Source organism: Pleurodeles waltl, chromosome 1_1, assembly GCF_031143425.1.
Source record: "Pleurodeles waltl isolate 20211129_DDA chromosome 1_1, aPleWal1.hap1.20221129, whole genome shotgun sequence".
NCBI classification, from domain to species: domain Eukaryota; kingdom Metazoa; phylum Chordata; class Amphibia; order Caudata; family Salamandridae; genus Pleurodeles; species Pleurodeles waltl.
Window position 1 is genome coordinate 60,617,639 of NC_090436.1, and position 72,089 is coordinate 60,689,727.

General features: G+C 45.8%; 1 protein-coding gene across 1 annotated transcript; it reads right to left on the reverse strand.

The window, feature by feature from the left end:
- Positions 1-3,624: 3,624 nt before the first annotated feature.
- Positions 3,625-53,928, reverse strand: LOC138291311 (protein huluwa-like). The gene is made up of 3 exons (XM_069230314.1): positions 53,306-53,928; positions 18,329-18,530; positions 3,625-4,340 (listed from the first exon to the last, which is right to left on the reverse strand). The coding sequence occupies exons 1-3, from the start codon at positions 53,906-53,908 to the stop codon at positions 4,177-4,179; spliced, it is 969 nt and encodes a 322-aa protein (XP_069086415.1). The 5' UTR covers positions 53,909-53,928; the 3' UTR covers positions 3,625-4,176.
- Between the last annotated feature and the right edge of the window lie 18,161 nt (positions 53,929-72,089).

The window sequence follows — 72,089 nt, forward strand, 5'->3', positions numbered from 1 at the left end:
CACAGGTCTATCTACAATCTATGGGCCTCCACACGGGTCTATCCACAATAGATGGGCCTCCACACGGGTCTATCCACAATAGATGGGCCTCCACACGGGTCTATCCACAATAGATGGGCCTCCACACGGGTCTATCCACAACAGATGGGCCTCCACACGGTTCTATCCACAACAGATGGGCCTCCACACGGTTCTATCCACAACAGATGGGCCTCCACACGGTTCTATCCGCAACAGATGGGCCTCCACACGGTTCTATCCGCAAGAGATGGGCCTCCACACGGTTCTATCCGCAAGAGATGGGCCTCCACACGGTTCTATCCGCAAGAGATGGGCCTCCACACGGTTCTATCCGCAAGAGATGGGCCTCCACACGGTTCTATCCGCAAGAGATGGGCCTCCACACGGTTCTATCCGCAAGAGATGGGCCTCCACACGGTTCTATCCGCAAGAGATGGGCCTCCACACGGTTCTATCCGCAAGAGATGGGCCTCCACACGGTTCTATCCGCAAGAGATGGGCCTCCACACGGTTCTATCCGCAAGAGATGGGCCTCCACACGGTTCTATCCGCAAGAGATGGGCCTCCACACGGGTCTATCCGCAAGAGATGGGCCTCCACACGGGTCTATCCGCAATAGATGGGCCTCCACACGGGTCTATCCGCAATAGATGGGCCTCCACACGGGTCTATCCGCAATAGATGGGCCTCCACACGGGTCTATCCGCAATAGATGGGCCTCCACACGGGTCTATCCGCAATAGATGGGCCTCCACACGGGTCTATCCGCAATAGATGGGCCTCCACACGGGTCTATCCGCAATAGATGGGCCTCCACACGGGTCTATCCGCAATAGAGGGGCTCCACACGGGTCAATCCACAATAGGTGACCTTTGCAAGGGTCTATCCTCAATAGGTGGGCTTTGCAAGGTTCTATCTTCAATAGGTGGGCTTTGCAAGGGTCTATCCTCAATAGGTGGGCTTCGCAAGGGTCTATCCTCAATAGGTGGGCTCCACAAGGGTCTATCCTCAATAGGTGGGCTCCACAAGGGTCTATCCTCAATAGGTGGCCTCCACACGGGTCTATCCTCAATAGGTGGCCTCCACACGGGTCTATCCTCAATAGGTGGCCTCCACACGGGTCTATCCTCAATAGGTGGCCTCCACAAGGGTCTATCCTCAATAGATGGACTGTACACAGTGATGCTACTTCTTCACCGCTCATGGTTGATTCTATTCTTTGGTTGTGCTGACCCAGCAACAACACTTGAAGATCCTTTCCGGTTTCCCCTCTTCTGTACTGTTTTTCACCTCTGTGGACACCTTACCTTTTTTCCACATGTGGCATCCCTGCTCCCTAGACATCATTGGAGTTGCACACTTCTTCCCAGAACAGGCACAACCTCAGTCTTCAAACTATAGTTAGTCATGAAGATCATCGCTTACTCTGTCTTTTGGAATGATTTGCCAATGGTCTTCTCTGATCTGCATCACCCCATTGTTTCTTCAGCAGTGGAGGCCACCAAGAGTTTGTCCACCAATGTTGGCAACACCCAGACAGACAGATTTTAAATGGAATTTATTTACATATTCATTGATCATCCTTTAAAAAACATACTTAAATATATATGGGCAAATGGCTCTCCTCTTGTAAGAAATGCTTCGAAACTCCCATCAGTGTTCTGCATAATGTGGGTTCTAGTTTAAATCTGTGGCCCAGAATTAGCAGTAAATTCAACAAATCATTCAGGTTTTCAGAAGGCTCAGGGCTCCTTTGAAAACGTCCCTATGCACCCCCACGAAGAGACAGATGTGAGTGTTTTCACTACAGGAGCAGTAGAGTAGTTCCAATCCACAAACTCACAAACTAGTCCATGCAGATGATGGTGAGAAGGACTGGCTAGGTAACACTGGAGAAGCCAAAGATAAAGGAGTTCAGTTTCATAGGCTGGGTTTGAGCAGAAAAGAATAACAAACAGGTGTCACTGCAGTAAGGCCCAATTTATCAAGTCATTAACCCTTTTCAGGCACCAGCATTAAATGACAAGCCATGTTTCACAAACGCATCAACACTATGCACGGGGATTTATTTTTCTGTACAGCAGCCTTTCGAAATGCAGGGACACCGAATCCTTACTTCAACATCACACACCTTTTGCATTTTACATGCAAGTTTTATATTCTAGGTGAAGAAAGTTATATGGAGTGGAATCAAACTTTGCAGTGGAGCCTTATTAGAACATTATGGCCCACTGCCAAGTTGTTAAATGCCCCTTTCCCAAGTTATAGGCCTGAGCCACAGGCCTAGAACTAGAGCTATGTATTTTTGCATATGCAAAGCCTCATAAGATACTAGTCCAGGTTCCTTGAGTGAACTCTTGGAGAAAGGGTGAAGGCAACCCACTTACATACTTATGTCTCTTTAAGAGGTCAGGTTACGTTCTCACCATGGACTCCTTCCGGATAAGTTCAGTGGAGTTCTGTGGGACACAACATGTCTATTCAAGGATACGTTGGTATACCCATACTGCCTTTGGGCCAAAATCTACCACGTGTGGTCAGGATCTACCCTAATATGCACCAGCACTTTCCTTAATTTCATGATTGACCTAGGTCAAGCAATTCCATGGGTCGCCAATTCATATTCTAGTATGGTAGGGTTCCCAGTATCACCTACGTAGATCTGAAATAGCAAATGGGGTTTTTCAGGTGTCGTACTTATGGAATACAGAGAGCAATGGTGCATGAAGCAGAGGACCAGTCAAAGTGGTGACCTTGCTATCAAGCCTCCTTTCATTTTCCCCTTCCATCGTCTTGAGATGAAATTGGATAGACTGAGCTGAAAGAGACTGAGTGGCATGAATACCAAACACGCGGTGTCAGGGTGTGCTGAAGAAGTATTTGTGGAATGGAATACTGGCCCTCGCTGATGCCTTCAGAGAAGTATTGCTGGCAGAGAGATGCCTTTTAGAGTGTACTAGAAAGCTGCTTTTTAAGTTGGAACCTTATTTGGTTCAAGTAATTTCAAGTACAATGGCCCAAAACGGGATATTCTGAATCAAGCCGTTGTAGGGTTCACACAAGTAGGGGTAAATATTGTGAGTGATCGGACTGTCCTCCGAATGCCCCAGATATATTTTGTGTATTTTTATAGCGCACAATTCAGCCTAAAGGGTATCCTGGCACTGAACTGATACTAAGAAATAAAAACACAGTATCCCAAGCACAAAGACAATCATATACAGCTTTAATAAATATTTCTATAATAAAATAACATTAAAATCCTTCTTTTCCCCCCCGGAACCAGCCATTAACCCCCATTAAGCTGCTGAAAAATACATATTTCACATTTCTAGACAGGGACAGGACCTGCTAGTTATATTTAGTGCAAAATAAATATATAAATAAGTACATATTTAAACGAGACGTACATGGATACAGTGACTGCGTGTGGGTCAGAACAATTTGTACCATTTAAAGATGGCCCTTTTGAAACAGATTCTCCTTATTGTCCCAGTAACAGAAAATCAAACTTTTTTGGGACTAATATGTTCCCTTGAATGTGGGGTGTGAGTGAGGTGTAACTTTCTGAAATAATCTAAACCTGATGTGTGTATGTGATCAGACAAGCTGGGTTTGTGTGGGTGACTGTAAAATGTATTAAATTAACAAATGGAGGAAAAAATAAAATCAAGCGTCAAGTGAAGTGTTGGCATTGAGCAATAAATGAAGACATAAAATCAAGGGGCAAGTGCAGTGTTGGCATTAAACAGTAAATGGGAGAAATAAAATCAAGGGTCATGTGTAGTGCTGAAGGACTCAAAATAGGCTCTGTCAGGTGGCAACAGAGCCCAAGTGCTTGTCAGATGTTTCACAGAGTGAGTGGACATGTGTGTGAAAGTGCCTATCAAAACACATATAGCCATACATGATATAACATGTTAACAAGTACAAAAACAGTGATACTGGGTGCAGTTGCCTTCCTCCATCACCTTCAAACTATCTTAAAAACGGGACCAGTATTGACCCGAATAACCAGAAAGTGGATCTCACACAATGATAGAGGGTGATCCTGGAGGCGATTCCCTGAGGCTGCTGGGTGGGGTTCTCAGGGGGGGCAGACCCAGGACTGTCTGAGCAGTGGCGCTGGTAGCTAGGTCCAGTCTGAGGTTTCCTCATACCCAATACTGCTTACTACAGAGAATCGGGAACTGGTGTCGTTGCATGCGGCGTTGATTTCTTCGCTTGTAGCCCGGGTCATAGTAATCCCACTCCATACCCGACACCCAGGAGTAAGAGCAGCTCTCGCTGTCCGAAGACAGGATCCGCAGGGAAACACCTGCAACCCAAGACAGAACCATTACTGGACAAAGCAACATGAAGTAGTTCATTACTGACTGAGACTCAAGAGACAGGAAGTCCCAGGCCTAGTTTTGTAGTTCCTGAATTTGTAAGAACTGACACTGGGGCCCTTATCACAAACTGTGCACAAAATGCGGGTATTTAAGACAGCCAGAAATTACCATTTCCCTAGGGTGATGTATTGACCTAAAGTGATAGACACCTGCATTTCTGCGTTTTCATCTTGGAAACGAAGCAACACACGCAGAATCCGCACTGCACACATTAAATACTGAAGGTTATGCCTTTATTCCTGGCCTTTTCCAGGCTAGACAGGTTTCACCTCCTGGAATCTATCAGGGGAAGACTGCTAGGGTATGATAATGATCACACAACGCGTAATTCTGATCCCTCTGTAAGCTTCTGTCAGCACAGGGAATGGAGTTTAGCCATGAACATGTAACAGGGACCTATGTCCAATGGAATGTGCAGTGTTTGTCATGTTAATATGTTCAAATACTACTGGCATTCAGTAGAAGGGAGTGGAGCGACAACCTTCAAAAACAACCTTTGACCACAAAGGAGAAAAGTGTAGAACAAAGCAGGAGCTCCGTTGATTGCGTCAATTGTATCTGCATTGGCTGAGATGGTTAGTACCACTTTGTATCAGGGGTGCACAACATTCTCAGGTGGATATCCATTATAGTCCATCTAACTAAATATCCATCTACTTCCAAACTGTCTCATCCAAAAGAAATATCCAATCTTATGTTACTCTACAAGCACAAACTAGGATGTCCATTATCCCAGGATGGTGCTCAGAAAGAGGGCTGAATAACTATTAAACGCCAGACTTCCTTCAACCAGGGACCCAGGTATTTTCCTACATTTTTTACACATAGGCTGACAGGGATACCCAGTGGTTGCAACTTGCTAGACTCTAGCCGAACTGCCACTTTGTCATCCAGCCACTGAGCGAATTGTTCCAGCTGTGTATGCCAAGTTAATTCCTGGAACTGATACATGGGTCCAGAAAGCCAGGTATCCTTTTGGACTACCTACTAGTTGATCTTTTCTGAGGCTTCTGCCCTATTTAGCAACATAGGACCATATGACCTCTGGTCGGCATCGCTACCCCGCGCAGCTCCACCTGTTGCTACCCTTCGCCCTCCAAGCCTGCCTGGCTCGTTGTGTTTGAAGCCCTCCTCCACCCGCAGACTACTGCCTATGCCTCCCTCCCTCTCTCTCTCTCTCTTTGCTGCCTTTTGCCTGTGCCCTTTTCCTGCTCTTTTGCCTTTCTTTCTGTTTTTAACTCTGTTTTGCCTCTTTTGCCTTTTTTCTCCGTTCTCTGATCCTCACGCCTCCCCTGCCGCTGCTGACCCTGTGGCCCCACCCCCCTCCCAGCACCATGTTTCCTGCCCTCCTCTCTCCCAGCTGAGCAACCCCTCCCATATACCTTCCCTTTTTAATGGTGCTCACTGCACGGTGAAAGGAGCACTTTCACTGACCTCTGGTCAGCATTAGCATCGCTCCCCCGGCGCAGCTACACCTGTTGCAGCTGCTGCCCTTCACCCTCTCAGTCTGCCTGACGTGTTGTGTTTGAAGCACTCCTCCACCCTCAGGCTCCTGCCTATGCCTCATCCCTAGTGGTGGTCTTCTGTTTCTCTCTCTGCTGCTTTCTGTCTTTTTCTGCCTTTTTGCTCTTTTGCATTTCTTTCTGGTTTTAACTCAGTTTTGCCTCTTTTGCCTTTTTTCCTCCATTCTCCAATCCACGCACCTCCCCTGCCACTGTTGCCCCGCCCCGCTCCCAGCACCGTGTTTCCTGCCCTCCTCTCTCCCAGCTGAGTGACCCCTCTCATCTCCCTCCCCTTCATAATGGCAGTCGCTGTGTGGCTGTGCATCTGGTGCACCAAAGGCAAGCCTGTCAGCACGGCAAGACCCGAGCAACTGGTTAACCTCTCCCCACACTCAGCAGGACACACCCGCGACCCAGTCTTCTCCGTTGGAAACCACATCTCCTTCTCACACACCTCCAAACTCCACTGGACTGACCACCATTGCATGCACTTCTCCTTCACCAAGGTGGTCAAACAGCACCACGCCCACCGCCCCACGCAGGAACTGGACCGAGGTCACAAAGCCCAGCTCACCACTGCATTCTGCCGCTCCCCACCACCAGACACAGTGGACACCAATGCCTCAGCCCACAACCTCCACCAATGGATCACCGACTGCGCCAACACCCTAGGCCCCTCCCTCCCTTCTTAGCTGCATCACTCGGGGGTAGGTCTAGCGGCCTAGGTTCCGCTGTTATTTATATGGCGAGAACCCTGGACTGGCATCCCGTCTTGATGCATTAAGTGCGTATGCACATAGGACATGTACACTGCTAGAGCTATATGTGCGAGTGAGCCTAAACACCAAGGCCAGTGAGATCCATTATTGATCCACTTGGTCAAGCATAGCACAAGATATGTAGAAGTGTATTGCCTGCACTGCTGTGGCTGGAGGGAGAAGATCCAGACACTGAAGTGAGAAGCTGGGACACAGGGCCACCTTTAGAAATCCCATGAGCCACTTCCGTAGTAAGGTGCTGCATGTTAGTTGTTCCTGACTTTTGTAAAGCGCAACATCTAACCAAAGGTTTATTTATGCTATACTCACACATGCTAAAGATCAAAAGGAAATAGCCTTTTACAGGTTGAATAAAAAATGGGTTTAATGCTTTTCTAAAAAGGAAATGAGAGGGCTGGGTAAGAGGGGAAAATGGAAGTGTGTCCCACAGCTTAGCTGGTGCTATGGGAGCTATACAAAGCACTGTGTTCTGAGTTAAGATTTCTAGATTAGTGGTTAATCTTTTGACTTCTGGGGATCCCCACTGATACACTACTCTACACCAGGGACCCCAGCCTAAGCAATGTCTACGACACTGAACCTAAAAAAAAATACAAAGCACTACAGAAACAAGTATAGAGCAAACACATACACAAATTATGACTTATTTAATTTAATTTACCCAAAAAAAAATTCACATTTTAAAATTTTAAGGGGACGGTTGGAGCTTTTCAAAATGTGATTTTATTTCCAAAAGATGTAGTGATATGCAAGACTGCAGCATATCACTTTGTCTTTTTTGCCCTTAATGGATGCTCTTTTTTGTCCACGCATACTGTGATGCAGTTCACACCACCAATCGCCATATTAGATTCCCCCCCCTTCTTGCCTTTCTAATCCTCATTAGAGGGCATCCATCGGGCACTGTGGAATGAAGAGTTCTGCTAGGGGTGTAAGGAGAGAAGAGGTTGAGAAAAAGGGGGGCTGTTACGTAGAAGTGCCCTATGCACTATGCAGAGGGCTTTACATTGAATCCTGTAAGCAACTGGAAGCCAGTGAAGAGAGGCTAGAGCCTGCCCGGCTGAATTGTGTTCTGTGGATTTTGAGCAGAGCCTGGGCTGTGTAATTCTGCACCACTTGAAGTTTCCTAATTATGCCTTTTGGTGCTTCCAGGTAAAATGAGTTTCCGTAATCCAGGGGGGGGAGAGGATCAGAGCCTGGACCACAAGCCTTCTGTAGAGCAGGGGAAGTAGGTGCAGGATTTTATGCAGCATTCTGAGAATGCTGTAGCAGATGGCCGAGAGCTTTGATGTATGGGTTTCCATGGTCCATGAATTGTGCAGCCATACACCCAGACTTTTTAGAACCGTCTTGGGGGCAGGAGGCGTACCCAGATAAATCCGGCCAGCCTGACTCAGGCAGGGATTAATATTATTCCCTAGTGTTATGAGCTTGGTTTTGTCCCCATTTAACTTGAGGCAAGCTCTGTCCATTCAACTTGCTACCTTCTCCAAACAAGATCCCAAGGAGGGGGCTAGAGAATCTTTTCTATGAGTAACAGAGAAAACCAATTGGGTATCATCAGCATATGATACTATGAAGATCCCAAATGGCAATAAAATGTCTGCCAACGGACGCGTATATGGATTGAACAGCATGGGGGTCAACGACAAGCCCTGTGGGACTCCACACTTCAAAGAACAAATATCTGTGACACAAGGTCCATCGAAGACCTGGAAGGTCCTGTCCCTCAGAAAAGAACCGAGCCAATTCAAAGACTCTCCTGAGACTCCAGCACTATAAGATCTTTCGATAAGGATATCACGGTTAACAGTGTCAAAGGCCACGCTTTGATCAGAGTAAGCAAGTAGATTCACATTTCTTTTAACAACAGAACAGATGGGCTGCTGCACTAGTTTCAAACAATACATTCAATGTTTGAGGGGCTGCAAGTAAACATGATTTCCATTGATTCTTGATAACATGGAAGCACTGAAAAGGGACATTTGTAAATTATTGTCAATCCAGGGGAGAACCTTTCAGGTTGAAAAAGTAGGTTCTAGTAACATTTAACACGTGGGGTCAAAGTACCAAGACGCAATCAACATGTATCCAAAGGTTCCAAATGCTTCAATGTGGAGACCGAGAAGCACCCCATCTCAGAAGGCCACTCGACTGGTGATTTTAAACTTGTGATGTAAAAAGCAATTCTCTTTTACTGAGACTTCATTTTAGATGGTTTGTTGCCTTCCGCTACCTTGTTCCTGATAATGTGACAGATTGCTGAAGGTTATTATAGTACTTAGGGATGAATACTATCTTCGTACATAAAACTTTGTTCATTTGATGTAGAATGTGAGCCAAAAAGCAACTGAAATAGGATAGATCAGTGTTTCCCCAACCTGTGGTGCAGGGACCCCTGGGGGTCCGCAAAGCCTTCTCAGGGGGTCCCCGACTGCTTAGAAAATTAAAAAATATTAACAAATATTGACAAATTAGGTCCCCAGCTTCCAGTAATGACTCAGGCAGGGGTCCCCGGATTCCAATGATAATTCAGTGGGGGTCCCTGGGTTACATTAATGGTAAAGTGGGGGTCCACATAAATCAAAAGGTCGGGAACCCCTGGGATAGAACACGGATGTACAGCAGAAACAAGTATTGCTCGTTGAGGAGTAGATAGGAATGGAGACCACCTCACTTAGAATAGACAGAAATGTTTTTAGTCAGGTTAGAATTGCACTTTTAAACACCGATCTGGATGCCACCGCAATCTGGGCATATATGGCGGGAGAGAGATTGGGGGAAAACTGTTAAGATTGAAATCGTCTAGATTGTTTCTTGTTTCCCAATAAGGGATTAACGAGTGCTTTCTTCCACAGATGTGAAACTACTTCAGATTCAAGGGAGGAATTAAAGATAGACATAACCTCTTTGAGTAATAAAGAGATGGATACTGGCCATGCAAAGTCTACTGGGGTACTGGAGAAGGAGTGGGTGGGGGACAGGAGGCTACAGCTTACAACTTCAAGGTACATAGACTCACAGGAAAATTCTAAGAAGTTGTTCATGCATTTACTTGATGTCAAATCCAAATCATAGGAATACTGTGTAGAAATAACTGATTGGACTTCTTGTTTGATTTTATTTATTTTCTTGCAAAAGAATGTTGCTAAACTCACAGCTTTGGGCAGAAGATGCGATTTAGCTATAAGTATCCTTATGTTCCTGGTATTCCTTTACTACTTTCAAGAGTTCCTTTGTCATATTGTATGCAGCACAAATTCTATTAGAAAAATAGTTTTTCTTGGTTCACTTAATTTGGTCATAATATTGCTTTGAGTTTTCCCTTATTTTCTTTTTTAAATCTTTATCGTATGATCTAATTCATTAACATCCCAGTTGTCATGTCAAGTATATTAGCAGCCAAGTCTGAAGTAAACCAAGGGTTGATGGTAGGGGGGGAGGGACAGTTTCTGTTGTACAAGGTGAGAAAGTTTCAAGGTCAGGCCTGTCCTTTTGTCTACCCCCGATTACTGTTTCAGTTCCCCGGATGACGGCAAGGTGAAGAAACCCCCCACTTCACTGATCTCATGTTGTGGGTGCGAAAGGTTGGAAACGCTGCAGTGCTACCTGCAGTGAGAAGCATCACTCTACACAAAGGCTGTATCCTTAAAACAGCCTCTGGAGGATACTTGAAAGAAGAACCACCTCAAACTAGTTCTGAAGTTTGCAACAGTGCTTCCAATTCGTCTCTCTGGAAAATGTGTATAAAATGGGACCCAAACTAGCCCATTCTGTTCCAATTCAAAGTCATTCATGACGAGACAAGGGCGTACTCTGCAGAATGCTGGTAGGACTGCTGTGTGATCAAGGCTGGTGTCTGTCTGACAGACAGACTCCCATAGATGAAGGCACAACACCTGAAGTCTGCAGTTTCTGATGGGAGAACTGGGAATCTGTCTGCCTGTCTGCTGAGAGAGTTAAGGAGTGTGCCTGGCCATGCAGGAGGCAAGACTGTCCTGGGAAGTGGCTTTTTGGGCGGTGGTGGGCAACGGAAGACCCAGCATGTCCCCAGGGACTGTGGAACATCCACAGACAGTGGACTACCCAACAGACCCGCATTGCAGATGGTCTTCAAGATCTCACATGAGGAATTCCTGATGGGAACCTTTGCAAGGTGTTGTAAAGCCTTTGCATTCCCCAGGGCTCCAACCGCCATGATGAACATTTGGCTCGATCAGGGATGCAACTGCCTTTCACCCAGTTGAGGCTGCAGCTGTTCTGATCATCATTTTTCCTGACCCGGGGTGCAACTGCCTTTGACCTAGATGTGACTACCTCTGCAGTGTTCATCAGCTGGCCTGATCAGCGATACAACAGCCATTGGCTCGGTGAGCCTACTGTGATCCTCCCAGCTGCCTGTTTGGGTCTGCATCTACGAACAGTGGCCTGGGCAGGGCCCTCAGCCTCCCTGCTCTTCATGGACACTACCACGGCTGGGATGACACCTTCGCCACAGTATCATAGGACTGAGCCAGACAGGCGTGCAGACCAACATGGCCCACCCATCAACCTGGGATATCACCATTCACAGAGGTTCCTGCCCACAGGAATGCAGAGGGGCAACTAGAACTGCTCTATAGGGAGGAGGAACAGTCAATCACCTACCCGCTGGACCACAAGGGGGAAAAACTTAAGCACATTTTTCAAATGAGTGCACGTTTGACTGTGGGGAAATGAAGAACTGAATAGGAGTCATGCTTTTACCCGACTACTAAAAGGCTGGACTGAATAGATGCTAGCAAAAAGGATCAACAGGTGTAGTGCCACGAGGGAGGATCAAACCCAGGGACACAGCTTTGAATTATACATTGTATTGGGTAGTATTTACAGCAGTGTGATTAAAAGTACTTTCTTTTACATAAAAGTGAAGCACTTGGCTGGACACTGACGTTATTGTGTCTATTGGTTGACTGATGAGTGGTGATACCAGGCATCCCGCATTGCTTCCCTGAGAAGCTGTGACTGCTTCCCCTCACTACCCCAAGAGTCAAGTGTGGAAGGGGATGTTCTCCGTCCAGCTTGCAGAGCCTTAGTAGGACAGACCCCAGGATAAACCACTGCAACACCCATGGTTGGGTCCCAGAAGTCCCTGCCTATCCCGTGGCCACTCAAAAGAGTCCATATCCCTCAACTGGCAGCAAGGGTGAGCAATATGCAAGTGCCACTTTCACCTTTCTTGTGCAGAACAGTAAGTTGGGGTTGAACACAGCATTAACCCGAGCAGTACAATGGCAGACACAAGGTGGGCAAGAGTAGACTTTGACTCACTGCCGAAGATTAGTTAAGGGAGGTGAATTTGGAGTGAGGAAGGAGGACTCCCAGCACAAAAGATAGGGGATCCTGCTTATTTTTTGTTAAGGACCAGTTAGAGAAACCTTGTGGTAGAGAAGAAACTGTGATGCACACTGGGAGGAAACCACAGTAGAAACCAAGGGAGGGAGTGATGTAGTGTCAGACTCTCAGTCCCTTAGCACCAGTTTTTCCCCAGACACACCATAAATGTGTCTCCAAATTTGCTTTTCTGCAGTTCTGCAAATCATTCTCTCCACACCCCAATTTGACAGGTGCTACTGTCATCAACTCCTTAAGTTATTTCATGGGTGGATAGTGCCTAGTCGATACCCTAAACTAGCAGTTACCACTGTGGAAAGCTAATGCTGCAGAAGAGAACCCCAAGGAGCTTAAGAGGGAGAAGTTGAGATTAGCTCACTAGGAACAAGTGCAAAAGAGTGAGGATGGATATGAGGTATGGGACTGTGAAGAAAATAAAAGGTAATAAGAGGAGAGAGAAAGAAAAAGGAAAATGCAGGAAAAAAGAGAAAACAAGCGCATTGGAGAAAGCGTGAGGATAGCTTTAAAGAAGGGAAAGTTCAGGATGGCAGGCGAGACAGTTAAGTCTGGTAGAAACGATCCACCTCTAACTCTACAGGAGTATCTGCCAGGGTTCCAAAAGAGCTTATGCACATGTATGTGGGTGCCCAAGATATTTTGGAATGGTTGGAGAGTTTGGAGATCACTCGTAGAGTGGAGACGTTAGGAGGAACCTCAGGCACAAGCTGAGTGTACTACACTTATGGCATTTCTGAAGTAAGCCCAATAACAGGTCAGCAAAGGAGCAGTCAGAAGACATTATGTTTGGATGTACTGCTTCATAGCAAGCCTCTGAATCCTGAGCCTGGCGCTATCAAGAGGGTAGTGGTTCCCCTACTCCACAGGAACTTTGTGTTCTTGTTGTCACTGGCCCATTAAGTGCCCTTGGCAGGACACCTGGACAATCAGAGTAGGCTGGATTCTTTGTTCTACTGGCTAGGGATGTGTAGAGAAACAGAAGTTCTGTGGGATCTATCCATTTGCCAGAAGGTGGTAGTCAGAGCTAAGACCAAGGTACTGTTAGTGGCATCACCTGTGGTAGGCGATCCATTTGAGCAGGTGGGAATTGTGTTTGTTGGGCTGTTTGGGCCCCCCTCTCCCACCCCCAGCTGCATGCTAGAGCTATATCTTGGTTAGGGTGTACCATACCACATCCAGAGGCAGTACCTTTGCGGAGCACAATTGAGAAGATGGGGCCATATGTACGAACACATTTTCCCATAGACACAGAATGGGTAAAGCCCTTTGCTACATCTAGCCCAAGGTATCTAGGGCACTCTGAGATCTTTTCCAGGGTTGTATTTCCCAAGACAGTGATATTCAACAAACTTCATCTTCTCTTACATGAGAGGGAAGAAGGAGCAAGCTGGAATGATCTACCTCTCCTTGACGACATACCACTCAATTCGTGGGTAGAATAATTTATTCAGACCCCTAAGAGCATAATGAGAACTCTACCAGATAATTGAGAAGCAAGTGTGATCCTTACTATTATCCAAGAGCCGGAAAAGGAGTAGTATAAGGAGAAAGCTGCACTGACTGGGTACCAAGAGGTTCAGGTGATATTGGTGATAAAGCCCACTTGCCCAAGAACTTTGGAGGACCATGGTGTGGGTAATCCATAGTAATGCAAGGTAAGAAATGAGGTCAACTGTTTGGTGTTCTCCGGTGTGACAAGGGAGTCAAGGAGGGCATTTCATGTGAACTGGATTAAGCCACATCTTCGGAGGAACAATACAATGAACCTCTAGGTAGGTCGTTTCCCCACCGCTGCAGCTCCGCCTGCCCAGGCCCCTGCCAGGTAGCTTCTAGCTTCTGCCTTCTTGCCTTACCTCTCCTCCTTTGTCGCTCCTTCCTTGTCTCCCTGTTGCACTTGTCTTCTGTTTGGTATCGTTACTCTGTCTGTCTTTGTCTACACTTGGCTCTCTCCTTTGTCTCCCTGTTGCACTTGTCTTCTGTTTGGTATCGTTACTTTGTCTTTCTGTCTTCATTTACACTTGGCTCTTTGCCTTTCTCTGGCTCTTCGTCTGCTTTTTCCCGCTTTCCTAGCGCTTCCCGTGTTTCCCGCCGCTGCCACCCTTGCGGCCCCTTCCCCCTGCTCCCATTCGCTCTCCCTCCCGCCTCCCAGCTGATCCCTCCTCCCCCCCTTCTTATGCGCGGCAGAGACAGCGACCCTTGACCCTCGGGTAGGTCGCTTCCCCACCTCCGCAGCTCCGCCTGCCCAGGCCCCTGCCAGGTAGCTTCTGCCTTCTTGCCTTACCTCTCCTCCTTTGTCGCTCCTTCCTTGTCTCCCTGTTGCACTTGTCTTCTGTTTGGTTTCGTTACTCTGTCTGTCTTTGTCTACACTTGGCTCTCTCCTTTGTCTCCCTGTTGCACTTGTCTTCTGTTTGGTATCTTTACTTTGTCTTTCTGTCTTCGTTTACACTTGGCTCTTTACCTTTTTTCTGGCTCTTCGTCTGCTTTTTCCCACTTTCCTAGCGCTTCCTGTGTTTCCCGCCACTGCCACCCTTGCGGCCCTGCCCCCCTGCTCCCATTCGCTCTCCCTCCCGCCTCCCAGCTGATCCCTCCTCCCCCCCTCCCTTCTTATGGCGGTCGCTGTGCGGCCGCGCCGCTGGCGCGCCAAAGGCAAGCCCGTCTGTGCCCGTCTGCGCCCGTCTGCGCCCATCCGCGTCTGGACGGCGCCCAGCGCCAGATCCCCTGGCCCCCACCGCACGCAAAGTGCCGGACTCAGATACGACGCCAACTCCCTCTACGCACTCAACACCGGTCGAACAGCCTCCTGCTACCAAGCCAACCCCAAACGAACCCATGGACCCTTCACCTGCCGAGCCTGGAAATACACATTCCACCGCACCTCCAGACCCCCCACCGGCCCTCGCAACAACAACCACCTCAAGTGCATCCTTCTCAACACACGCTCCGTCCACAAGCACGCCATCGAACTCTGGGACCTCCTGGACACAACATCACCAGACATAGCCTTCATCACAGAAACCTGGATGAACGCCTCTTCGGCTCCAGACATCGCCATAGCCATCCCCGACAGCTACAGGATCACCCGAAAGGACCGCGTCAACCAAACAGGAGGAGGAATTGCCATCATCTACAGGAACACCCTCAACATCACGACCACCACTGAAGACACCCCCCTCGCCGCCGAACACATACATTTCCAGATCCACACCGACCCCAAAACTACCCTCAGAGGAACACTCGTCTACAGACCCCCGGGCCCACGCACCCAATTCAGCGAGACCATCACAGACTTCATCAGCCCTCACGCCCTAGCCTCACCTGACTACATCCTCCTCGGGGACCTGAACTTGCAACCTGCAGAAAAATAACGACAACAACACCACCACCCTGCTCGACAACCTTGCCAACCTCGGACTCAAGCAACTGGTGAACACCCCCACCCACACCGCCGGTCACACGCTCGACCCCATTTTCTCCGCCAGCAACCACATCTCCTTCAGCCACTCCTCCGAACTACACTGGACCGACCACAGATGCATCCACTTCACCTTCAAGCGAGAGACTCACCACCTCCGCACACAACAAATCCCCCGCAGACGCTGGAGCAAAATCTCCACAGAGCAGCTCCTCTCTACACTGAACCAAAACCCGCCGGCCACAGTCACCGACGCCAACAACGCAGCCGACAGCCTCACACAGTGGATCACCTTCTGCGCCGAAAACCTTGCACCACTCAAAAACCACCCTTGCGGTTCCAGCATTAGGAAACCCCCGTGGTTCACGGACGCCCTCAAAGAATCCAAGAGATCCTGCCGCACCCTCGAAAAAACCTGCCGCAGGGAACGCACCACAGAAAACATGACAGCCCTCAAGGTCGCCATCCGTAAACACCACCAGCTGATCCACTCCACCAAAAGAACATCATTCAAAGAGCGACTAGACAACAACACCCACAACAGCAAAGAACTCTTCAACATCGTCAAAGAGCTCTCCAACCCCAACGCCAGCTCCAACGTCATCACACCATCACAAGAACTCTGCAACTCCCTCGCTACATTCTTCCACCGTAAGATCGTAGACCTACACAATAGCTTCGGACCCCAGTCCCCGCACCCCACCACCGAACCTACTGCCCCCACCACCACTACTCTCAATGCCTGGACCCCCATCAGCTCAGAAGAGACCAGAAGCATCATGAACACCATCCACTCCGGCTCCCCCTCGGACCCTTGCCCCATCACATCTTCAACAAAGCCGACTCCGTCATCTCCAGGAACATCATCAACAGATCGTTCTCTTCAGCCATCTTCCCCGAGAGCTGGAAACACGGGGAAGTCAACGCCCTCCTGAAAAAACCCACGGCTGACCCCAACGACCTGAAGAACTTCCGCCCCATCTCCCTCCTCCCCTTCCCGGCCAAGGTCATTGAGAAGATCGTCAACAAGCAGCTGACTGCTTTTCTGGAAGCTAACAACTCGCTCGACCCTTCCCAATCTGGATTTCGGGCCAACCACAGCCCAGAAACCGCCCTCATCGCAGTCACCGACGACATCAGAACCCTGATGGACAACGGAGAAACATCTGCCCTCAACCTCCTGGACCTCTCGGCTGCCTTCGACACTGTGTGCCATCGCACCCTAACATCCCGCCTCCGCACCACTGGTATCCTTGGACAGGCCCTTGACTGGATCATCTCGTTCCTCTCCAACAGAACACAGAGAGTCCACCTTCCTCCCTTCTGCTCAGAACCCACCGAGATCATCTGCGGCGTACCCCAAGGTTCCTCGCTCAGCCCAACCCTCTTCAATATCTACATGAGCCCGCTCGCCGCCATCGCACGCAAACATAACATCAACATCATCTCCTATGCCGACGACACACAGCTGATACTCTCACTCACCAAAGACCCAACAACCGCCAAAACCAACCTACAGGAAGGAATGCAAGACGTCGCAGAATGGATGAAGCTCAGCCGCCTAAAACTGAACTCAGAAAAAACGGAGGTCCTCATCCTCGGACATTCCCCGTCCGCCTGGGACGACTCCTGGTGGCCCACGGCTCTGGGCACCGCACCAACCCCCTCGAGCCACGCACGCAACCTCGGATTCATCCTGGACCCCCTCCTCACAATGACCAAGCAAGTCAACGCCGTCTCCTCATCTTGCTTCAACACCCTACGCATGCTCCGAAAAATCTTCTGATGGATCCCCGCCGAAACAAGAAAGACAGTTACCCACGCCCTCTTCACAAGCCGGCTGGACTACGGAAACACCCTCTACGCAGGTACCACCGCAAAGCTTCAGAAACATCTACAACGCATACAGAACGCCTCCGCACGCCTCATCCTCGACATCCCTTGCCACAGCGACATATCCGCCCACCTGAAACACCTATACTGGCTCCCCGTCAACAAAAGGATCACCTTCAGGCTCCTCACCCGCACACACAAAGCACTCCACAACATGGGCCCCGAATACCTCAACAGACGCCTCTCGTTCTACACACCCACCCGTCAGCTCCGCTCAGCTAGCCTCGCCCTCGCCACCGTACCACGCATCCGCAGAACCACTGCCGGAGGAAGATCATTCACCTACCTGGTAGCCAAAGCATGGAACTCCCTCCCTGCACACCTAAGAACTACCCAGGACTTCCTCACCTTCAGGAAGCGCCTCAAGACCTGGCTCTTCGAGCAGCAGTCACCCTCCCCCCCCCCCTCTCAGCGCCTTGAGACCCTCACGGGTGAGTAGCGTGCTCTACAAATGCATTGATTGATTGATTGATGGCAGAGGAGATTCAGCAAGACTTTGAGCCTCTTCCTGTCCTACTGCATGGTAATGTTAAACATAGTTCTGTAGATAGGGTGCACCCTTCCCTTGAGCTAACTCCTGAGCAATAGAAAGAGTGAACAGAGATGCTGGGACAATTTCCCATCTCTTTTTGATGATTTCAGGGTTCATCGTGCCTGTGCATGACATAGATACTGGGAAATCCATCCAATGAAAAGCAACACTCACCGGATGTGTAGAATACAAACTAAATACTCTGAAAAACAAAATTCATACAGAATCTTGCAAATTAAAGAAAATGCTACTCAAACAAAAATAATGTGCCTGGGGACAGATACCCAAGAGTTATCTAGGATGAAGTGGATATTAAACTCCATAGAATCCAGTACCAACCCAGCCACCCTTCTTGACACAACTTCTTCAGGAAAGAGTCAAGTAAAGAGTGTGGAAATCTCACCAGCACTGGCTCCAAAGTCACTGTCCAGGCCGGGACCAGCTGATGAGCTGTTGGCAGAGAAGGGGATTGCCGTGTGGTCGTGCCGGATGGTGCTGGCATGCTCGAAGTGGACGGAATCCACTGGACTCACTATCAGAATAGGGTTGCCCTGGCGCTTTCTCTGGGTGCTCGTCTTCTGTGCATACTGTACCACTGGGGTCGCCTGCGAGATGGAGAGAAATAAAAGCAACTGGTTATGGTAAGGTTCTGGCTATACCAGCAGGGCGATCTCAGAGGTCCTGCAACATGGATAGTTAGTAGAAGCAAGTAGCTTCATCTCATAAATCATACCAGATACGAGATCACAAAAAGAAATAACGCAATCACGTGCATGAAAGATTACATTCATCAATGAATATTTAGCTGCCACTGTTATATGCCACTTATTTTCATGGACATTTTAAGGTATTTTGGTGCCAGGAGCAAGCCAGTGCCCCATAATGTGTGCAACATCTAACATACTTTAAACCACTAAAAGGCTAGCTGGTGCATGTGCATCCCCAACTAAGGCCACCATAGCTGATTGCATGTGCGGCCTATGTACAGAAAAGGTGCCCTGTACGTTTGGCAATTGAAGCTATTGCAAATTATAATTGCAAATCAAAATGTTTCTTAACTGCTGAAGACAAAATGAACTTTTACTAGATTGTTGCATTTTCTGCAAGTAGCCCTGGCTGGTGACCAAGCAGTAACTGCATGAGGTGTGTTCTATGGTAAGCACCTTGATGCTCTCCTGCCACTGTCTAGTGGCAATAGGAGAGGCTGCAGGAGTCACCACTGACGTGTGGCTGCCTCACTTGAAACTTCCACTACCTTAAGTCATTTAAGGGAACAAATGTATTTAGCAATATGGGATGATGAAGAGGTTCCATTCTTCTTCACCTGCGTGTGCACACACTTTTAGTAGAAGGAATAAGCCCATCATAGACAGTGTAACATATAATACTACTGCACACCTTTGACACATAGTATAATTTTATAACATAATAATGTTTTTTTCTGTTTTTAGTGGAAACTATTTATGGATTCTGCAGGTGTTTTTGGTAATCAGAGTGAATACCGCAACCCCCTTCCCCCAAAACAATATTCATGCAAACTGTATACCTGCAGTGTTTACAAACCATGTTGCTTCATTTGTTACTAAGCAGAGCCTTTGTATGCTCAGCATGGATCCCAATGCACACCCATTCTTTCCCCTCTTTGAAATAGTCACAGACCGGTAACAAAGCAGTGTAACCTGCATGCACATTCCACTTGTGGTCTCATCAGTATAACCATTCAGATGTCACACTACATAGAAACTCTCTCTTTACAAGTAACATACATTACAAGTAGGGGTGCTAGATCTCTCCATGTACCCGACACAGACAATTCAAGAATGGACCTAGGAGACAATACATATACAGGCCTCTCATACTTCACGTACAGGCGCACGCGCAAACTCACGCAGAGCATCCCCAAGCGAACCCAGTGCCATTTACGCCTACTGTAAATCACATGTATCTATCCAACTCAAAGGAAACATTTTAAAACAAGTTGCACTATACCTTAGTATGCACATTTAAACCATGCACTTTTACTACACTTCTTTTACTCTTAACACACAAAAAAGTGTGGGATGGCAGACAAAACAATGACTTTTAAAAAAGAAACTAACATTGTATTTTATTTACTCGGTGACAACATGCTGAAGGGTGTTCTTGAGAGTCACACATGCCTGCAGGTTCTTGAATTTGTTTAATCACAGTTCGTGGCGCGTCAGCCCGATACGGGCAGGCCAACAATTTCCCTGCTCTCTCTCCCAGTGTGCAGTTCGTGGCTTGCGCTTGGAAGGCTTTTCTGTTTATACGAGCCATTATTAGAGGACAGATGTGGCCTCGTGGGCCCGTACGTCAACATCACATTATTAATTCTTTAATGTAACCATTTTAAATTACATGACAATTATTTTTCTAAATTTTAGTTTAAACTAAAAGTTAACATGATTTATTACAGGACTTTATTTTAAGTCCATAGCACAATTCTTTTTTTATGGGATGGAGTTGCAGTGCCATGGTTTTCCATGTGTAGCGCTTATCCTACTATTTTTTCCAGTAGTAACTTACATTCATAAATTTGGCTCCACCTCTTACTCAGAGGGCGGAAACATACAAGGTTAGACTTTTGAGAAACTTTACACTCTTATTTTGTGGATAGTCAAAGTAAGTAAAGTTACTCAAAAGTTTAAGCGTAAATTACTCAAAAGTGTAACTAACCTTTGTAAACAGCCCCCTCCATCTTATCTGCAGAGGGACACTTTCAGATAGACTGAAGTTAAATCATTAGACAAACCGCATGTTTGTTGTGTGACAGACTTTCGTAGGTACCCATGATAATAAGTTTTGGGAATTTGGAGGTTTAAGCCCAAAAGACTTGAAAAAACGTCACTTTGATGGGGATAGACACAGAAAATACATTTTCTTATTGGAAATTTTAACAAAGGATGTGTTTTCTATGTATTAAAATGCTTAAGGTTCTTAAGAAAAGGCAACTCCAACCCTGTTTTAACCTATAGGCATAAGGCATTTTTCATAGCCTCGTAGCCTTTGGAGACGCGTCTGTAGGACAGAGACCTGTGTGAATGTTGTGCCGAAGATTCTGAAGGTGGCCAGAGATGAAACACCCACAATGGCATCAAAAGAATACTAGTGCTATGAGGAAGCCCCACATGCTTTTCATTGAACCATACCTTGATTGCTAAGTAGAAGAGCTGTGAATGAGTAATGGAGCCTGAGTTAAGGAGCACTCTCTGGTGGTAATCAAGTAAGAGCATTGAGATACCAAACGTATTCACTGTGTGGTGGTAATCAAGTAAGGGCATAGAGGTACCAAACTTATTCACTGTCTGGAGGTAATCAATTAAGAGCATTGAGGTACCAAAGTTATTCACTCTCTGGTGGTAATCAAGTAAGAACATCAAGGTACCAAAGTTATTCACTGTCTGGTGGTAATCAAGTAAGAGCATCAAGGTACCAAAGTTATTCACTCTCTGGTGGTAATCAAGTAAGAGCATAGAGATACCAAACGTATTCACTGTGTGGTGGTAATCAAGCAAGGGCATAGAGGTACCAAACGTATTCACTGTGTGGTGGTAATCAAGCAAGGGCATAAAGGTACCAAACTTATTCACTCCCTGGTGGTAATCAAGTAATAGGTGCAACTGAAAGAGTGGAGCAGTGTGTGTAAAAGCCACAGGGACCACCAGATTATCGATTCATGCATATATTTCACCACAGACATACAAAACATGCATGTTATTTATTGTAAAGCCACCAGAATCACTCAAACTTGGTGGATAAGGTTTATATATTGGCAAACTTAAAACTAGGTAGTAGCAGTACAGAGATGAATGGAGACGTGCAGAGTCATGTTACCTTTACTAGAGATCTGCAGGATGACAAGAGAGGGAAGGCTGTAAATACAGTACAGTACTGTAGAGTTTGTGATCTATTAAACAGTCAGTTTGTTCACACCCAAGAACAGTGTAGACGATTGTATACCACCGCTGTGTAGTGCATGTTCAGTAATAATGTCATTGACTTTTAAACAGAAAATGAACCTATGTTAAAATACAAAATAGATTTTTAGTTGTGGAAAGTGGAGGCGCTATGAGTAATGGAGAATGAAACATGTTTAAAGTTGCCATTCTCGTAGAATCATACATGTCCTCAGACAAATTACTGACAGTGAGGCTCCATCTCTTGCTACGGGATTACAAAACCAATGAGGAAAAATGTGGCAGGGTTTGCATTTTGTACACAAATGCAGAGTTAGCACAGAACCTAGTTTTAGTGCACTAGCAGAGGGAAGAATGAAAAACCCCAAAGGGATGTTGCATGTGTACAGCTAAGGAAAAAACTGTCAGCAGCCAGTTATCTTTACACGCTCCTTCTGATCTCTATGAACATCTAGTCCTACTAAAGTTAAAGGCTAGAACAGATCTGGAAGGACACTGCACATGGTCCTACTTCCACCAACCACACCCTGCCAACACCACAAGTGTATGACTCTTCAGTCGAGTTTAAGTTTAAAATTCATTAAAAAGGCCTTGGTGCATGACACAGTGCAGAATACAAACAGTATACAAGTTCAAAGATTTTAAAAACATATTGAGCAATTCCAGCAGGGCAAGGGTTAGAAACGTGAGGTAATCACTCTGATCTTTGGAGAGGGGCTAGAAGACCATTTAAAAATGGAGAAATTGCATCCCCCCAATTCCTGGAGGAGTGAAGTCCTGGACCACGCCTTGTGGCGGGAGTCACAAGTAGAGGAGATCCAGCCTCCCCAGCATTGGAGCGGTGAGAAGGACTGGAGGGAGTGGGGAGAGGAGATGGGGGCTTGTGGCCGGCTGCAGGACAAACGGTCTGGGCCCGGGATACCCTCCCCTGATCCAAAAGAGAGAAGGCTGCTTGTGCCACCTTCCCTGAGGGAGTGGGGAGGGAGAGTGTGTGTGTGTGGGAGGGAGGGCGGGGTGTTAGTGGTCCTGCTCACTGTCGACGAGAGCTTCAGCCCAGAACCAAGAAGGTTGGCCCAGTGGTGGTGGCAGGTCAGTTGTCCCTGACGGACTGAGACACTGCGGCAGCTACAGCCCCAGGGACCAGGGGACAGGGGAAACTGGACAAACAACATAAACCCCTGGGCAGCCACCTCAAGGAGAGGCACATTGGGGGTTTGAGAGGGCTGGAGTGAGAGTCACTGCTGCAAACAACAGTGCAGGGATGGAGGCCATTCTGCAGGTCATTAAATCCTCCCGCCCAGTCCTGGAAACAAAAATTGGAGGAGAGGTGGTTGCGGATATGGCCCTCTTCCGTCAAGATCTAAGGAAAACCACAGGCCGTGTAGCAGAGGCAGAAATCCAGATTACCGCTGTGGAATGTGTGACACAGGACCTAACACAGATGACACAGCAGTTGAGCAGTCAAACACTGAAACTGGCGGCTAGTGTGGTAGACGCAGAAGTGCGCTCCAGATGAAATAATCTGTGTTTCTTGGCGTTCCCAGAGGCAGTGGAGGGTTCCCGCCCGGGACAGCTCCTTGAGAAGCAGCTTGGCTCCTTTCGTCCCTCAGATTAGATCTCAACGTGCTTCGTGACACAGTGGGCATACTGCTCGCTGGTGGCAAAACCACCTCTGGGTGCAACTGCAGAATTTCTATGGTTTTGTACGTGTGAAATGTCAGCCTAACTATAACGTACCTGTAACCTTTGTTTTTTTCAGTGAATTTCTAAGGTTTTTAAAAAAAAATATTTCCTAACTATAAAGTCCCTGTAACCTCTAGCCCATATGTTCTGGATCTGTCCTACAGTGAAGCGTTTCTGGGCAGACATTGCTGTGCAATTACGAAACTGATGGAGGGGTCTGACATATGGACCATTGAAAGTGCCCTACTTGGCCTCTTTAAATACTCAAAATGAACACAAGTGAACAACTGCTTTATAGATCTCAGACTAATGATCGTCTGTAGAACTGTCGCCATGCATTGGAAAGCTCGTTCCCTCCCAGGACTGCCATACTGGTGTGCAGCACTGCTAAAATGAGGTAAAGCTGAAAAGTGAAGAAGATCGGGGACTACGTAAAATCCCCATCGCAGCTGGTTGGGAAATACAAGAACTGCAGTCATATAAGCAAGAGCTCCCAAATTAGCCCCCCCTCCTCCTTACCCCTTGATTCCCCAGCACAAGTGCGTCCATGACTTCCAACATCCCACTCGTGCTTTCTAAAGAGCACTGATAACCCCGAGAACAGCCCACCAGCCCGGCCTATTTGTACTTAACATCCATAAACATCACAAGGCATAACCTAGAGGACAAAAAGAAGACATAAGAGTGTGGATGAATGCAAGAAACATACCATCTAGAGTATCCATGAACACATTATGCTTTTATTATATCTGCACAAACTTCCAAGTTCTGTTCCTAAAACTTAAACGAACCGATGACTCCTGCCTCATATATTTGATATCTATTTGCATACAATCCAATTGTTTTGAGCATGTGGACTGTGTAATTTACAAATCCGTACACACTGTATGTCAAATTATAACAACTATATACTTTAAGTAATGGTTCAAATACACACACACACAGCTTTAAATATTATTAGAACATTGGAATGCTGGGGGCTCCATTGAAGACAATGGAGTGCTGCGGGCTTTTACTGGCCGGTAAAAGCCCGCAGCGCCAACATTCGAATGTTCGCTTTGTTCACAGCAGCAGCTGTGAACAAAGCCTCACGGAGCCCGAGGGGATTTTAATCCCCTCGGGCTCCGTGAACATTTTTTTTTTTAATAGAACATTCTGCCCTGAGTGGCAGAATGTTCTAATAGCCTTAGAACCCGCCGTAGCGGGCTCTACCGGCTATTAAAGTCCCTCTCCCTTGTTAAATGCCCTCGCCTTCGGCTCGGGCATTTAACGCGGGGAGCGGGCCTTTAATAGCCAGTAGAGCCCGCTACGGCGGGTTCTAAGGCTATAAGCAAACACACACACGTGCTTTACGATTGCTCTTTGTAGGTGTTCCCACCAGTTTCATATGTGGTCCAGTGTATGCCTCCCCCCTAAAAACCACAAAGATGTCCCTTCTTAAGAGAAAAAGTACTGAGTTTACTATGCACGTGACATCCTCTGACTGAGACCTCGCCTACCTTTCTTCCCGCTGACAGGTAGGGAGCCTAACACCAAGTTAACGCCCAATTGGTTTGTGTAGTAGATGGTAAACGTCGTAATGCGTTTATTAAATTGTTGTATGTCGAGCGCTCTCGTGCATCTGGGTAACACGAGGGGGCTCTTGTTGTGGATCAATGGTGGTCCTGCATTCTAGAGTGCAATGGTGCCGACAGCGGCTTCCAATAACTGAGGTAGCTGATGGAGGACCTCGCAGGCATCAGGCACTCCTGGTTGTGGGTGTTATGAACTTCAGAAACAAACATTTGAAAACAATTACCTGTTTCATCGAGTGCACTTCAGTATGAAAATTAAAATTGCGATTCTGACTCGTTGCAGGGTGTGCTTCAGTGTGTGAGTAAAGTGCAAGAGCACCATATAAACAGCATGCTGAGCAAGCCAGGCAAGGTACTGACATGAACGTGGGTGATTGGTTTGGCATTAGAAAACCTTGTAGAGTACAACAAGGTAATTAAGTTTTGCGTGTTAGCAACAGTATTGTTTATTAGAAGGAGTGTAGTTGGTGGAATTACGGTTCTGTCGTTAAGTTGAAACCTATTCTGAAGTGCATTATTTTAAAAGGGGAGGGGGGGGGGGGGCGGGTTTAAAAAAGATGTTTCATGGTTTGATGAATAATCTAAAGATTTCCAAATAGAAAAGTATGCGAGCCTTCAATTAAAGTTTCTGGAATTCTTGCACTGGAAATTCTTGCAGTGGACATTCATCTGATGGCAGTGGTTGTTATGGTCCTATTCCTGACAGCGGTCCCCATGATGCTGTGATTGTCCCAGACAGTGGACCCCGTGATGCTGTGATTATCCCGGTTACTGGAGCACCATGATGCTGCGACTGTCCCCGACAGTGTCCCAATAATGGTCCGACTATACATGACAGTGGAAAAAATAAAGTAGGGTGTAAATTTAGAAAATATGGCGCTAAGGGTGCCAATCTACCCTGAGTATATTAAGGGGAACCTCATGAGGGAACACACCCTACCCTCTGAGGAAAAACATCCTCAAACTCAAGAAATTAGCACAACGAGGGTCCCCTCTTGTAACCAAGAAAAAAAGAATTTTAAGTAAGCAATTCACATGAAAAATTAATTAAGTACATCAGTCCATGTTACAACAAATATATATTCTTCGGTCCAGGAATCAACCATTCATTGATCGAGGAGTCCAAAATTTATTCAGAATCTAATTTATATTCAACAGTTTGAAATCCACAGGATATTATCCATCCAGTCCCTGATTCACATTCAAAAGTATACAGTCCACAGGATTTATTATTCCAGCCAACACGAGTTTCGTCTTGGGAAGTTTTTATGTCCCTTACGACTTCTTCAGGGCTTATTAATTTATTACTATTCTAGATGCAATCGATGATATAAGTTACTCCAATCCAGATATACTTGCAACACTAGTCGTGTTTCAACGTAAAATCCAATCAACACTTCTCCCTCCTCCCGCGTGTTCGAAATTCTCTCACATTAGACGTCCCTGAATCAATTGCTTGTTGGGAAGGTGGGTGTCCTTAGGACTGCTTGTGATTGGTGAGGTGCTGATCTGTTTCTAGCCGAGAGGCGGGGGCTTCAATTGATTCAGGGACGTCTAATGTGAGAGAATTTCGAACACGCGGGAGGAGGGAGAAGTGTTGATTGGATTTTACGTTGAAACACGACTAGTGTTGCAAGTATATCTGGATTGGAGTAACTTATATCATCGATTGCATCTAGAATAGTAATAAATTAATAAGCCCTGAAGAAGTCGTAAGGGACATAAAAACTTCCCAAGACGAAACACGTGTTGGCTGGAATAATAAATCCCGTGGACTGTATACTTTTGAATGTGAATCAGAGACTGGAAGGATAATATCCTGTGGATTTCAGACTGTTGAATATAAATTAGATTCTGAATAAATTTTGGACTCCTCGATCAATGAATGGTTGATTCCTGGACCGAAGAATATATATTTGTTGTAACATGGACTGATGTACTTAATTAATTTTTCATGTGAATTGCTTACTTAAAATTCTTTTTTTTTCTTGGTTACAAGAGGGGACCCTCGTTGTGCTAATATCCATGACAGTGGTTCGGATGATGGTGTGATTGTCCATGACAGTGGACCCCGTGATGCTGCGATTGTCCCCGACAGTGGTCTCTAGGATGCTGTGACTGTCCCTGACAGTGAACGCCATGATGCTGCGATTGACTTCAACAGTGAACAGCATGATATTGTGATTGTCCTCAGCAGTGAACACCATGTATTGGGCAGTGCACTTGGTGAATGTCAATGCCTCGCTATTCGTACCAGGAGATCATCCTACCCTCCGCCTAGAGAGATTACCATGGAAAGGGAAATCGTGTAAGCATTACTTATATGAGGGAGCGGGGACCAGACACGTTCTGCCAGCCAGTCGGGTGGCCTTAAAGGCTTGGATTAGAGCCAATAAGCTGACGGGTTGGCACCGTCGCCCCACCACGGAGACCACTCTTTGGGAGGGAGGCTGGCTAGCTATAAGAAGTTAGGAAACCGACAGGTTTTGAGTGCTTGGACCACATTACTATCTCAAAGGTGGGGGACGTGATAGAGGGGGGGATATTATGTCTTTTCCATCTCTCCGGGCTGAGTATGAGCTGAGCAAAACACAGTTTTTTTCATCATACACGCTTGCGACATGCATGCGGAGGGTCTCCCGGGAGAGGGAATACCTGACTATGCCCCTCTAGAAGGCAGATTATGAATGGACGGCCTAGCCGCTAAAGCAATGTCCCCAACATATAAGACTATCAATAATAATATGCCGAATACGCTTACGAACCTGAGTAGTCAGTGGGAAGCGGAGCTAGGGGTACTAGAGGATATAGACTGGGAGGCGGCGCTGATGTTCCCTACAGAGGTGGCTATCCGATCAAGAAGTAGACTGATTCAATTTAAAATTCTCCACAGGGTATACTATGATAGACAACGTCTATATATGATGGGAAGAGCGCAGCACCCAAACTGTATTAGATGCAGAGGAAATATTGGATCCTTTTTTCACACATTATGGGAGTGCCCCAGGATCCAGGAGTGCTGGAATGAGGTGATAGGAGAGATGGAGGGGCTGCTGTCGGCACAGATCCCCCCAGGCCCCAAATTTATCCTATTGGAATACCCAAGGATATGGATTTGCCTCGACGAAAGCTCATGCTTTGTGGTCTGGGACTGATGGGGTCAAAGAGGGACATTGCCCGTCTCTGGGGTTCTGAGATATACCCCTCAGTAGATATGTGGACGAGAGGGATGGATGGGTTCATGATGGGGGAGAAGGTGACCTCTATAAATAGAGGCTGCCCATGGAAGTTAAAAAAAATATGGGGAGACTGGATGACTTACTATTCCCTGGATGTATAGCCGCTTGTCGAGTACTGACTCATGTGCTAACGGGAGAGCCATAGGATATCGAAAATTGGGAGGCCTCTGGGAGGGAGGGGAGATCGAGGAATATGGAACTGGGGATTGCTCGAAGTGCCAATGAGTTTCTGTGTCTGGGTATGGTTTGAGGGGGGGGAGGGGAGTGTTTGATATATGTTCTTAGTTCTGGTGCTTTGCAGGGATACTGCTATGTAATGTCTACTTGGATATGCACTATTGAAAATCAAATAAAAATACTTTAGAAAAACTAATAAAAAAAGTGAATACCATGATACTGTGTGTAAGGAAATGCCTCCTTGGCATGGTTACCCCCTGACTTTTTGCCTTTGCTGATGCTAAGTTTTGATTTGAAAGTGTGCTGAGGCCTGCTAACCAGGCCCCAGCACCAGTGTTCTTTCCCTAACCTGTACTTTTGTTTCCACAATTGGCACACCCTGGCATCCAGGTAAGTCCCTTGTAACTGGTACCCCTGGTACCAAGGGCCCTGATGCCAGGGAAGGTCTCTAAGGGCTGCAGCATGTCTTATGCCACCCTGGGGACCCCTCACTCAGCACAGACACACTGCTTGCCAGCTTGTGTGTGCTGGTGAGGACAAAACGAGTAAGTCGACATGGCACTCCCCTCAGGGTGCCATGCCAACCTCACACTGCCTATGCAGTATAGATAGGTCACCCCTCTAGCAGACCTTACAGCCCTACGGCAGGGTGCACTATACCATAGGTGAGGGCACCAGTGCATGAGCACTGTGCCCCTACAGTGTCTAAGCAAAACCTTAGACATTGTAAGTGCAGGGTAGCCATAAGAGTATATGGTCTGGGAGTCTGTCATACACGAACTCCACAGCACCATAATGGCTACACTGAAAACTGGGAAGTTTGTTATAAAACTTCTCAGCACAATAAATGCACACTGATGCCAGTGTACATTTTATTGTAACATACACCCCAGAGGGCACCTTAGAGGTGCCCCCTGAAACCTTAACTGACTATCCGTGTAGGCTGACTGGTTTTAGCAGCCTGCCACACTAGTAACAAAGCCTGTACTGGGCGGAGGTGCTTCTCACCTCCCCCTGCAGGAACTGTAACACCTGGCGGTGAGCCTCAAAGGCTTACCCCCTTTGTTACAGCACCCCAGGGCACTCCAGCTAGTGGAGTTGCCCGCCCCCTCCGGCCACGGCCCCACTTTTGGCGGCAAGGCCGGAGGAGATGATGAGAAAAACAAGGAGGAGTCACTGGCCAGTCAGGACAGCCCCTAAGGTGTCCTGAGCTGAGGTGACTCTAACTTTTAGAAATCCTCCATCTTGCAGATGGAGGATTCCCCCAATAGAGATAGGAATGTGCCCCCCTCCCCTTGGGAGGAGGCACAAAGAGGGTGTACCCACCCTCAGGGCTAGTAGCCATTGGCTACTAACCTCCAGACCTAAACACGCCCTTAAATTTAGTATTTAAGGGCTCCCCAGAACCTAGGAACTCAGATTCCTGCAACCTAAGAGGAAGAGGACTGCTAAGCTGAAAAACCCTGCAGAGAAGACGGAGACACCAACTGCTTTGGCCCCAGCTCTACCGGCCTGTCTCCCCACTTCTAAAGACACTGCGCCAGCGACGCTTTCCCCAGGGACCAGCGACCTCCAAATCCTCAGAGGACTGCCCTGCTCTAGAAGGACCAAGAACTCCAGAGGACAGCGGCTCTGTTCACCCAAGACTGCAACTTTGTAACAAAGGAGCAACTTTAAAACCACTTGCGTTTCCCGCCGGAAGCGTGAGACTTGCTACTCTGCACCCGACGCCCCCGGCTCGACTTGTGGAGAACAATCACTTCAGGGAGGACTCCCCGGCGACTGCGAGACCGTGAGTAGCCAGAGTTGCCCCCCCCCCCCTGACCCCCCACAGCGACGCCTGCGGAGGGAATCCCGAGGCTCCCCCTGACCGCGACTGCCTGCTCCTCAGATCCCGACGCCTGGTAAAGACTATGCACCTGCAGCCCCCAGGACCTGAAGGATCCAAACTCCAGTGCAGGCGTGACCCCCAGGAGGCCCTCTCCCTTGCCCAGGTGGTGGCTACCCCGAGGAGCCCCCCCTTGCCTGCCTTCATCGCTGAAGAGACCCCTTGGTCTCCCATTGAAACCCTGACGCGTGTTTGCACACTGCACCCGACCGCCCCCGCGCTGCTGAGGGTGTACTTTCTGTGCTGACTTGTGTCCCCCCCCCGGTGCCCTACAAAACCCCCCTGGTCTGCCCTCCGAAGACGCGGGTACTTACCTTCTGGCAGACTGGAACCGGGGCACCCCCTTCTCCATTGAAGCCTATGCGTTTTGGGCACCACTTTGACCTCTGCACCTGACCGGCCCTGAGCTGCTGGTGTGGTAACTTTGGGGTTGCTCTGAACCCCCAACGGTGGGCTACCTTGGACCCAAACTTGAACCCCGTAGGTGGTTTACTTACCTGCAAAAACTAACAAACTCTTACTCCCCCCAGGAACTGTTGAAAATTGCACTGTCTAGTTTTAAAATAGCTATATGTGATTTATGTGAAAACTGTGTATGCTATTTTGATTATTCAAAGTTCCTAAAGTACCTACCTGCAATACCTTTCATTTGAAGGATTACATGTAAATCTTGAACCTGTGGTTCTTAAAATAAACTAAGAAAATATATTTTTCTATAGAAAAACCTATTGGCTGGCTACTACGTGAGGATAGACAGCAGGCCCCGATAGGGGCCATCCGGGCGGGCGCGCAAGAAACGGCTACTACACAAGCAGAAATAAACGAGGTGTTTAGGAATTATTACTCTAACCTATACACTAAACGTACTGCGTGCACGGCTACACAACTAGAGGCCTTTCTGGCGGACTCCTTCCTACCCCAGCTACCACAACCAGATAGAGATGGAATTGAAACCCCTATAACAATAGCAGAAATAGAACTAGCCCTTGCACAGCTACCCAGGAACAAAGCGCCTGGCACTGACGGTCTCCCTTCGGAGTATTATAAAGCCTATTTACCCAGTTTGAAATCTCATCTGCTAGGAGTGTTCCAAGAGGCGTGGACTACAGAAAGCTTGCCCACATCTCAAAGGGAGGCTCTGATAGTAGTACTCCCTAAACAGGGTCGAGACCACACAGATGTGAAATCTTATAGACCACTATCGCTGCTGAACACAGACTGCAAAATATTAGGCAAAATATTGGCCAACAGGTTGGCCCCCCTCATGCACTTACTGATACATGCAGATCAGAGTGGCTTCATTCCCAAACGTAACACCTTCCTGAATATTCGAAGATTGCTGGGCATAATAGGAGACACCCCCAAGAATGCACAGGAGGAAATGGTGCTCTCATTAGACATAGAAAAGGCCTTTGATACGCTCGAGTGGGACTTTCTTTTGGCCACGATGGCCCGTATGGGAATAGGCCCTAACTATATCCGCTGGGTTCGGACATTGTACTCAAGCCCGAACGCGAGGGTGAAATCAGGCGGGGTGATTTCTGATAGTTTCCCGATCTCTAGGGGGACACGGCAGGGATGCCCCTTATCCCCGCTACTGTTTGCCATAGCAATGGAACCATTAGCGGCAAAAGTTCGCCTCATGGAGCATGAATGGGGAATTATTAGGAACGGGGTACATCACACGATTTCACTATATGCAGATGATGCGTTGATATATATCAGGAACGGCTGTGCAGTTATCCCATCTGTAATATCTTTACTGGCTGAATTCGGAGGCCTATCTGGCCTTGTGGTAAACTGGGAGAAGTCGTGTGTCTTTCCCCTGGTAAAAAGGGCTCCTAATAATCATGATCCCCCAGAGACAGGACATCTTAAGTGGTGCCCTACAACATTCAAATACTTAGGGATAAACATATATCATGCCACGGAAGACTTAAGAGATGGGAACCTGGGGAAGGCGCTAACATCTATAAAAGGCTCCCTACAATTCTGGAACAAGCTCCCTCTCTCGCCACCCGGCAAGGTGGCGATTGCTAATATGTTGATTCTACCTAGGCTTTTATATTACTTTGCGGCCCTACCGATAATTATTCCCAAAAGATTCTTCAGCAATCTAAACACAGCATTGCTGCAGCTCATTTGGGGAGGTGGCAGAGCGCGAGTGGCGCTACCCACACTACAATGTCCGCTGGACAATGGTGGCCTAGGAACCCCGAATTTTGAAAAATACTATGCAGCCGCACAACTTCAATGGGTCCAATATTGGATCCACAGACCAGAGCAAGCGGAACCTATGAGCCTAGAGCCTCGGCGGAACGGGACCCCCCTTTTAAATTGGCTTTCGACAAAGCCCCCCAAAGTGGCACTGGTCAACCCACTGCTTGCAGCTGCGTACGCGTGCTGGGCCAGATACGTGCAAAAAAAGAGCGGATAAGCTCCCATACTCTCCACACGTACCGCTGAATTACCTGTTAGTGGGGAACGCAGCCAGAATGCAAGCTGCAAAGCAGTGGAACGAAGCAGGAATACTGACCATAGGGGATTGCTACGAAGACGGTAAACTAATGACGTTCGAGGCCCTTCAGGCCCTCACGGAGATAAATCCGGGACAGTTCCTGACATATCATGCCATATGTCACGAAATCAGGAAAATTTGGGGAATGGGCACCTCGGAACCAGAGATCTCCCCTGTGCTTCACCAGCTTCTACAACACAGCGATCAAACTAAAACAATATCCAATCTATATAGAATCCTCAACAAGACCCCTGTTACACAGACAGGGAAAACATGGGATAGATGGAACGCAGTACTCCCCACCCCGATCCCACTGGAAGACTGGCCTAAGGCCCTATCCCACATCAGAGGTGTGTCAAGGAATCCCAGATTTAGATATACCCAATTCAATTACACGCATCAAACATATCTTTCCCCAGCCAGAATAAAGCGCATGTTCCCTGATGCAGCATCAATGTGCCCCAGATGCAGATTGCCGTCAGCATCCTTTTTCCACATGGTATGGGATTGCCCGAATATACAAACGGCCTGGGCGGAGGTGGTAGAGGAGGTATCTGGGCTTACGGGACTGGCACTGGTAGCAGACCCCGGGTCCTGCCTGTTGGGACTTAGGAAGAGACCCAAAAAACAAAGACATTTACATAAATTTATAGACCTGGCCTTTTTAATGTATAAAAGGTTAATAGCAATGCATTGGAAAGCCTCTATGGCTCCCGATCTGAAATCCTGGCACTCTCTAATAACACGCTGGGCGCGTACTGAATATCAGGTACTAAAAAGAATGGTGCGTGAAGGGCGGCAACACACAGGTTGCTCTACATGGGAGGATATGGTAACAAAGCTGGAGGCCAAAAACGATGAAAAGCCTCCTTAAATTGGGGCGCGCGTATTCGCAACAACCACAGCATAAATTCACCTGCACCCCTCATCACGGGAACAGAATTCATAAGACACCCAGACAACACAGTGCACATGCATCACACCCGCCCATCTCTCTAGCAATAAATGCCCACTAAGACTATGTCACCACAGTGGTGGCGCGGCGCGGGGAGCAGAAAACCAGGGGAGCCACTCGCATACACTAACCTAGTTGATGCCCCTTCCCTCAGACACTCAGGGAACCCATGCACGTAAAGCAAGGTCCACACTGGTCTCAAACGAATGCCTATATAAAATAAACAGTGAAGGATAAACCTAGGGAGGGTGCAGCCAGGAATGATATTGCAAGACCAGAAGCGTTCCGTGAAGTGCATAGAGGGGTTGTGTGTATTTGTTTCAAGACTTAGATAATTAATCATCGTTTTGGTTTATCCTGTGGTTGCAAACTGAACAATTTGTATCATATTTCGAAATATAAAACCAATAAATATATTTAAAAAAAAAAAAGAAAAACCTATTGGCCTGGAATTGTCTGAGTGTGTGTTCCTCATTTATTGCCTGTGTGTGTACAACAAATGCTTAACACTACTCCTTTGATAAGCCTACTGCTCGACCACACTACCACAAAATAGAGCATTAGTATTATCTCTTTTTGCCACTATCTTACCTCTAAGGGGAACCCTTGGACTCTGTGCGTGCTATTCCTTACTTTGAAATAGTGCATACAGAGCCAACTTCCTACAGTGTGATTGTCCTCAACAGTGAGCACCATGATGCTGTGATTGTCGCCGACAGTGAACCTCATGATGCTGTGATCGTCGCCGACAGTGAACCTCATGATGCTGTGATTGTCGCCGACAGTGAACCTCATGATGCTGTGATTGTCCCGGACAGTGAACCTCATGATGCTGTGATTGTCCCGGACAGTGAACCTCATGATGCTGTGATTGTCGCCGACAGTGAACCTCATGATGCTGTGATTGTCCCGGACAGTAAACCTCATGATGCTGTGATTGTCCCGTACAGAGGTCCCATGGTGGTGTGATTGAGAATGTCCAAGAGGCTATGTGGCTACCTTGTTTATTAAGTAGTTCTATTATTTAAGCTAATGTATTTTCTGTGAATTTATATTTAAATTCCTAAAGTCCTATATGTAGGTTTTCCTTTTGTTTTTTTCATGGGGATGTTTCTGATTTTATGTATTCTCTTCATTTGATTTGAGAGACATGTCGTATATTACTTTATTAGCTTGGTTTGCAAATGCTTATTCACAATCTTTGTTGTTGGGATTTTGGAATGCTCCGTGTTCTCCGCAAATGCTTATTCACAATCTTTGTTGTTGGGATTTTGGAATGCTCTGTGTTCTCCACATGTGGTGTGGACTGAGATGTCATTTTGGCACAGCTCTTCCAGGCGACAGCTCAAGTATGCTGTTTTCCTTTTTACACCTTTGCTTTTCTTTAACAATATATCTATTGAATTCATCTCGCCAGCTCATGCCTCTTCGTGGTAAATGTCATTTTTCCAGTTATGCGATTGACACAACAAGGCTCTAAGGACGATATTTTGATGGACCTTCCTGATAACAGATGGAAATTAAACATTACATTGTAGCTTTAAACTTAGTTTTTTTTAAACATTTGATACTTTCGTCCGTCCACTTACTCAGGCATCTAAAAAGAACAGGTGATGTCACCTGGACAGTTTAAAGGAACATACTCTTGACTTCATACTAAAAGGCTTTTTCTTAGATTTACCCACATTCAAGAGCTTTTCACACTTTGAGAGAACCAAGAAGAGAGACTATGGCATTTGAGGCATACAAGCCCCATCTTGAAACTGTCCCTTTATTCCCTCCGCTGATCTGTTCATTCCTTCCTGAACTGAACTTATCCTTGGTTCTCACGGGCCTTTACTAACACTCCTGCAAGGCTCTGTACTTTAACCTTCCAGCCTCGTAATACAATCTTGGTTGCAGGGATCACCAACATATGATGTTTGGGAGACCTAGCTCTTTGAAGTTCAGAACTAGGTGTTTGTTTCTTCTTCCAGGTACAGTTACTCCAGCTTTCTCCAGAATGTGTTCTGAAGGTGATCTTGGGGTTTCACAGCATTTAGAAGGGACTCTCCTGGTGTAGAGTATGGTCAGAAGAAGGTGATCTCTTACACCTTTGGATGAGGGGGAGGTTGCTGCAGGTTTAGGGTTACCACATTATAAGATTTGTGACATTTGTTTGCAATTTATGTCCAGAAATAAAGACATTAAACTAAGCAAACCATTGACTTGGCCAAGCACAATCACACACACAAATTCAAGTCTTCTTTTCTAAGGTGAGTCAAAGCCAATAAACAGTGGATATGTCCGCATCCTTTACATGATTGAAGGCCAATATCCACTGAGAAGATGTATGTGCCACATACGTGGCTCAACCCACATACGTTTATGATGTATGACAATTAAAGAAGGGAATTTGATGGGGCAGTGTTCAAGCCAGTGCCTTGCTGATGTAAATACAGGTCTACCTTCTGTAAATATTTGGTGGGTCCACATGGATTAGGGCTCAGCATCATTAACGTACATACTACTAATTGGTACGCCCTCAGTCATAACATACCAGAAGTAGGTGGCCACGTCTGTATTACTAATGGTAATATTTATTAGACAAATCCTCTCATTCCCATGAAGTCTACTGGGATTTGACCAAGGACAAGCTGTCCAGGTAGAGGTCAAAGTGATGGAAAAGCGGTGGAATTACTGGTGCCCTCCCCTTAGGACAAGGTCTGTAACTATTGTCTGCTGTGTTCAGAGGCAAAGGCAGCAAGGCACGGGCACCGCCCTATGAAACTTCATGATGGTTAGTAGTGCTGCCCACTAGCAGATGAGGTGTGCGGGCCCTGCTTCTCTATAAAACCTGCAGGGGTGGGGCAGAAGCCACAAGACTCAGTAAACAGATGCCCCTCATGATTTGGAAGTTTGAGTAATTTTCATTGCTTCAGTCACTCATACTTGCAACCAGAAAGAGAAAATGTCTGGTGGTTGAGTGGGAATATGAACACCGACATCTTTTCATCTATGGCAAACAGTTTATAATCGTAACAGATCATCAACCCCTGCTGCGACGATATCTGCAAACCCCAAGAAAAACACAGCACTGCAATTGAGATGGTGGGGGGGGGGGTGGAACACACCTCAACATCCACTAGCCCTGGCAAAGTTGAGACTATTGCTTGCTGAAGAGTTACTTAACTTTGTGATGCAGCAAGCTTAACCCTTCTGTCCCAATTAGTACTATTACAGAAGCAACATAAGAAGATCCCACACTACGATCAGCAACGCAGAGAGTGCAACAACAACAATGGTGGCAGAGAGAAAGTCGTGAACAGATTGGTGACGTGGATGCCAAGGAAGTGGCCGCTTTCCGAAATGTGAATAAAGAACTGGCATGGCCAGCTGCGAGGTCCTTCTGAGAATTATCGACCGTTCTCACCGCTCTGCTACCCGGCCAACGTACTCTAGAAGGCCATCAACAAACAGCATACCGAATACCTGGAATAAAATCACCTACTTGATGCCTCCCAATAAGGATTCCGTGCCAATCACAGCATTGAAACAGACTTGATTGCTGTCACAGACGACATTAGAGCCCTCCTTGACTGCGGGGAGACAGTAGCCCTGATCCTGCTTGACCTCTCTGCTGCTTTCGACACCGTTTCCCACTACACCCTCATCAACAGACTCTACAACATTGCCATTCAGCAAAATGCCCTCAAGTGGATCGCCTCCTTCCTCCAGAGCATCTGACTGCCTCCCTTCACCGCCAAACCCAAGGACATCTTATGCGGCGTACCCCAAGGATCATCCCTCAGCCCCACCTTGTTCAACACCTACATGATCCCCCTTCGCAGACATTGTCAGATCCCAAAACCTCAACATAATTTCTAATGCAGACGACACTCAACTAATCCTCTCGCTCACTGAAGACCCCTCCACCACCAGACTCAACTTCTGCAACGCCATGACCAATGTAGCCAACTGGATGAGAGACACCTGCCTTAAACTCAACTCTGACAAGACAGAAGTTCTGATCTTTGGGAAGAACACCTCCATATGGACCACAGCTGATGGCCAGCAGAACTCGGACAAACTCCCACACCCACAGACCATGCAGCCAACCTATGGATCATCTTCAACAGTGACTGACCATGAAACTACAAATCAAAGCAGTCGCCTCCTCCTGCTTCCATACCTTTCGCACACTCCGCAGAATATTCAGGTGGATACCAGTCACTCCAGAAAGACTGACACTCAAGCCCTGGTCACCAACCGTTTCAACTACAGCAATGCTCTCTACACCGGCATCTCCACCCAGCTCCTCAAAAGACTCAAGATCATACACAGTGCTACAGCCAGACTCCTCCTGGACCTCCCCAAACAGACCCACATCACACCACTTCAGAAACCTCCACTGGCTCCCCATCCAGAAAAGATGCCAGTTCAAGATCCTCACACATGCCTACAAAGCTCTACATCAATCACTGACTGAACTTCCACCAAGACACCTGCACTCCGCCTTACTAGCCCGTGCACACAACCCTGCATCTGTCACACCCACAGCGGGGGTCACTCTCCTACATCGCCTTCAAGACCTGGAGGACCTACCCCTCCATTTGCGTACAGCACCCTCCCTGGCGGATTTCAGGAAGAAACTCAAGACCTGCCTTTTCGACAGAGAAATCACACCCACAGCACTCAGATACCCCTAGAGGGGACAGTGCTGTGCTATACAAATACTAATTGAATTGAGAAGGGGAAGGAAGAAGTTTACCAACACTTGAGCCGATGACAGGTCATAGCTTGGGCTTATTACTGCCCAATTTTGTTTACTTTTGACCTCGCACCCTATTGTACTATACGTTGGCCAATACATACAGAGCCATTTTCCCATGCAACTTGAGGACATTGTGACTGTGGAGAAATACTTACTAGTTTCCTAGTCCATTTACTCTCTGGATGGGCCAACTTTTTCCACTCTACAATCATATTACTTACTGAATCAAGGGCTACCTCTCATACTTATTTCTACATGACGACTTGTGCTGAGCCTTGAAAAAGTCGCTTTTTGATGAAACATGGCTGCCAGTTGTTATACATAAATTTCCAATCAAGATCAATGGGAATGTTTAGGACGACTTCGGAATCATATTTCTGGAACTTATAAATTTACTTTTTGCTACTGTTTATGTAGTGGACTATACGTCACATGTCTACTGTATCATTTGTTTCTTGAGAAGAGAAAGGATTGTCATCCCATGTGGTCTTATTCATCAAGCCATCGACCTAGCACACAAGGGCCACCAAGGAATGAGAGAACATGCCAGGTGACCAGTTGACAAGTACCTCTACTTTTCTTGCAAATGTGTCGGAAGTACCCACTAGTGTTTGGGTGCTATGTATTTCTTTAGACAGTTACAATCTGGAAAGTATCTTATGGTAGTCATGGAAGACTACTCAAGATTTCCACTGGCCAAACAGCCGTCTTCAACCAGTACATCCACGATGATGCCAGCTCTGAATGAGATATTCGCCACCTTGGCCATTCCTGACACTGTCAAGACAGACAACAGACTTTGCAGAACTTGTAGGACACTTGGAAAATTATACCACTGTGGCCCCAACAGAATGTCTTAATGACATCACTACAAAAACAACTGTACATCAGCCGAAAGAAGGCAGTAAGCCACTTCATCAGGTACTTTACACCATTCTCGGGGCAAACTGGAACACTCCACACTGCAGCATGTTAGCATGCCCATCCACGCTCATGCTAGGGCATGAAGCATGTACTCCGATACCGTGGTGGGTCCCCGAAAAAGCATCACATTATAGAACTAGACTGCCAACAAACAGACAGGATGAAGAAGGACACTGACCAACGGAGAAGAGCTAATAACCTGGGTGTAGGAGACAGGATGCAGGTTACACAGGAGCACCTGGGAAAGTCAGATGCTAGGAACCAGAGTTCACCACCGCAGGTGATCAGACAACCTGGGGAAATGATAACATCTGGGTATAGAAACAGGCAAATAATCAGAAAGATCCCAACTTTGTTACCAGATGGTGGCGCCACATGCACGGATAAGCACAGCAGAGACTGCAGAATCGGTAGATGATTGCAGGTATTATTTGACAGCAGGTAAGTGATACAGTGTACATGCAGCATACATGCATTGAATCCTGATTACCCAGTTGTTAGCTCCTCCAGTGCGCACTTCCTTCCCTCATCCCCACCTACTTCTTTGCCTATGGTGGTGATGACCACAGGTTTCCCTACGGTTATAGTGGCACACCTTATAGCCATGTGGACTTGACAGGTCCAACTTGCAGCCACAGTGCTAAATATGCATAACTGCTCCCATCTGCATGAATGGAAACTCACCACCTCTGAAGCATCATAGAGCAGAAAAGTCCTGCCGACTCCTAAACAACGTTTCTTGTCTAATGTATAGCAGGGTTATTATTGTCCTCAAGCCTGGAAAGACAGCGGTCGCCATAGGACAGGCATTCTACGCGTACGTGCATGGACCTCAAACGGACATAGCCCAGGGTAGGAGATGTTACCCTTGCTTGTCATTTGATACACCTGGCACATATCTTTGTTACTCCTGGCCTCTGTGGTCATGGCATGCCAGCAGAACGAAAGCAAGAAGGGCTGAAGAGCACTGATTACTCTCTGCACTGTCAAAAACTTACCCTAGGCCCAACCAGCAAATAGGAATCTTTAAGAGTAAAGTGTAGGACCTCTGGGATGTCATTGGTGGGGGGGGAGTGGGTAGGGGGGTCAGAGAGAATGTGATTTCACATCAACTATCACTGATATTTTGGTAAACTGTCACCAAAGCCTCATACATTTAAATAGTGAACTCAAGGAGGACATCAATGATAGGTGTAGGGTCTTACAAAGGCATCAGGTGACCTAGCCCTCCCTGAACCAGGTGACCTGTGGGATACCAAGGGATTACCTGTAATATCCAGCACAAATACATAACAATACTACACCCACTTGGATATGTATCTCTATGTTGGGCCAGTTCCTAAGTCAGAACTAGGCCAGAAAACAAAACTTGCCACCCCTAGAGGACAAACATCAATCTCATTGTAGACAAACTGGCACAGGTTATTGTAGAACAGTAACAATCTTGAATCCCTCCTTTTGTTGTTTTTTCTGGATAGCATTAGCATGGCTCCCTAAAATCATGCTTCCAATTTTCCTTACAAACACTAGAATACATTATTAGGTCAGCCTTAACTGTCCAAAGAACTTACGTTATCAATTGGTTTAGAAAGTTTGATAAGAAGTATGGAAAGAAAGATGTTCCGCTTTGGGTCAGCCTTTTAAGCTACTGGCTTCATGTGCTTTTAGGGTTGAGCCTGCGAGTGGATGCGTCTCGCTTGCGACACTGTTGTGTTCAGTACAGGGCTTGGAGTCCGCCTGTCGCTCACCATTTGTTAGCTTGCGTGTCACTCTTCTTCATAGCCTCGTAATTTGTCAAGGCATGCGTGGCATCATTTCCATCCCTCTGTGCGGAGCAGGGATCAAGAACTAATTGATTCAACTTCTTCAGTGCTCGTCCGCTGTTCCCGGCGTGATCAAGGTACTATTTGTTCTTTATAACTTCTAGTGTCCCGCAAACAGAAGTCTCCTGATTGCAAAAACGTGCTCAGCAGGACAAATAAAATTCTAAAGTTTTTTTAAAACTAACTTTTTTATTTTGCCAAGTCATCGTTTCTCAGTTTCCGTGCATGTTTTCTTTGGTTGTTGCTCTTGGGCGCTGTTCTCAAAAGATGACAATTAACTTGTTATGCTTTGCCATTGTTTGGATGAACGATCCGTTATGCTTAGGGCATTTTGAGGATGGTTAAATCGTCCTATTTGTGTTCCGATTAGATTTCGTTGATTGGGACCATGTAGGAAGTCTGTTTCACTGCACACATCAGCTTTTTAATTGAGAGCTACTGTATTTTCTCTAATGTGATGAGAAAATCATATTGATGCTTTATGACTTTTTTTGTTTTGTTTAGGAAGCGCCTGTTGTGTGAATGCCATATCCCGTCATTAAATCCCAGTGCTATTCATCAACACCATCATTTGCACTACTTTGTGCCAGGACAACATGTTTTGGTAGTTATGGCTTGAAAAGATTTACAACCACATAGTAATTAAAATGCAACGAAGGTACTGTCCCTCTGCATGTGAATTCAAACTTGATTGAGTCCATGTAATTCGCATTTTGCTTCCGCACACAAGAGCAGACTGCGTGGGGTACAGGGTCAGCCCACTTTATCCATTTACTAATCTGACTGTAAGTCATCTCGTTCAACTCTTGCACTGTGTGCACATGCGCACAATAAGGACTCTGTAGTGCTCTCTGACATAAGATACACACAGGCGCGTTGGCCTTTAGACAATATTTTCATAAAATGCATGCCTTTATAAAAAAACATTCATTATTGAAATAAGCACTGGCAAAGAGAAAAAGGTCGTCAACCAACGTCTTGGCTTAGGAAAATTTTTTTTTAATACTTTCTGTAAGTTATGTGAAATCTGAAAGCGAAAGTCTCGCTGTGTGGTGTTCATTTTTTGCAAAGACCTAGACACAAGTTTTTGTGTTGTATTTTTAGTGCACGTGTTATGCTTTTTTCGCCAATGCTTGTTGCCTGCTTTACATTTTTCTTTTCACTATGGTCCATGAAATGCAGCCTTTACTCTGTATCTGCCATTATCTATGTTTTTATTTTATTCCCCAGCCAAAATGTCTTTTTAAATAGCAAGATATATGAGGGGCAACTTTTTGGATTATTCTGCAGGTTTTGTTTTTAATTATGTAATATCATATGTCCTTCATGTGTTCCTTCCATATGGCTGCTTTGGGTTTCCTTACACTTTTGCCTGCATGTCTGTTTTTTTAGCATTTGAGTGCTTTCTTCATTTTCGTCGTTTGTTTTTCTGTTATAGGTTGCTTTTAAATAGTATCAAACGTGAGAGTGTGTCAATGGCACTGCTGGATATGGCTTTATGTATGTTTGTAACATGTTCCAAACCATATTCAGCCCTTTGGAAAAATAATAGCATCTAAAACTTTAGCTCAACTCAAGTGAATCAAGCCTACGAATCCCAGAATGCATTCTGTCGTCATGCGATTGGAAACTGGTGCCTTCTGATAACCTTAGTTCCTCAAGAAGGACCAGAATGCACTGCGATGAAGTTAAGACTGTGCAGGTACAATTAGCTTAGTACTAATGCAACTTCTTTTTGATACTTTTGACTGGGCTACGCAAGAAGAGTAATTTCTAAGCAAGGGGCATTCATTACTGGAACTGACTGAACCAGTCTGGGAACCGTTTACCCTCATCCTTACAAAATGAACAAATGCACAACAGATTATTTTACATTACTTTATCAAAGAGTGCTTCAAGGGATCGACTGAGTGCGGCTACACATTTTGAGAATGTCCCAGTGCATACGATAAGTATCCATTAACCTGTGGGCAGGCTAGAATGTTTAAAGCAGGTTATAGCAGCAGGGAATGGGACATCATTTTATAGTTATGTTATTTCGTTACAAAGGGTTTTGAACTAGAGGACGCTTAATAAAATCTGTTTCTTCATGTCACACTTTCTATCCCCATTGAGCTACAGTTTCTTGTGTACTTAAGTTGTGTTGTGATCTGTCATGTTAGCACTGTAAATTCCTTTAACCTACAGGGGTTTCTTGGGGCTGAATGACTGGAGTGTGTCACTGGAGCTGTTCAATTATTCTGATTAGCAGTGGGCAAACAGACCTTTTTAAGGCACTTGCTGAAGTTAATGTGGTTACTGGTAAGGTCAAGCTCCAAATTAAGTTTGTCTCCTCGGGGTTAATAGGCATTTTAAGTGGAAACTAATTTTCATTTACAAGTGCAAGCCACACATGGGGTAACCTGGCAACCAAAATATATGCAGGAAAACACTTTGCTGTTGCCCGAAAAAATTACTGTGCCTATGTCCCCAAGATGACAGCCCTTCAGCGGAGTGCATTTGTCATCATAAACAAACACCGTCCCCCTCTCTTCACCAATTACACACAACCATGCAATCCTTACACTCCACTCCACGTATTACCTCTTCCAGTGATCAAAACTAACACAAACACCCCTGACCCTCGTTCATCCCCTCTTACACACCTCATACACTCTTCCCAAAACACATCAACACCCCCTGTGATATTCTAATAACACTCAGCAGCACTAATGCACATACAAATCCTTCACAGAAAACCACTACAGCAATATCTCCTCACTATTCCACAAACACAAACCACACATCAAAATAACACAAACTTTTATACTTTGTCACATCCACCCTCATGACTACACAAATAATACAAATCCTGCCCAATTTCTACGCCAAAATTCTCACTCCTCACAAACATCTACCACAAGCACCCCAACACAGCAACATTCATTCACCCGCCTCTCATCCACTGCACAATTTATAGCCTTACATTATGATCCACATGCTCCTCCACAACCCCTAACCCATACTCCTTCCACACTAAACAGATGTTTATTTGGTTTACAACATGCCACTCCTAACAACTTCAAAAATTACACTCATCATGTCACTCTCAGCCACCAAGTCCACCACCAACACACACAGACAGACCCAACAAAATGCCTCCTAAGCCTGCTGGACGAGGAACACCATATAGAAAAACAGGACTATTGTGACCCTCATACAGTTATCACAACTAACACCACACCTGCTACAAGCTCAAAATGTACTGCTCACCCTTCTCCAAAACAACACTGCCACAAACACACATTTTCTAAACTGTCTGCACATAAATGCTCGATCGCTCTAAAAAAACAAGCACCATATCTACGACCTGCTCACTGACACAACCGGACTTACTATTCGTAATCATGGTTGGGAAATGACATGGCTCCAGTGTTGCATGAAGCCATTCCTCCAGGCTATCAACAAATCACACAAAACCGTATAGGCAAGAGAGGAGGTGGACTAGTTATTATATTAAAACAAGCAATACATTTCAGTAAAACAGTCATTTCCATACAAGACTGGTAGGCCCTTCTCACCAGATGCAACCCTACACCAACTTCCTCTTGTAAATTTCTCCTACCTTACAGACCTCCACCTAACAATTCAATATTACCAGACACTTTTCTAGGTACAATCTCAAACCTTATAACATTATACTCAAACCTATGCATTCTTGGGGACCCAAACATTTGGTTTGACAAACCCAATATGCCCCCATCCAAAAGCTATCACCACTGGCCTAGTCACATTGACCCTACATCAGATTGTACACAATCCCACACATTGCTGGACACATTCTAGAAGTCATTTTTGCAAAGCCTGAACTAGTTACTGTTCAAAGCATCACACCAATCACATGGTCAGACCACCATTTGGTAACTTTCCAACATAAAACACCATAAACCAACACACCCTATAGCACCTTACAAACATGTGTCTATCGACCATGGAGCAATCTCAATTTTGAAGACTTAGAAACACAACCAAGAGCCAACACAGATCTAGACACAATTAATTCTGTTCCAAAACTTTATGAGTGGCTACAGGAAGCTTTTGATATCCTAATACCACTCAGAAACAGGACAAACGAAAACCAACACCTTGAAGAAACACAGAACTTAAAAAGATAAAGCAAAAAAAAAAAAATCAGAAGGCTGCAACAGACCTGGCACAAAACAAACAACTTTCAAGACAAACTTAACAGAATATACAAATCAATCATAAAAGATAAAGAAGGTACTATTCAGACAGACTTCTAAATGCTATATCTGCAACTAAAGAATTTCATAACATTCTCAATTAATTTTGAAAACCTAAATGCACGGAAGGAAGTCATCCCACTACTCAAGATTTCACAAACAAACTGGCAACTTATTACACAACCAAGGCAGACACATTGAACTCCTATTTAAAACAGAAGAAAACCATCAGCACCAACCTGTTTCCTAAAATCCCCTCCAAGAGTAATCCAACCCAGCCTCTGCCCTCCTTCAAACAAACATCGCAAGGTGAAGTTATGGATTTGGTCAAAACAAGCAGGCCTTCCGGCTGCCCTACTGGCCGTTGTCCACCACACATCTTCAGGAATATTCTTTTATCTATTTCTGCTGCCACACCTGTAAGAAGAATCATCAAGAACCTTTTAACTACAGGAACGTTTCCTGAAGACCTGAAAAAGGCATACATTTGTCCGTTATTAAAGTAAACAAACCTAGACCCGCATGACCCCAACAACTACACACCAATCACAAATGAAACTTTCCTGGGCAAACTGATAGAAGGAGCAGCATTCACCCAGATGTCACAATTTATTGAAGACAACTCCATAATTTCAGACTACCAAACTGGATTCCGCCCAGGAAGAGGGACTGAATCTGCCCTCATAGCAATCTGGGATGATCTTAGAAAGACAGTCGACCGCAACGGAGTTGCTGCACTACTTCTCCTGGGCCTCTCAGCTGCCTCTGATACTGTTGACTATGACACCCTAATTCAAAGACTCCACAATGCCGGCATGGAAGGGACTGCTCTCAACTGGATTACATCCTACCTTCAAAACAGAACGAATATTATCTATTCTCCCCCTTCTCATCCAAACCCTACCTCACAAAAGCAGGGGTCCCCCAAGGATCAATTATTTTACCTATGCTTATCAACATCTACATGATTTCATTACCAGAATTGATCAATGATTTTCAACTCACATGCTACAACTATGCAGATGATGCACAAATACTACTTAATTTAGAATGTCCCAAAGACGTTAAAAACTCACAAATCATCAGTTGCCTCAGAGCCATTGATCAGTGGATGACGTGGAGCCATCTCAAACTAAATGCCTCCACAACAGAAATACTCACATGTGGCGACTGGAAAAATTATGACCCACTGTGCGCCTGGCCTGACTATCTGGGACCACCTCCTCAAGTATCCAAGGAAGTTAAAAACCCTGGAATTACCATGGACTCCAAGTTAACAATGAATGCCCAGGTGAACAAATTAGCACGATCAAGCTTCATCACCTTGAAGAATCTGCAACGCATCTTCCCCCACCCCGGAATTCCACACAAGGTGCAGGCTACTATCTCTCTTGTGCTGTCTAAATTGGATTATGCCAATGGCCTCTACCATGGATCATCTCTATCTATTATGAAAAAACTACGACATATTCAGAACGCAGCTGCCAGGCTAGTATTACATGTAAAGCCACAAGCCCACATCTCCCCGGCCTTGAGAGCACTACACTGGTTACCCGTTGCCAGAAGATGCACCTTCAAGCTGCTTTGTATCCACAAAGCTACACATGGAGCAGGATCGCTTTTCATCAGAAACAAAATAACCAAATACATTCAACAAAGAAACCTTCGCTCAAGATTGGCACCCCGCCTTAAAACACCACCACACAAGAAAAAGACAATAGGTGGTACATCCTTCTCTGTTCAAGCAGCCAAACTATGGAATTGATTACCCCCAAATATATGATCCACAGATAACTATCTTGTCTTCAGAAGACTACTAAAGAGTTGTCTCTTTCCTTCATAACCACCATATCGAAACAGAAATGGACTGCATATGCCGGTGTTGATAAATATTTATAATCCGATTATGTGTATATTCTGGATATGTATAGGTTTTTAAGAAATATGTATAGTTACTATTTCATAATAATAAATTATACACACACTCTTTAAGCCTGTTTAACAAATTGATATTTACTCACGGTTAAATAGATATATATATATATCCATGTATATACATGTGTATATTATTCTATGCTTACCATGTTCATAGGTCATAGCATAGCTCCTAGATAAGTTGTTATATAAAATACTTATGAATCCCTGCTTTTTTTTTTAATATCAAAATGAGCAAATGTTATCTTAACTATTTAACAGTAAGCATTTCACTATTGAAAAATTAAAAGATGAATGTTAGAAAAGTACACTTATTATTTAACAAATATTACAAATCTTGAAAGTCTGTGTTTATATAATACCACTTTACTTCTCATATTTTACCCATTATTATATTCCATGCACATATATTACCGGGGTCGGCGGGAGCACCGCCAACAGGCTGGCGGTGCTCCGCAGGGCATTCTGACCGCGGCGGTACAGCTGCGGCCAGAAACGGAAAGTCGGCGGTGTACCGCCGACTTTCCGCTGCCCATGGGAATCCTCCATGGCACCGCCATCCTGTTCCTGGCGGTTTCGAGCGCCAGGAACAGGATGGCGGTGAGGGGTGTCGTGGGGCCCCTGGGGGCCCCCTGCAGTGCCCATGCCAATGGCATGGGCACTGCAGGGGCCCCCGTAAGAGGGCCCCACTTTGAATTTCAGTGTCTGCTCAGCAGACACTGAAATTCGCGACGGGTGCTACTGCACCCGTCGCACACCTTCCACTCCGCCGGCTCCATTCGGAGCCGGCTTCATCGTGGAAGGGTGTTTCCCACTGGGCTGGCTGGCGGCCTTTTGGCGGTCGCCCGCCAGCCCAGTGGGAAACCCAGAATGACCGCCGCGGTCTTTTGACCGCGGTACGGTCTTCTGGCAGTCCCAGCCAGGCCGGCGGCTACCGCCGCCGGCCGGGGTCAGAATGACCCCCTATGTATTTACATATCTATTTATTACTCTAGTCCTTCTGTACTAGAGAAAAATAAAAATAATATTAAATCTATAAATAAAATTCAAAAAAAGCAAATTAAAACATATATTTTACTCTTATAAGCTTTACTCTGTCTCCCCAACACACTATGTCTCTATCAATCTATCCTCCATCCCCACTCTGACTCATCTCAAACCCATTCTACTACTTTGATCTCCTAGATAACCCTGCCTAAGCTCTTCCCTCCTCTACAGCATCTAGCTCACCCCAAACTTCAGTTTACTACTATGATCTCCCAAACAATGCTACTAAATTCTCCCTCATTTTGTCTCACCTTTGACTCATCCAAAACCCCTTCTGCTACTATGATCTTCCTAACCCTTTCCACAGACTCTTCCCTCCTCCGCCTCTCCCTTACTCATCCCAAGCCTCATCTTAGTACTATAAACTCCCAATTAACACTTCTGGATTCTTCCCTCCTCTATCCCTCTATTACTCTAGTCAATTCAATTAACAAAGTCACATATCCTCTGCTCAAATTAACTCATAATAATACTAATTAGAACATTGGAATGTTGGGAGCTCCATTGCCGTCAATGGAGTTCTCTGGGCTTTTACTGGCTTTGACGCCTCGTCCGGGGTAGTAAGCGCTATATAAATACAGATTATAATTAAGGAACGCAAACTCTAAACATGACAAGCTTGTGAAACTTCCAATACTGACATAGTTGTACATTGCTAGTTTTTGATAGCTCCATTTCAGTGCGCCTCAGAATTTGAAAGACTAGCCAAAGATGCCATAAAGCACCAGAATAACACTTTGAAAACCAGATGGTAAGTCATTCCAATGCATGCTGTGGCACTGTAGGTCCAAGGAGAGGACGATATAGGCGCACGGCGAGCGTCCCCTTTGATGTATGTTTGACTATAAGGGGACACTCCCCCTCCTGGATACCAGAGGCTAGCAGCCTCTATGAAAAGGGCCGCCTCAAGGTAATTCCTTGGGTAAGGTAGACCTTTTATTTCACACTCTTTGACTTTCACATAGAGTAATTTCCTCCAACGTGAGACATAGGGATCCTAGGCCCTGATGAATGCCCCGAGACCTTCATTGGCTCACTTCTGAGGGCAGAAACATGTTGGCTATTAGTTAGGTGACCCTGTGAGTCCTTGTCCTCACAGAGGTGTCCCAACCCCCATTTTAACTACACCAGTCAGATACCACTATTAAATTTGTTACTCCTCACAGGTGTCTGCTTAGGAGTTTTTAATTTTTACTTTTTTCAGTAGATTAGCTGGATCCCGATCTTTCCAGAAACAAGTTTATTTACGCACTCCCTCCTGTTCCTTTAACAGTGAGGTTGAGTCCGCCCAGGTGGCACTGTCCTACCTGGGTGGGTCTAGGTGGTCAAATGATGAAGCATGACACTATATAGTGTGTGAGACCACCTAGTCCGTAAAAGGAATTTCCTCCCCCCGCTGTTCCTCCCCGCGCATGCACTCTGCAGTTACCTACTGACATTTCACTGACATTACCCTTCCAAATAGGAACACATACAACCCAGGGCTACGCTGATATCCGCAACGCCCTCGTTAAGAGAACCCCGTACTTTCTTGTGTATTTTGGGTCCAGGAGGGCTACCAAATTTCCAGGATAGCCACACTTAAATTTACATGCAATACGTAAGATTCTGCAATCCATGTAATCAAAATCAGTCTCTAATTTCTTTATTAATTGGCGACTTGTGACACACTCAGTCGTCCATTAAAAAGAAATGACGTAGCCACTCAAAAGAAAAGCAAATGTTTTTCTTTATCCTAGTTTTTCCTAGGTGTATTGTGACAAGCAGAAAGGAGATATCTATGGTAACATGTTTATTTTTTTGCCCTCCTTATGTAATTATTGAAAAGTTGGAATATTTCTGCATGTTTCTACACACTCAGAGGTACAGTGCTTTTTTTTTTTTTTTTTAGAAAAACAAACTTATATTACACCGATTCTAATATCTTTTTGCAACAAATATCTAACAGCTTGCTTGATGTGTTTAATTTTGCACTGTTTTTATTCTTTATGTTCACAAACATGTTCCCTCTTTCATGACCTCCCATGGAGTTGAATGATTTGTGGGAAAGTTGATGGTGTAACCATGTAGTAGTACAGAACCTTAACCACATCATCTCTCCATTCTGGAGCAGAATCATCAATGCTTCCCTCTGGTCAAGGTGAGTACATTACTGCCTCCAACTAGGCCAAGTCACACCCATTCTAAAAAAAACAAAGAAAAAAAAAAAAAAAAAAAACACCCGCAGCTGATCCTAGCGACCTCAACAACTTCAGACCTCTAACCAACCTTCCTTTCCTAGCAAAAGAGATCGAAGAGTGCATCTTGATACAACTCAAACAACACTACGATAAATTAACCCTTCACAACACCTTACAATCAGGATTTAGAAAAGGTTGTAGCACGGAAACTGCTATGCTCAGATTTTCAGAACCTTAGACGGAGGCGACTCCTGCCTCCTAATCCTACGACGGCATTTGACACAGTTAATCGCCAAGCTTTACTTGTGACCTCTAAGAATCACACAGGTATCAATGGCACAGTCTTGAGATGGTTTGAGTCCTGCCTACAACCTCGCTCTCAACAAATAATAAAAAATAAAAAAAGTTAGAATAAAAACCGACTAAGATTTTGTCTCTCTCAACCTACACCAGTTCCACAAGGTTCTGCCCTCTCTCCAACCCTTTTCATCTCTTCCTGGAACCCCTCACAATTATTCTGAACCTTGCAGGTGTGAAATACCATCTATACGCCAATGACTCACAAATATGCTACAAAATAACATTTTATAGACATTTGCCATCTGAATACCACACTAAACAAGATATAAACCTGTGTAAGTACCAATCACCCAAATAAAACTGAACTTTTACTCCTCCCCTCTAAATACAAGCATTTGCCAATCCAAGAATGGCTCGAGAACAAGACTGTACTAAACTGTTCTCTTTCACTCTCCAAGTCTGTGAACTCGCTGGGAATCGTCCTGCACAAAAACATGTCGGTGAAAGATCACATCAATAACGGAGCCATAGGGGCGCTCTACACCCTAAAACATCTGAAGAAAATCAAACTGTTTATTCCTCTGATGATCTAAAGACTGTAGTGCAGTCACCAGTCCTCTCGAAACCCGACTACGGCAATGCCCTCATCACTGGGCCCCCAAAAAGTCCCTTTGTGCCTGTGAGAACAATCCTTAATGCGGCCGCCAGACTCTGCACAGGAACCCAAAGGTTCGACCACCCCTCACCTGCTCTTAAGAGTCTCAATTGGCTTCCCATTGAAGGAAGATACATCTTCAAGACAGTTTGTATCATCCACAAAGCCTAAATATCTGTAAACAAATTAACGAGAGCTGGAAGAAGTCGGGCCCTGGGAAGCTGCAACTCACTTCTTCTCATCCCTCCCAAACTGGGAACAAAATCCCAGAAATGTTCTCTCAGGATTTGGAACTCACTTCCTAAGGATTTCCACTGTAATCCCTCCTACACCAGTTTCAAATGGAACCTCAAATCGCTATTGCTGAACAAATACTTCAACCCACTACCAACCAGACTCCCCCCCCCCCCCACATGATCCCTGCACACCAACAGGATCACTTACTACGATCGCTCGACCCAGTTCACCGTTTAAATCTGTTGCTAACACCACTGATCTATAATGTATTATGCTATACCTTTTGATATACTTCTATAATGTTGTATTGTTTTTTTCTCTCTGGATATACTATGTCAACCCTTACGACTCTGTGTATTAATTCTATGGATTCTGTTTACAAGACCTGTAAAGCGCTCTGATACTCTTGGGTCTGGCCCGCGCTATATAACACTCTTAAATAAATAAATAAATTAATAAGGAATAAAGTGCCAGACGCCGTACCGGATAAGGATATTGCAAGTCCCTTCAGAGTTCCAAAACCTAATAAAGGAGCACTGTCCTTGGCCTCATTCCTCTGTATGGCGACTTGTAATAGCCCTATCATGTATGGCGGGGTAATTTATCCCATATACAATGACGCTAATTGGAAAACATTTACATTCTGGCTAGTTATCTTAGCAGCCTGACTGGATCCAGCCATCATGGGCCTCAGTTGGTGACCGCTGGTTGGGAAGACAGAACGCACCAAGTGATAGACTTTTTGCCACCCTGGGCTGTACTTTCTCTCTTACACCTGTGGCCTTGTTCCCCTCCAATTACTCTCTTTGGACTAGAACACCCGACAATGAAAATTTGTTTAAAAAAAATAAAAATAAAAAAAAGCACAAAACAAATCAAATTTCTAGAGTGCAACTACTCACCCATAAGGGTCTCAAGGCGCTGAATTGACAGTTTACAATAATCTAACAAACTACAAAATATACATCTCACCTTGTGTGTGGGGCAGTCGAGATAGTAACCATGGTGGTGAGTTACTGAACCAGAAACATAGCTTAATTTTTGTAACATTAACTCTACTTTTAAAATACACCTTGATGCCCAACAGGAAACTGAATGCATAACCACCACAGAACCAAAGCACCTCCAGCTACTCCTGTTTTTTTTTTTTGGCCAACAGAACTTTGCATGCTGGGACTTGTATTGAACAGTTCTGGGCCTACAAGTCCCAGCAGGCGAATAGCCGATGAGTCAAACCCCAGCAATGGATGGAGGCCCTCCTGGAGCATCTTTAGACCTGAGATCAAAGGTCGGTGGCCCATGCTGACCACTGCTTGCGAGGTAGTACCTACCCGAGGGCCTGGCGTGCTCACTGGAGTGTTGGGGGGCACCTGGCTCGCTCGACCCTCCAGGTCACTGGAGGACACGGTCCCTTGGGACAGCCTCCCTTGACTCCAGCCCCGCCGGTCCCTTCCACCCAGAGGCTGCTCGCGCAGTGACCTCGGGGCCTGCGAGACGGTCACCACGATGGCCGGCCGGAGGGCGCAAACTTCGCGGTCCCGCAAGGTGCCATCGGGCTTACGGGGCCCATCCCTGGACCTGAGCCCGTCCCCCAGAGCAGGGGCTACACCCAGGCCCTGGCTGACTGCACTGCCGGAGTCCTGGGAGCCCCGGCTGCCGGTCTCCACCGTGGAGGGCTCCTCGCCTCCCTGCTCCATGTCCACCCTCCATGGCTGCCCGGCCGGGGGCCTCTTGCGCGCCCTGACGCACACCGGGAGCCTCTGGAGCAGGAGCGCGCAGTTCAGCAGCACCAGCAGCACCACGCAGGGGATCAGGAGGGCGATGAGCAGGGTCAGGGCGGGCTGGAGGGGCTGGTTCTCCCCCGCGGCAGGGCCCGGGGTGGACGCGTTGCTCCTTGCCCCCGCATAGGGCAGAAAGGGGTTCACAGTCACCATTGCATGTGTGGGGCAGCTGGGTATTTGGAAAAGCGGAAAATGGGTGGGGTCCCGGAAAGTGGCAAAAACCTGGAAGCATGGGAGGAGCAGAAACTCGGTTTTTGCTATTTTCCTGTTTGCGAGGTGGAGGCTTTCCAGTGGCCTTCGGAACACGCCAGAGGCACATAGGGGGCAAATGTAATCATTCTGGGGGGTGATTTAACATAAAGCTACTCTGCGTCTGCTGGTCGTTGGGCTACTGCAATTCTAGTCCTGGGCCCCCAAGTTACAAAACATTGCATTCTGGGAGTTGTATGCATGATGTGAGCTTGAACTACAGGCGAGAGACTGCAAAGAAAGTGCAGGGCTGGGAACATTGTGTGGTGACACCAGGCGGATGGTCCCACGAGAGTAAAATAAGCTGAACTGTGTTGAGCAAACGTGGGTAACCCCACCAGAGCCTGGGCCGGTGAACTGGCGACATTTTGACTTAATAACTGTCTTTGAAAGTAAGTAGTGACAGATCTATACAGTAAGTGATATAATATCTCATAGTAAAAATGTTAACATTTTGGATAACAAAGACTGGACTAAATTCTCACACCTTTTAGTGTAGAATATATTTTGTGTGTGTTTATGCTGGGGCATGCACACTTAATGACTTTATTTACTTCTCTTAAATGAAGTGTTTCTGTGGGTAGGTAAGTGGAAGAACCCCCCCCCCCCCCCCCACCCGAGTAGTAATGGGGACTCTCTTTAGAGACAGTGTGACCCCTAGGCCGAGGAAGCAGAATGGAGCATTTGCAAAGACTAGGTAGGATTCCCCAAGCAATGCGAGCGGAATGGATGGGTGGAGAACCAGGTGAGCGGTCCCTCAGTTATTAACACAAGCACCTGAGGAGTGAGTGCACCCAGTCAAGGGCAGGAACACCCTGCAGAGTAGGAAGGTATTAGAAGGGAGAGACAAGTGTTTAAAGGTTGGGAAAGTGCTTACAGTGTGGTTAAAAATGTGTACAAGGTTTACAGCTTAGAAAATATATGTATATGGTACTAAAAGTGCTTAAGAGGAAACAAAGTATTTACAAAGCAATGTGTCTGTTTGATGGTAAAAGTGCATTCATGGTATAGAGTTTACATCAGGGGTTGCAACCTTTGCTATATAGACATCAAGGAAAATCGTGCTGTGCTAGAAGCAGATTTAATATAAATAGTGCCCACATCTTTTAACACTATGACCAACTTAAGATGGAGCATCTGTAGAGAGTACTCAGGTATTTTGGGTTTACTAGGAGAAATGGCAATAAAAGCTTATCAATATGAAACATCTCCAAACGACCAATGAAATGACAGTCAAAGCAGCTGGTGCCCTCTGCTGTGTTTTTGACATTTGTGGCAATCAGTCTCCCCAGCTCAGCTTGAATTGCCATTCAACTATCAGCTTTAAATGTGCTTTGGGACTGCAACCTTCTTTCTTCGTCAGCATTTCCATTTCAGAAAATGCACATATTTTTCTATCAAATACCACGTTCTATTTACGGCAAACAAACTCCGTTTTCCAGAAGAAAACACTTTTCTGAAAAAACAGCAACTCATTTTTGCCTTCGAAATATAGTACAGATTCCCCAAACATCAGCTTGGTTTTATCACCAAGTACTCTCAACAGGAAATACTTTACATGGGCAGTTTGTACTTCAGAAGCCAAGGTATTGTTATCGTAGGCCATGGATGTTCACCATAATACCAAGGGTGCCTGTAATATACCAATAATGTTCCCCGTTGTACCAGGGTCATCACTTATGCCATTTGACACCATGATGGCCATTATCATGCAAGGGGGACACCATTACCATTACGTCAGGGATGTCTAAAATTAGGCCAACCATCTAGTTTGTCAGTGATTACTGTCAGTATCCCTGACTAGGCCAAAAATGCCCAAATATGTCAAGGGTGACTCTTATTATGCCTTTGCCACTATTATGTCATGAGTAGATGCAATTGTGGCAGAAATTAACCCTTATGATGGTGGGGAGAGGGCGCTTATACTTTTGGTGGTCCTGGACATCAGGTAAAGTTCCAGGGACAGACCTGCGTTTAGGTAGGACATAATGCCAAACACACATACAGAAATGTGCACACAAGCATACACACAGAGGGAGACACAAGGCTCTTAACTGTCTGGGTCGAGAGCCTGCTCTTTTCGGCTCCTGGGCTGATCATGTACCATACTCGCACATTATCACTCTAAATCAAGCCCCACAGGTCAGCATGCCCATGCTGGTTTCTTTAGGTACTCTTCTTTTCTGGCCAGTTCTTCGCACACATGGTGTGACTTATACAGCATGGCCTACAGCATAGCATAACTCCTTGTGACTTTTCTAGATTGAACATGGAGACAGCTGGTCATGTAGCAAGCCCTGTAGGCTGACAGCTTACGTGTGAGTTTTATCGTGAGGCCTTGGTATTGATTTGGGTGGCTACTACTCAAAGGGTGTAGTGTTGAGCTTAGGTGTTGGGCTTGGCTTCACTTTAGGAGTAACGGTTTCTGGCCAACTACCAGTAACTCCGGAGGTACTTTTTGGTGACCCTTGGTTTACAGCCTGATAAAAGCATTTACCAGGCACTAAATCTGTAAAAAGGTCAGTCAACTTAGTTATGATGTGCTAACAGTTTTTACAAGTTGGTAACTGTGCACATTGGACAGTCAGGATGTTTACAGCGTAGTAACAATATGTTCAAAGGCATGTTTGGCTGTAGATACACATGCTCTGTATACTCCTGCCATCAGGTGTTGAGTCTGGATGTATGCAATTTGTTTTTCTTTGAAGAAGTCTCTTGAGTCACAAGGTATAGTGACTCCTCCTCTCGTTGATACTGCACATGGGCGTTGACTCCATCGTTTGTTTTCTTTCCATCATCAGGTTCGGATGTGTTCTTCGGTGCTCTGGTTCAAGATTGTTTTCGGGCTCCCTTCGGTCCGTTGTTAACCTCGATAGCCATTGCTATTGTTTTCATTTGCGTTCCACCGTCACCCTTCGAAAACAGAAGCAAATCATCACCTGCTGATTCGACATTTTCCAGTCATGGCTTTCGGGCCTTGCCCTTTAGGGCCTTTTCTCATCTCATCAGATTCGACCAACGAAGCACTGCTAATCGAACAGACTCCATTTCGATTCTGTCCCAGCTGCCACACGAATTACCCACACACAGACCTCCATCAGGCTTGTAACCTGTCTCCATCAGGCTTGTGTGTCTGTCTCCCGACCACAAGGAGCACGACTGTGAGGCCTGTTGTTCTTTTTGATAGAAGAAAACGTTTTGGGACTACTGGGTGAGTCGGAAAGAAATGCAGCGTAAGGACTTTGAAAAGACATCCAACACCTTTGGCCGACACAATGGTGAATAGACCGAAGAAGAACTGCATGAGGCCTCGGCAGCTGAGGAAGAGGCCCTTTCTACCCAGGTCTCTGGCTCTGACTCTGATATCGAGTTTGGTCTACAGATGCAAGACCTTCCTTTAGGACAATGCGCAGTGAGTACCCATTCCACTGTCCAACCCACCAAGAGACACTCAGTTGCAAACAAAACCATGGCTCACAGGCCACCACTTCCAAAAGGTCATCGTAGGCAGGAACATCTGCTAAGGATGCCCGCCCTCTGGCTCAGCATCAAAAGCGAAGCCGAAACCTCCTGCTGCCACGCTGAGCCGACCAGCGTCGGCGCTGAGCGGCCATCTGCCTCATCAGCTCTGAGCTCCCCGCCCTCGGCGGATTCAGCTCAGACCACCTCAGCACCGAAACCAAGATCAAGTTCTGCACCGGAACCCTCCATTTGGACATGGGCTTCGAAACCGATCCTCAAAACCATGAAGGACAGGCTCGATCAGAAACAGAAAAAGCTACACATACACCCTCTTCTTGGTCAGATTTCGACCAAAGTAGCACAGCCGGCGCCCACTCCATCAAAGCACTAGCTTTCTTTTGAGGAGGCTATTGACTTACCCGTGCCTCCTAAGAGGAAGAAGGACATTGGAACCAGCCATCTGCAGCCTTCTCTGCCTGCTTCTCCTCCACCACCTCTTTCACCACATGAATCACTTAGTAATATAGGCAACATCACTCCACAGGGCTCTGCACAGTGTCACACTGGGGTTCAGGCAGGGGGAGATCAACATATCAGCAGCCCACAGATCCATGGGAATGTTATGACATTGACCCCCCCCCCCCCCCCCAACTCATCGCTAGGGCAGCTGCATATCACCAGGTCCCTTTGCACAAAGATCCCAATGAAGATGATTTTCTCTTCAAGATACTCTCCACCACCACTCGGGCACGTCAGTATCTGCCCACTTTAAAGGGGATGCTCCGCAACTCGGATGAGATTTTTAAATATCCAGTGCAGGGACGTATTATTACATCGAGGGTGGATAAGAAGAATAAAGCTGCATCCCCTGACCCACTTTACATGAAGGTCAACTCTCCCCAGACTCGCTGGTGGTATATAATGCCTGTAAGAGAGCCAATTCACAGCAGATGCCCCTTCACCCGATTAAGAGTCTAAAGTAATCAACGCATCAGGCAAAAGGGTGGCAGCACAAGCAGCCAACCATTGGCAAATGGCCAACTCCCAATGGTTGTTAACAAGGTACGACAGGGCCCATTGGGATGAGCTGGAGGAACTCCTCCAACAACTCTCTGAGGAGTACAAAAAAAAGGAGTCATCAGATTGTTCAGGAGGGCAAACTACTTTCAAATAATTTGATCAGGTGTGCTCTTGATTCAGCGACACTGCTGCCAGGGGCATCCACACCAGCGTACTGCTGTGTAGACACACTTCGCTGTGCATATCTTGCTATAGCCAGAAGTGCAGCAGCCACTTCTGAATGTTCCTTTTAACCAGCACTGGGCACAGTTGGAATGAGTGGAGGAAGGCATGAGTATTGTTTATCTTACAAGATCACCTGGTTGTACTGTTTGCAATTAAAGAAATAAAATGTTTCTATGAAAAAAGGGTGTGAGGCCACTTATATGATGAATTTAATCATGCTCTAGAGACAAGATATTGAACTTTGATTCTTGCAAGTTTGATGGACTCAGATAAAGTAAAGTTCTTCTCCCAGTTGAACACACAATTCAGAGGTGGCCATTCTAAGTCCAGGAGAGCCCTCATTGAGGTACTTTAGATGCTCCTGATAAAGTGTTGTGCTTTGGTTTGGGCTTCAGAATGCAAAACGCACCCCTTCTGCTCATCATTGACCATCAATGTGAACATCATTCAGATGTTTTTTTTTCTTTTTGTTTTTACCTTCTTCAAGAGTTTTTAATGCTCCCACATCCTTTTTAGTTGAGCTGTGCCTATCCCTGAAGTCGAAAAAAGGACCTGAATTAAGGTGTTACCGTACTCGTTAATTTGTACCAGTGGGTACCACCTGCAATTATTTCAGGGGACCAGGAATGTTTGCCATTTGCTGCACTGTCACGATCCTTGCCTGATCAGCGGGAAACAGATGATTAGTCCTTCCTTTATTTCCAACAAGCTTAGAAATACAGAAGCCAATACAGTGATTCTTAACAATTTCTGTTTATTAGCAGTCCTTCTTTCATTTCCATGAGCCCCAGTGGAAGGGAACATAGGAATAGTACTCTTTTCCTACCCAGTGGGCTGCTGCATACCCATCCGACTGTACAGCAAATGAATGAGCTGCTTTGAGAGAGTATTCAAGGCTCTCCATGCCAGTGGACCTGCAATTAAGGACTACTATGCAATTTTGGGGACAGTCAAAAACTTTTTAAAAAAAAGAATTCGGCACTAAGTCACTTACTCTGAATAACAAGCAGTTTGCTCAACACAGGATCTGGAGACTTTAGACAGACAAAAAAAAAAAAAAGTTGGCACCACTGTTTCCCACCTCTGCCACTGTGTCAGATGAGGAGGAGAGGGACACAGTGGACATCATTGCCCCTCTGCCACTGAGCACTTACTTAAGTTGTATGGTGTGGAGGGCAGAGACACCACTGCATCCTCCTTTTCCACCAGGAGCTCACTGTGTCAGAGGAGGAGAGGCACATTAGACCCCACTGCCCCCTCACCCATTAATGGGAGCCCAAATGGTCAGGTTAGGGGCATCATAGTGAACGCTACAGTTACTCCCCCACCTCGTCTGCCACTCTGCATTCCAGGTGGGTATTAAAGGCACCTTCTTCAGCCGACACAAGCAGGCATCAAACCTGGAGATAAACATCTAGTATGGTGTACAATATCTCTCTGAAAATGGCACACAAATCTATAACCTACAATATCCCTGAAATTAGTCTGTGTGAGAGCTGTTTTCCTCTTCTGTTAGCTTTGACTACATTATAAACTGAGATTATGCTAACCTAAACTGTATCTACACTGCCCTCGAGCTAGAATTAATGTCACTTTACACTATGTAATGACTACTATTGTTGTTTCCTTGTTCTAAAGAAAGAAGTGCAAGCTTTACACTAATAAACGGAAAGCATTCACAGAGACTTCTCCTTACACTGTACCTAACCAAGGACATTTCACCTGTCTCAGGCTATTGTTGTACAATGTATCGACTAGCATGCTTGAATAAACTGTGAGAGTGACTAAATCTACTATGACAGAATTTGCTAATGTATTCTGTAATAAAATGTATCTTCTTGTTTGGTTCTCATTGGTGCAAACTCTGGGAACTAAGCACTTGTGTAGAAATGTATCAGAGCCATTGTCTAAAGTTCTATTGTTTTGCTTTCACTAATGACAGAGCTGAAAAAAATCTCTGGAATGCACTTCTCAGTTCAAAGAAAATACTTATTATTATTTCACCACGAGGTTCCCAAAAAGGAGGTTAGCTTGTTAAAAGCACATGTTTAAAAATAGTCACAGCAATGAAAGGAAAATATACCAAATGATTCTCAACTGCAATGTACACAGCAAATATATTTAGTTATGATAATATTATGCAAAGCAAATAATGAAGTAAAAATTAATCACCGTAGGGCCTGCCAAGCTATTCATCTTTCTCATGCCAGCAAGAAGATGACCCCGTTCAACTGCGAGAAAGAGATCTCCACCTTCACGGGACGGGTGTCAGGCATTTGACGTCTAATCCTGACTGAGGTCTCGGAATTCACCTCTACTGAGCAGGGCCGTCTTTTTATATCTTAAAGAACTGAAGAAGGGCTTTCTGGAAAAAACCCTCCCATAAAAAAGAAATATTCAAAAATGCTGGCTAATGTAGGTCAGAGCTGAAAGAAACAGGTAGGAACTGACCAGTTTCCCAAATTGTCACACCCAAGCCCAAAACGTTCCCTGCTTGCACTAAAAAATATCAGTCTGGTACATTCTTATCATGCTGACTGCCTACCTCCTCCATATTATGTACTAGCTGTTCGGTGATAATATGTCCTAGCTCTTTGGTGAGAGAGAATACGAAATCAAGCACAGTTCACAATGTGGAAAAATCACAGACAACTTTAACATAGCAGTATCTAATGCTACGATAAAGTCAACAGGCAGCTAAACGGACTACAAAATGTAATCCGCAACTGGTGTACACTGGACAACTAATCCAGGTGCAAAATGGTGCAACACAAAGTCAGTGGTCAAAAACACATATTTCACTACATTTATAAAAGGACGTGCTTTTCACGTTACCCCGAAACCCCTATTCCTCCACTTTTAGAAGGTGAATCTATGCCAGATCTCGATAGAGCTTTAATAAGTCCTTTGTATTTGTGATTTGTATGCCGTTACTAAACCAATTGATTGCATTATTTCCTGTAGTTTGCCTATTAATTTCTTATATAAACCTTCAAACTTTAATCTGTGTCTGTCATTCTTAGTAAGAATGTTTTAGCCCTGAATATTGAACTTGCTTTAAATTTTTAGAGACGGGTCCAATTGAGGAGCACCAAAGTCTGTCTCAGGACTACACTGCTCCTGATCCCATTAAGGTTCTATTGACGTAATCATTTAAGACTGGTGTAGGAAGCTGGCCTGGTGTGTGTGGTGGGTACCCACGGTACTTACACCTTATACCAGGTCCAGGTTTTCCTCCAAACTATCCAAAAGGAAGAAAAAGAATATATTGCAACACCCAGACAAGACTGCAAGAAGCCAGAGGTGGATTCTTGAAGAAGAAGACCTGTGGGAGAAGGGGACCAAGTCCAGAAGTCACAGAAGGGCACCCAGCTGTGGTTGCAAGAATCGGTTGACTGTAGGACGAAGATGGTCAGGAATGCAGCCCTGGAGCAGGTGAAGAGTTCCTGGAGGATGCAGTCGACGTCCAACACTGGATGGATGATTGCATTCGTCAGTTGCATGGAAGAGCCACCAACAAGCCTTGGCAAAGGCAGAAGTCGTGGTGGAGCAAAAGTGGAGCTGCCGGGGGCAAGCAAGGTCCAGGAGGACTCAACACACGGGGGAGCCTCAGCAAGGCTGAGAGTCCACAGAAGAAAAGGGAGCCCCCTCAGGAGACCTACTGGAAGAGGAACCAGGAGTCGCAGAGGAGCCTATGCAGCACAACTGGAGAAGGGTCCCACACCGCAGAAGAAACACATAGAGGGCTCTGCGTCGCAGGCTGGAGTGCTGGGGGCTGAGGCTACACAGAACCTGAAGATCCCTTGGAGGAGATGCCCACAAGCCTTGGTAGCTGCAAGAGATGCAGTGCACAGGGGTACTGTCCTGCGTGGGAAGGCAAGGGCTTACCTCCACCAAGGTTGGACAGCTGGCAGAGAGGACCTAGAGGACTACTCCAGATCACCACCCGTGATGCAGGATCGACGCCAGCTCAGGATGAGTGGAGATCCACGCAGCCGGTCATCATTGCAGTTGGTGGCTGCGGATGCAGCGGAGTGATTCCTTCACTCCAAGGGATATTGCTTCTTCCTTCTTGTGCAGACTGAAGACTTACCGCCCTCAGAGGATGCACAGTCGGGGAAATGTTGCAGAAACTCGAAGGAGCCGTGGAAACAATTTTGCAAGCGGAGTCTTTATCGGGGATGCAGATTGTCGGTTCCTGGAGGGTCTAGTCGCGGTTCCAGTGGCTAGAAGTCGAAGTAGAGGTTGCAGAGGAGACCTGCTGGAATCTTGCAAGCCGAATCTGAGGAGCCACCCAAGAGAGAGACCCTAAATAGCCCTGAAAGGGGGACTGATCACCTAGCCAGGTGACCACTTAGCAGGAGGGGGTTCTGACGTCACCTGCCTGACCTGGCCACTCAGATGCTCCCAGAGGTCCCTGCCACCCTTGGATCCAAGATGGCAGAACCCAGGGACCCTCTGGAGGAGCTTTGGGCACCACCCCTAGGGAGGTGATGGATAGAGGAGTGGTTACTCCATTGTCCAGTTTCGTGCTAGAGCAGGGACTGGAGGTCCCTGAACCGGTGTAGACTGGTTTATGCACAGAGGGCACCAAATGTGCCCTTCAAAGCATACCAGTGACTTAGGGAGGCTACCCCTCCCAAACCATGTTACACCCTCTCCTAAAGGAAATCCTTTGTTCTGCCTTCCTGGGTTTGAGCTGTTCAAGCAGCAGGAGGGCAGAAACCTGTCTGAAGGGTGGCAGCAGCTTGGGCTGCCTGGAAAACCTCTAAGGAGTCCCCAGAGTGCATGGAATCATACTTCCAATACTATCAACAGTATTGGGGTATGATGCTGACATGTTTGATACCAAACATGCCTAGGTTCGGAGTTACAATTATGTAGCTGGACATAGGTAGTGATCTATGTCCAGTATGCGCATAAATGGCATCCCCGCACTCATGAAGTCCAGGAAGATGGAACTGGAGTTTGTGGGGGCCCCTCTGCAAGTGCAGGGGTGCCCTCACACACAGGTACTTGCAACCTGCCCTCTGGGCTAGGAGGGCATGCCATAGGGGTGACTTAGAGTGACCTGGTGCAGTGAGCTGTAGTGATAAAGGTGAATGCACCCTTTCACGCAGGCTGCCATGGCAGGCCTGCAGAACACTTTGCATGGGCTCCCCATGGGTGGCATGATACATGCTGCAGCCCATGGGGAACTCCCGGTACCCCAATGCCCTGTGGACTATATACTAGGGACTTACATGGGGGTACCAGTATGCCAAATGTTGGGTGTAAGTGGTTCAAGTAACCAAGTTCGAAGAGAGAGAGCATAATCACTAGGGTCCTGGTTAGCAGGATCTTTGTGAACTCAGTCAAACACTCTGACAACAGGCAGAAAATGGGGGTAACCATGCTAGAAAGAGGGTACATTCCTACATCTGGGTTGGGTGTCAACAGGTCCGACCTTATTGAGTGAAATAGCTCTGCACGTACTTTTTAGAGGGGTGAAAGCAAATACCTCCCACATGTACTTCCTTATGAATTCTATTACAAGACCTGAGACTCGATTAAGACAAATCTTCTTTGCTTTAAATTCTCTAGCAGCAAAGTAAAATATGAAACTTATCAACATCTTAAATAAAAAAAAACACGGTGGCATGTCTATACCAGAAAAAAACAATGTTAAAATGCCTAGATTATAATAATCCTGATGATATCACAGTTCAGTACAAGTAAACCTCATTGAAAGAACACTTTTTCTTTGCTGTTTTAGCAAATAAGTGCTCTATCCGTCTTTTAATGTTCAGATCGCCAGTTTATCTATATTGGTTGTCTTGCTGTAGGCTTTTGTTTTAGCTTTAAGTGTAGTAATTTGCGATAATTTATTTTCCAAAGGTGCACCTGCGCTCTTGCATCAGTTTCCTTTCCTCGTGCCTTGAGAGGATTCATTTTTCCGCTCCCCTGCAGGAGCCGTGATTGTTTTCAGCTGGCAACGAGAGTTTCACTCTCCCTCTGCGTTGGCTTCAGCTGCCTCCTGCTTCCCCCCGTTCTCTTTCCTCACCTGCGCCATATTGATGATCCACCCCGCGGGTGCACGTGCGGACTCTTTCAATGGCAGCCACGGGCACGCGCTCCCTCGGAAGCTGCTGCCTTGACCTTTCTTGTTAGAAATACTCAGCTGTTTTTGCCCTCCCCCTACAATTTTTTTCCCTCTCATACCAGTCGCAGCGTTTGACAGGGCCCTACTATTTTGTCCTTTGTTCGTTTTTTCTCTCCTCGGAGTTTATCTATCACCTGATTATTTTTTATCAGTTATTCTGCGATTTAGATTATTTATTCCTACAGTTTAAGAAATTATGTTTTTCTCAATTTAAAAGGAAAATGTAATAATGGTTAGACTCTTGATTTACCATCATTAGATTATTTAGGATGGTTTTAGGTGTCTCCTTTTTGTAGTCGCTACAGTCTTCTGAGATCTGCACACATCTTAGTATGGTGGGCACGGAAAAAAGAGGGGTTTGAAGAATCAGTTTGCTGCAAACCCATTGGGGGGAGCTCGGACAAGATGTTTAGCGGATCCACACAGGGACTTTTGGCATTTATGCATGGACAGAAATATAATGGTTCTGGCTGGGTATCTTGCAGGCCAAGCAGTGATTGGTCACTCCAAAAATCTCCTTTACAGCTTCTCATTTGTCTATGGGGCTCTACACAGGTGAATCGATTTTCCTCTCTGAATGCCAAACATCCCTGAGTTTCTGATGCAGGCCAGATCCACAGGCGAAAGCAGCAGATGCGTCTCTTCAGTCCTGGTCCCTGCTCCAAAGATAGGCCTTCTCTCCTTTTGTGATGATTCTCAGAACACTGCTTCAGGTCAGGAGGGAACAAGCAACCCTGGTCTTAGTTACCCCTTTCTGGACAGCTTTGGCATGGTATCCTCAAGCTCTCTGATGATTTTCCCAGACTTCTTCCCCTTTTTGCCTGCATCTTATCTGATTACGAGTTAGTGGTACACGGTGATCTTCACCATATGGCATGGAAGGTTTCAGGGTATCCTGGAGTGTCCCAGGCCTTCCTCAGGAGACTCTGTCTATTATCAAAGAGTCCTGCGCTCCAGCCTCTAGAGTACGTTTTGTGCATGGATGGTTAGTCTGTGTAACTAGTGTTTTGTAACAGCTGCTCTATTCCATCCAGCCCCCCCTCCCACCCAGTACAGGTAGCCAACTTTCTGGTAAGGCTTTTTTGGTGAGTAAGGCTTATAGGACCACTAACTCTTTTCGTTTGACCATTTCAGCAGGTCATAGTCTGATTCAAAGGAAAGCAGCTGGAACACATTTTTTGATGTGTTGCGTCTTGTGTTCGATCCGTCTGAAAATTCCACCTAGAGCTAAACATTTGGATCTTATTTGGCAGTAGCTGGATAACACCAATTTGTCCTGGAAACTGCTTGCAGCAAAACTCATTATGCTCTTATGTCTAATATCTTTTGGAGGGGTATCAGATGTTAAAGCCTTACATATTTTCAGGTTTTCTGTATAAAAGGGAGAACTAAGAACTATGTCGTCTTCTATGTTTCATCCTACTTTTCGTGAGAGTTAAAAAATGTGTTGTGCAATGTTTGAGATGCAACTTGTCCCAGATTGTCTCTTTTGTTCCTCCTTAGGCCTCACAATTGTAAATTTAGGTTAAAAACCTTTTCTCTCTTTCAGGTTTTCCACCCTGGCCAGATGTGTGAGCTGGATAATGAGTGTGTGGGGCAGACCCGGGCTTGACATGTTAATAAAGGTATGGGGGTCATTTGGCTGATTTGGGCTCACCTCACACCATGTTTGGTGACAGGAATTGGGAAGATTGCTTTTGAAGTGGTAGTGTTAAATTACTATCTCCTAACATTAACTTGGTCATCAATGGTGATGCCAAGCTAGAAGTGCTTGGCTACACAGTGATAACAATTAAATTAAATTCTGGACAGAGACAGAAGGGCAACCAACAGGGGTGACGTTCCCACTGCGAAATGGGGATAACACTGAACCGAATGCAAAAAGTGTCCTAGTTGGAGGCTATACCATTCTGTTCTTCCAAGATTACTAACTACTATCTGTAGTGAAAAGAAGTGAGCATGATGAGATTGTGCAATTTGGTCTTGAACATGTCACAGGAATTTGTTCACCCTTTAAAAGGAAAAGTGTCAACTGAGGGAAACATTTGCCACTTATTTAGGGCCTGCAGTATCCACAGAAGGGATAAGCCCTGCATTAGGTTTAGCTAGGAGCATACCTGAAGTGCCTCCACCTGAAAACAAAGAATAAGTGTGTTCCTCTTGGGTCTTGCTGGATATTGGTTGAAGTTTATTTCCAACTTTGCCTGCTTATCGCAACCTTTGAGCCCGTTGCAGGAGAAAGGCACGGTGCTTGAATCGATCAAGGAATGTGTTGAAGTAGAAGAACCTACCCTGGTGGGGTGGGTGAAGGAATGTGCGCTGGAGGCTGAAGGATAGATCAAGGGCAGTGACGATGATGATAATTCTTTGGGTCGTGACCCATCGATTGGTTGTGAGCTGATTTTTGGTGAGCGGGGAAAGTCTGAGCCACAAAGAGAGATTCCTTTAAATTGGTGCGTCGAATGTCAAGTTATGTTATCTGACAAATTGCTACTTATTCTTTTAACATGGGGATTGATGTTTCCTTTCCTTTCTCTGACTGCAAAGTGAGAGGAGTTTTTAAAGTACGTTATGTGACAATCTTGATGAAGTACAGGAAGTGTTAAAGGAAAGGCTGTAGTATGTAATTTCTTTGCAACACACAATTTTTTTTTAATACCTGTAAATGAACTGTATGCATTGAGCAGTTAAGCGAACATGAAGCACTTTTTTTGTAATTCTGAAGTGTGCTGGAAACAGATTTTAATGGAATTAACCCCTTCCCCGCCAGGCCTTTTCCCCCTCAGGTGGCAGGCCTTTTTTTGGCTATTTGGAGCAGTTCGCGCTTAGGCCCGCGTAACTTTTTGTCCACATAAGCAAGCTACCCACGCCAAATTTGCGTCCTTTTTTTCTAACATCCTAGGGATTCTAGAGGTACCCAGACTTTGTGAGTTTCCCTGAAGAAGAACAAAAAATTAGCCAAAATAGAGCGAAAAGTTTGTTTTAAAAAAAAAAAAAAAAAATGGGAAAAAGGGCTTCAGAAGAAGGCTTTTGTTTTTTTTCCCTGAAAATGGCATCAACAAAGTGTTTGCAGTGCTAAAATCACCAGCCTCCCAGCTTTCAAGAACAGGCAGACTTGAATCCGAAAACCCCATTTTTCAACACAATTTTGGCATTTTACTGGGACATCCTTCCAGTTAGTGACAGAAATGGGTGTGAAACCAATGCTGGATCCCAGAAAGCTAAACATTTCTGAAAAGTAGACAGAATTCCGAATTCAGCAAGGAGTAATTTGTGTAGATCCTAAAAGGTTTTCCTACAGAAAATAACAGCCGAAATAAAAAAATATTGAAATTGAGGTGGAAAACATCAGCCTTTTTTCTCAACATTTTACTGTGTAACTTTTTTCTGCTGTGTCAGATTTTTTAAAGCAATATACCGTTACGTCTGCTGGACTCTTCTGTTTGCAGGGAAACATAGGGCTTGTAGGTTCATCAAGAACCCTAGGTACCCATAGCCAATAAATGAGCTGCACCTTCCAATGGGTTTTCATTCAGTACCGGATATACAGCAATTCATTTGCTGAAATGTAAAGAGTCAAAAATAGGTATCAAGAAAACCTTTGTATTTCCAAAATGGGCACAAGATAAGGTGTTGAGGAGCAGTGGTTATTTGCACATCTCTAAATTCCGGGGTGCCTATACTAGCATGTGAATTACAGGGCATTTCTCAAATAGACGTCTTTTTTACACACTGTCTTACATTTGGAAGGAAAAAATGTAGAGAAAGACAAGGGGCAATAACACTTGTTTTGCTATTCTGTGTTCCTCCAAGTCTCCCAATAAAAATGGCACCTCACTTGTGTGGGTAGGCCTAATGCTCGCGACAGGAAACGCAACATGGACACATCACATTTTTACATTGAAATCGGACGTGTTTTTTGCAAAGTGCCTAGCTGTAGATTTTGGCCTCTAGCTCAGCTGGCACCTAGGGAAACCTACCAAACCTGCGCAATTTTGAAAACTAGACACCTAAGGGAATCCAAGATGGGGTGACTTGTGGGGCTCTCACCAGGTTCAGTTACCCAGAATCTTTTGCAAACCTCACTATTCAGCCAAAAAAACACTTTTTCCTCAAATTTCGGTGGCAGAAAGTTCTGGAATCTGAGAGGAGGCACAAATTTCCTTCCACCCAGCGTTTCCTCAAGTCTCCCGATAAAAATGGTACCTCACTTGGGTGGGTAGGCCTAGCACCCGTGACAGGAAATGCCCCAAAACACAACGTGGACACATCGCATTTTCCCACAGAAAACAGATCTGTTTTTTGCAAAGTGCCTAGCTGTGGATTTTGGCCTCTAGCTCAGCCAGCACCTAGGGCAACTTACCAAACCTGCACATTTTTGAAAACTAGACACCTAGGGGAACCCAAGATGGGGTGACTTGTGGGGCTCTCACCAGGTTCTGTTACCCAGAATCCTTTGCAAGCCTCAAAATGTGGCCAAAAAACACTTTTTCCTCTCATTTCGGTGACAGAAAGTTCTGGAATCTGAGAGGACCCACAAATTTCCTTCCACCTCACTTTCCCCCAAGTCTCCCGATTAAAAATTATACCTCACTTGTGTGGGTAGGCCTAGCGACCGTAACCGGAAATGCCCCAAAACACCACATGGACACATCACATTTTCTCAAAGAAAACAGCTGTTTTTTGCAAAGTGTCAAGCTGTGGATTTGGCTTCTAGCTCAGCCGGCACCTAGGGAAACCTACCAAACCTGCGCATTTTTTAAAACTAGACACTTCGGGAAATCCAAGATGGGGTGACTTGTGGGGCTCTCACCAGGTTCTGTTACCCAGAATCCTTTGCAAACCTCAAAATGTGGCCAAAAAACACTTTTTCCTCACATTTCGGTGACAGAAAGTTCTGGCATGTGAGAGGATCCACACATTTCCTTCCATCCCGTGTTTCCCCCCAAGTCTCTCAACAAAAATGGTACCTCACTTGTGTGGGTAGGCCTAGTGCCTGCGAAGGGAAATACCCCAAAACACTATGTGGACACATCAAAATGATCAAATACTAAACAACCTGTTTTTGCGGGGGGGACCTGTGTTTTTGGTCCTGGGCTCAGAAGTCATATAGGGAAACCTACCAAACACAAACATTTCTGAAATCCTGGGAGGTGTGACTAGCATGGATCTCCCAATCTTTTCTCCCAGAATCCTCCAGGATACCTCAAATTTTGCTAAAAAAACAAATTTTTCCCACATTTATGTGTGGGATCACTGCTCCGGCATAAATTTCCTACCACCCAACGTTCCCCTCAGCCTCCCGGTAAAAATGATACCTCACTTGTGTAGGTGGGCCAAATGCCTGTGATGGGGAAGAGCCAAAAACATGTCGAAATTGAGGGGGAACCAAAGTGGGCCCAAAAGGGCAGTTTGAAAAAAAAAAAATTTAGGCTGACAAGTGGGGGAGAATTTTTATTGGTATAGATGAGGCAATGGTGGGTGGTAGGAATTTTGTGGATTCCTGCAGTTTCAGGAAGGTTCCATCACAAAAATGTGGGAAAAAATTTGTGGTTACCAGCAAAGTTGGAGGTTTGCAGGGCATTGTGGGTAAGAAAATGGTGTGGGTGCCTGTGAAGCACACCACCCTGAACTCACCCAGATGTTTAGTTTTCAGATGTGTCTAGGTCTTGTGGATTTTTCTACATGGCAGCGTCCCAAAGTCCAAAAAGTGCAGCCCTCACCATTCCAAGTGGGACAATTTTGAGAGTTAGCCAAGCTCTCAGGGCCCAAATGTAAAACCAAAACCCAAAATAATTAAATGTCCTCTTGCTTGCCATGGGATAAGATGTTTTAGTGTGCGGGGAGAGCAGAAATACTGTCACCCTATTCATTTGGGGGTGGGGGCATAACCATGCCAATACTGGTTGGTAGCCAACACCACACAATTAAAAAAAAAAAATGTTTATTCCCTGGCATCTAGTAGACCTTCTGACCCCTCCCCCGGGGTGTGAATCAGGGGTAATTGCCCCATCTGCCCAGTCTGTGGGCAGAACAACTTTGGCCCCATTTATTTGGGGTGGGGATATCTCCATAACCCCACATTCTTATTTTGAAAAAAAAATCTTCCCTCGTCTCTGGTGGGCTTTCTGCCCCCCTTGGGGGCAGATGGGCCTACCAAAAATACGCCGATCTACCCCCAAGGGGGGGCAGATATGAGCAACAGTAATGTGCCCCCATGGGGAGCGACCCTTGCCCAAGGGGCTGCCCCCCCCAAACAAAACACACACAGCAATCCCTGTTGCCTAAGTGGTTTCATCGACCTAATAAAAATAAGCTGATCTGCCCCCAAGGGGGGCAGAAATGGCCTAAAATAAATTTGTCCCCCAGTGGAACGACCCTTGCCTAAGGGGTTGCTCCCCTTGCGTGAAATTGACGCAAACAAATAAAATCCCTGGTGTTTAGTGGTTTCTGCCCCCTGTGGGGGCAGATTGGCCTAATAAAAATAGGCCGATCTGCCCCCAAAGTGGGCAGAAATTCCCTAAATACAATTTGCCCCCCCGGGGAGCGACCCTTGCCTAAGGGGGTCGGCCTCCATCTGTAAAACAATAAAAAAAAATCCCTGGTGCCTAGTGGTTTCTGCCCCCCTTTTAGCCGACAAGTAGAGGATTTGGAAGGCAGGAGAGTAAGACACCAGCAGTGTTTAAAGGGATTGGTGGAAAGTTGAAGGGAAATTGGAGACGATTGTTGGTTTATGAGATGTGGTGAAATGTGGATGTCCCCTATCTACTAGTCCTGAGGAAGACCCGTTGTGGAGTCTGGAATTGGCCCAAGAGCCAGAGGGGGTCGAAACGTCGACGATGATGTCTTATCCTGGATTTGGTTTCTTTCCGAACATTTAGTGAAGGACTAAAGTGGGAATTGAATTCTGCTAAAAACAAATATTGATTCAATTCGGAAAAAGTACTAACCAACAGGCTGTTTTTCGTTTTTATTTAATTTTTGAATTGATAGGTGGGAGATTGATTATCTCTTCTTTTCCTAATCATGAGCACTTGATCTTTTTGCACTTTTTCTGTCCTTCTTTTGTGGTGATATGATAGGGGATTCTGCTTAGTAATTTCTGTATATGAGTAGAGAATATATTTTGTATATAAAATAAAGGATGTTTCTCAAGTGATTATGGATCTATGCTGCACGAAAGTAATCTTTGTTGTAAAGTTTGTCTTTGTCTCCTAAGGGGTCAATGTTGTTTTG

What these genes read in the sequence shown, in the direction of transcription:
- LOC138291311 (XM_069230314.1), bottom strand. Translation starts at nt 53,908, where the DNA reads ATGGTGACTGTGAACCCCTTTCTGCCCTATGCGGGGGCAAGGAGCAAC. An exon ending in TGAGCACGCCAGGCCCTCGG is followed by an intron (nt 18,531 to 53,305) that starts GTAGGTACTACC and finishes TCCATCTCGCAG; the next exon opens with GCGACCCCAGTGGTACAGTA. An exon ending in TGACTTTGGAGCCAGTGCTG is followed by an intron (nt 4,341 to 18,328) that starts GTGAGATTTCCA and finishes CTTGGGTTGCAG; the next exon opens with GTGTTTCCCTGCGGATCCTG.